The 71641-nt window shown below is 36.1% G+C and overlaps 6 protein-coding genes and 1 long non-coding RNA gene across 15 annotated transcripts; 2 read left to right on the forward strand and 5 right to left on the reverse strand.

The window, feature by feature from the left end:
* Positions 1 to 5499: 5499 nt before the first annotated feature.
* On the reverse strand, positions 5500 to 9183 carry LOC110226928. 2 transcript variants are annotated; one of them, XM_021019869.1, is made up of 3 exons: positions 6477 to 6994; positions 6295 to 6394; positions 5500 to 6210 (listed from the first exon to the last, which is right to left on the reverse strand). In XM_021019869.1, the coding sequence occupies exons 1-3, from the start codon at positions 6875 to 6877 to the stop codon at positions 5527 to 5529; spliced, it is 1185 nt and encodes a 394-aa protein (XP_020875528.1). In that variant the 5' UTR covers positions 6878 to 6994; the 3' UTR covers positions 5500 to 5526. The 2 variants fall into 2 exon arrangements, 1 of the variants encoding a protein (XP_020875528.1); XR_002330815.1 differs by lacking the exon at positions 5500 to 6210 and having other exon boundaries at positions 6324 to 6394; positions 6477 to 9183.
* Positions 9184 to 10692: 1509 nt separating this feature from the next.
* Positions 10693 to 12039, reverse strand: LOC110227327. The gene is made up of 3 exons (XR_002331094.1): positions 11484 to 12039; positions 11261 to 11330; positions 10693 to 10825 (listed from the first exon to the last, which is right to left on the reverse strand). It is a non-coding gene; the product is annotated as an uncharacterized LOC110227327 (long non-coding RNA).
* A 1750-nt stretch (positions 12040 to 13789) lies between these two features.
* Positions 13790 to 15115, reverse strand: LOC110227077. The gene is made up of 3 exons (XM_021020208.1): positions 14479 to 15115; positions 14401 to 14420; positions 13790 to 14258 (listed from the first exon to the last, which is right to left on the reverse strand). Exons 1-3 carry the CDS (start codon positions 14804 to 14806, stop codon positions 13848 to 13850), a joined length of 759 nt encoding a protein of 252 aa, XP_020875867.1. The 5' UTR covers positions 14807 to 15115; the 3' UTR covers positions 13790 to 13847.
* A 10418-nt stretch (positions 15116 to 25533) lies between these two features.
* Positions 25534 to 27295, forward strand: LOC110226938. Of its 8 annotated transcripts, XM_021019929.1 has the most exons (5): positions 25534 to 26001; positions 26216 to 26343; positions 26447 to 26564; positions 26847 to 26901; positions 27036 to 27295. In XM_021019929.1, exons 2-5 carry the CDS (start codon positions 26307 to 26309, stop codon positions 27093 to 27095), a joined length of 270 nt encoding a protein of 89 aa, XP_020875588.1. In that variant the 5' UTR covers positions 25534 to 26001; positions 26216 to 26306; the 3' UTR covers positions 27096 to 27295. The 8 variants fall into 8 exon arrangements, 4 of the variants coding, with proteins under 4 accessions (XP_020875588.1, XP_020875586.1, XP_020875580.1 ...); XR_002330837.1 differs by having other exon boundaries at positions 26216 to 26594; positions 26684 to 26901; XR_002330838.1 differs by having other exon boundaries at positions 26216 to 26594; positions 26691 to 26901.
* Positions 27296 to 34423: 7128 nt separating this feature from the next.
* LOC110227280 lies at positions 34424 to 36556 on the reverse strand. Its single transcript, XM_021021027.1, has 2 exons — positions 35028 to 36556; positions 34424 to 34665 (listed from the first exon to the last, which is right to left on the reverse strand). The coding sequence occupies exons 1-2, from the start codon at positions 36238 to 36240 to the stop codon at positions 34631 to 34633; spliced, it is 1248 nt and encodes a 415-aa protein (XP_020876686.1). The 5' UTR covers positions 36241 to 36556; the 3' UTR covers positions 34424 to 34630.
* Positions 36557 to 38532: 1976 nt separating this feature from the next.
* On the forward strand, positions 38533 to 41165 carry LOC9299225 (indole-3-pyruvate monooxygenase YUCCA2). Its single transcript, XM_002863103.2, has 4 exons — positions 38533 to 39785; positions 40060 to 40308; positions 40396 to 40518; positions 40645 to 41165. Exons 1-4 carry the CDS (start codon positions 39108 to 39110, stop codon positions 40840 to 40842), a joined length of 1248 nt encoding a protein of 415 aa, XP_002863149.1. The 5' UTR covers positions 38533 to 39107; the 3' UTR covers positions 40843 to 41165.
* A 16002-nt stretch (positions 41166 to 57167) lies between these two features.
* On the reverse strand, positions 57168 to 57665 carry LOC9299226 (uncharacterized protein At1g43920, Chloroplastic). The gene has a single exon (XM_002863207.1). It carries the CDS (start codon positions 57663 to 57665, stop codon positions 57168 to 57170), a length of 498 nt encoding a protein of 165 aa, XP_002863253.1.
* Positions 57666 to 71641: the final 13976 nt, after the last annotated feature.

Raw genomic sequence — 71641 nt, forward strand, 5'->3', positions numbered from 1 at the left:
TTCTCAGCCGAATCCTTCGTCGATCTTCTTGTACGACGCCGTAATTTCTGTACGGAAACCATCGCAAGATCTTGACGAAAGTTAGCTTGATTTGTGAAAAATCCGATCGGAAGAAAGAGAAACCGAAGAAGAACGAACGATTTCTATAGAGAAAAAGCTCGAGAATCCATGAAATTTAGGTCGCATCGATTTGAGATTTTAGTCTCAAGCTCTGATACCATGATAGAAACGAAGACGAAAGCAAAATGTTCTGTTATTTCACGTTAAAGTTTGTTACAGAGACAGAGCCTCTATTTATAGTAGAGGTGTTCCGGTTTATTCCGGTTTACAAACAATGTATACACTAATACACATGCTTTCTTTTTCTATCATGGTACTATTATTCAAGGTGTCCTTCATCTACAAAAGGAAGATCGATAGCATTAATTGAACTTAAATGAAATTTCTACATGAAAAACATATTTTTATTGACTCTATATGTAATTTTTTAAACTCGCTTTTGATTGATTGATTCTTAAATGCAGCAAAATATTTAGGCGGTCAAAAATGTTATTTAAGCTAGCATTTCGGTGCGTTCCCTCCCCCCTCTCCCTCCGAAGATGATCGGATCAGCCGATCGGGTATATCAAAAAAAAAATAATTATTTATCAAGTGTTCTATATTATTAATAAAAACGTAAAAATGCCAAATAAGCACGATATAAGCTTCAATTACCACAATAGACTAGGTGAATACTAAGCGTGGGTTTTCTTTCATAAGATTTGTTTTGAGGAACATCAACAGATTCTTATTATTCAAGTTTTTCTTAGATTATGTGGTACATCAATAAAGCCTTAAATGAGAAGATTCATGAGAATGTGGATATATAGAGATCCACGAGAGGTTACAATTAGCAAAAAATGAGGCCCATGCTTGGACCTTACCTTAATTAAGTGCAGTTTATTAACGACACTCATGCTCCTATGATAGGTGGGTCAGAGGTTATAAATTCTTCGGAATTCCGATGTTTCTTTGATGGTTCTTGGAAAGAGAGTGAAAAGTTTTTAGGAATATGATGGTTTTGTACACTACCAAATGACGATGCACCAACCAAGGGAACTGCCAATCATCGACGGAGCCTGACTTTTCTGCATACAAAAGGGGAAGCACTCGTTTGGGTAATGAAATGCATGTTTAGCGAAAATAAACATGAGGTAGTTTTCATTACACATTCTCTGACCTGGTGAATATGGTGTCTTTCCCAACCGAGTAACCATATTTTTCTACATACATGGAAGAAATTGAGAGTGACAAAGGAGTGTTTTCTTCTTTTTCAATATCTTTAATTTCTCATCGAGCTATTGTTAAAACAAATAAATTGGCATGAAATGACTATTCTAAAACAATTTTTTTCCTATATATAAACCATTTTATAGATAGTAATGCTGAGATTATATAAACTTCAAGAATTTGATGATGGAGCTTCTCTTACATACTCCTGACCTTTTGTGATATGTTATATAGATAGAAATTATAAACAGGTCCGGCTCACTCATCGGCAAGACCCGGTGCCATACAAAAAAAAAATTCTATCTTTAATAAAAAAAATTGGATATATTTCATAATCTATTTTGTATTTTATAGCTATTTGGACCTATTGTTTTTGTTTATTAATTTTGGGCTTCAATATTACCTTTTAAAATAGAATTTTGGGACCTTTACATATAGATATTTTATAAAATTTCAGCATAATTAAATAGTTAAATAATAGAAAAACTATTAATTTGGACCTTAAATTTGTTGGACCCAGTGCAAATGCACCAGTTGCACATGCATATAACCGGCCCTGATTAGAAAGAATAACATACTCAAACCATTAGCTAATCTCCTATAATATTATATATATACTCATATTTTGAGTTAAGACTCTAAAAGAATAGCAAAGAAAACCCACCCGAATAAGAGAAAAACAAACAAATAATTTTATTGAAGGAAAAAACATATAATAATAAAATAAAGTTAATGTTGTACAAATTTGTAGAAACAAAAACTTTACTAAATTAAAGATATGGAGTAATATTAATGTTGTGCATGTTTTCTGAGAGGGAGTACTAAAACAGTCTGGTTTGATGTTGTGGCTCGTCAATGCTCTCATTCTTCACACTGGAACATATTAATTTAAAACCTTGCACCTAAAATGAAACACCATAATATATATTTCTTTTTATCTCGAGATTCAAGTATTCAACCATTGTCTTTGTTTTAACCTGCTAGACGTTACCAGTAAATTAACACTACAAGAAAACATAGCAAATTCCGACAAACCAAATAGTCGGAAATTCGTCGGAAATGGATGTTTCCGACGAATTTCCGACTACACCAAGTTTGTCGGAATTCTCTGGTCGGAAAACAATATTCGTCGGAAATTTCTGTCGAGATGATTTGTCGGAAAATTCGTCGGAAATATTTGTCGGAAAATCGTCGGAAATATTCGTCGAAAGCCCGTCGGAAAGGTGTCGGAAATGTCCGTCGGAATAGCGACGGAAAATTGCCGACGATATCCCGACGGCATATTCCGACGCCATTCCGAGGAGATTCCTACAAACGACGCCGCAAGATCGAGTACGATTCCGACGATTTTCCGACCACAAATCGTCGGAAGTTCGTCGGAACGTTCCGACGAATTTCCGACAAAATATAATATAATAATATATTTAATAGTTTCCGACGAATTTCCGACAAAATATAATATAATAATATATTTAATAGTTTCCGACGAATTTCCGACAAATCGTATTTTTTTATTATTTTCCGATGAATTTCCGACGAAATATTATATTTTATTAAAAAAATATATTTATATTTTATTGTTAATTAATATAATTAATTAAATTAAATAATATTAATTTAATTTAATTGTAATAATTCAATAAAAACATAATTAAAAAAAATAAAATTCACCACATAATATAAAAAACATAATTAAACATTAATAAGTTCTTAAACAACTAAAAATTATTACAAACGCGAATATTATATATTATCAAATAGAGTGTCAACGTTATTTGTTTCATTTTGATTTCCGGGTTGATCTTGGCGAGAAGGCGGAACGATGTCGGGATGAAGACGGGCCATCATATCCATCCAAAACTTACAATCTTTTAATTGAGTCTTCAACTCGATGATTTCGGCTGCGTTTGCTTGACAATTCACGTGTGCATGTGAATACGACGAACTTCCGCCCATGTCTTCGTCATACGGAATGGAACCGTATCCAAATCTACGTCCTTTTTTAACTTCAACTTGCTATTATAATGAAAATGTTGTTAGGAAATAAAACATATTATCTAAATTATAATATTTTAATTACTATTACTTACCGATCGGAAAATATCGTTTTTTTCTGCTTGGGTGAGTTGATAATCATCGGGCGTGTCTGATTGTTGACTCAATTGTGTGAGTTTCTCTTTCTCCATCTCCCGACATCGACGAGCTATTGCCTCAGCTTTTTTATCAACAAATGTCCCGTCCGATTTCCGTTTGTGAGTCTCCTCCATGAATGTCACCATATCGGGATACTCACCGGTTTCGGGATTACGCTTGCATTTAAAATATTTATTAGTTAAAAATTTACAATAAAATTTATTATAATGCAAATTGAAATGTAAAAAATTTAAATTTTTATTTACCATTTTTTCCTTTTTCCGGACATATGGCATTGATCCACAAGTATGTTTAGCCATGCCATAGCCTCCGCGTTCACTCTTGCGATTTTGAGAATTAGTTTCACTACGGGACTTATTTTGCTCTTGTAACCAATATGCAATAAGCCCTTGCCAAACGTTTTCTCGCATCCATTTTGGCTTTTCTTTCCCGTTAAGCCATTTCTTTTTCCATCCATAAACATAATCCAATAAACGTACCCCACATATCTCCTCAAATTTTTCTTGTACTTCGCCCGTAAGACCATAATCCCAATTAAATTTTTGCTACAATGTTAAACAATTTAAAATATATATATTTTTAGTGTTGTAAAATTTTAAAATTTAATTTTTTTAGCTACAATTATAAACAAAGTAAATAAAGCATAAATTTTATTTAAATAAACTAACCGCAAATGCCTTAAACCAACGTTTCTTTGTGTCTCCGGAGACCGACGTAAGATTCGGAGCGGGATCGGGGAAATCGCTCTCCATGATTTTCTTGATAATCTTTGTGAATCCTTTATCGAATCTATACCTATAATTACCAAATTATTTAATTAAGATTATCTACGTAAAACTATAAATTAAATAATACAATTTCTTACCAAGTTGTTCCGTTCATACGGCTTGGGTCGATCTTTTTCAATTTATCTCGACCCGGAGCACGGAGTAATTGGTCTAGCGTCATAGAATCGAGTGGATTTGCATCATCATTCCGTGTAGGCATCGCCAATGGTTCCGTCTCCGGAACTTCCGTGTCCTCCATGGGAAAATCCTCCGGTGGTTGGGTTTCGGAACCAAGATTCAAATCCGGAGCAAACCCACGTTCATTACAATACGCCATATATCCACTCCACGATCCATTATCCATCTCCTTAATCAAAAAAAAAATTTATAATTAGTCTTTTGAATTTTATAAACAAAATTATGAAGAAAATAAAACTTAACATCTTACCTTATAACAATTTCCGACGTTTGAAGTGAGAAGTGAGAATTTTATAAACAAAACGTTTGAAGTGAGAAGTGTGAGAAGTGTGAGAAATCTGTGAGTCGTATATATATAACAATTTCCGACGACCATATTTGTCAGAAATTCGTCGGAAAAAAATGCAGCGGGAATTTCAAACCAATTAACTTTCCCTCTACATTTACGAGACTCGCGAGAAATTAATGTAACCAATTTCCGACGAATTTTCCGACGAATTTTAAAAATTTGTCGGAACATTTGTCGGAAAATGTTACCGCGAGATTTAATTTCCGACGAATGTTCCGACAAATTTTTAAATTTCGTCGGAACGGAAATTGGTTACATTAACTTCTCTGACGCCCGGGAAAAGTAAACGGCAATAAATTTAAGACCCAATCTCCGACGGAATATCCGACGACCATATTTGTCGGAAATTGGACATTAAATCTCCCGAGTCTCGTAAATGTTCCCGCTTCAGTATTTCTGAAAGAAAAGTAAAAACTATAAATTAATTCAATATATCCTAATTCCGACGATTTTCCGATGGATAAAATAATGACGTCGGAAAATTCGTCGGAAACTGGGTATATTAATTTAAATAATTTTAATTATTTTGTGTCAAGTATTTCTTTAATTAAATATATCTTGTTTTGTATCAAGATATATTTAAGCGGTACAAATTTAATCTCAAACGTTTCATACGACAGTTCCGATGAAAGTATGAATAAAATAAAATATTAGAATGGTTTAATTATTATAAAATAGAAACAGATTTTTTTAACAAATAAATTATAATGCATATAATATGATAAATTTAAAAGCATTTAAACAGATTTTATAAAATATATATATAAAACTAAAGACGATATATTTGATTTACTCAGAATCGGAAGAATAATCTGAACTAGCAGAATCATTTTGATCTTCAAACTCTTCTCCATCCTCTTCGTCTTCCGCATTTTCCCATATCTGTTCGACTTCTATGTTCTCAATATCAACGAGGGGAATGTCACCGACAGATTGATCTACTTGCGTAATTTCGTTTACTGCAATTTGTTGTAGCGGTTCCTTTTCTTTCACCCCATCAACTCTGCTTCTTGGATTTATTTGATGAGCCGTAATCCATGGATATTGTCGAACACCTACTTGTGGATATGGTATGTAGCAAACCTGTGCTGCCTGAGATGCAAGTATAAACGGATCGTACTTTCTTAACTGCTTAGTCGAGTTGATCTCTGTGACACCATACTTTGTAAGTCTAACACCTCTTCCAACTCTAGGATCATACCAGTCACACTTGAAGAGTATACATTTCAAGTTTATGACTCCCGGATATTCAACCTCTAATATATCAGTAATTTCACCATAGTAGTCTATCGAATCTGTACGAACAACGACCCCATAATTCACTGTTTTTCTGTTAGTAATCCCTGGACGTTTTATGAAAACGTAGCCTCGAGTGCAATACATCGGGTATGCCATTGCCCTTGATAGAGGACCTCCAACCAACTCTTCAAACCATGTTGGATAGTGTTCCTGCCTACTTGCGGCTGATTTGATCTGCAAAACATACAAGCAAATGTACGATTTTAATAAATAGTAACCATGTTCATAATATATGTAAAATCAACGGTGAAAACTAACATAATATTTTAACCAATTAGCATATTGTGTCTGCTTCATTTCCTCTTTTCGAGCCTCTGTCATGTTTGGATACGCTCCAGACACTTGATCATCAAAGATCCTACAGACATTCGTTTTTTTGTATAAGTAATTATTTTGCAAATAATATATGCGTATTATAAGGTATGAATTTTGTTTCTTACTTCTCGAATGGTATGACATCGTCACAGTTCCGGAGGATGTAAGTATGAATGTGATTAAATTCTTGATCTATAAACCATACTTCTCTTTTCTTCCCACTCAGTCTCCCGATTTGAGAAAAGATATCTGGGACAGATGTATGGTAAAAAGGCCGCACACCCCCATCATCGTACCTACCTGGTTTTCTTGCTTTTGTTTGGACATTTGGAGCAAAATAGTAGGCCGAAAAATGAGAAGTCTCCTCGTTTATGCTTTGAGCTACTATTGATCCCTCAACTTTGCTAAGATTTTTAACTTTTTTCTTCAAATGGAACATAAAACGCTCAAAAGGATACATCCACCGGTACTGAACTGGACCGCCTAGTGCTGCTTCACGAGGTAGATGGATAGGCAAGTGCTCCATGACATCAAAGAATGATGGGGGAAATAATTTCTCCAAATTGAAAATGATAATCGGGATATTATCTTCAAGTGTATGTAGTCCTTCGACTGTTAGAGATCTTGAACACAAATCTCTAAAAAATGCACCTATACCTGCAATTTAATTAATAACTGTAAACAAAAAAAGAATATATACATGAATAATAACATATTAAAATAATTGAAAGATAAGTTGTTTGTACCTGCAATTGCTTCATGGACAACATTTGGTAGGAGTTGTGTAAACGCAAATGGTAGTAAACGCTGCATGAAGACGTGACAGTCATGACTTTTCATCCCAGCTAATCTACCACTGTGATCATCAACACAATATGATAGATTTGATGCATAGCCATCAGGAAATTTAACATCATCAATTATCCACTGAAAAAACTTGGTCTTCTTGCTTGCATCTAATCTCCATATAGGAATAGGACCTACTCCGTCTGCAAGCAAATGGAGATCCTCGCGCGCACATATATCGGGTAAATCCATTCTGGATTTGACATTATCTTTAGTCTTACCCGCGACATTTAAAATGGTGTTAATTATATTGTCAAAGAAATTCTTCTCAATATGCATAACGTCAAGACAGTGGCGGAGTAGATGATTTGTCCAGTACGGTAACTCCCAGAAGATACTTTTTTTATGCCAATTATGATGTTCTCCATATCCATCAATTCGGACATGGCCATTACCCCCTACCGATGCTGTACAGTCAACATCAAAATCACGAAATTGATTCAATATATAATCACCATCATACTCAGGTGGCGGTGGATCACGGATACTCTTGTTCTTGCGGAACAACGTCTTACTACGACGATATGGATGATTTCGTCTTAGAAAACGACGATGACAATCAAACCAACTTGATTTCCGGCCATGTCTTAGTTGGAAGGCATCTGTATTATCTTGACAATATGGACATGACAGTCTTCCATGAGTTGTCCAACCCGATAACATGCCATATGCGGGAAAGTCACTAATAGTCCACATCAATACAGCACGCATGTTAAAATTTGTCTTTGTGGAGACATCATATACCCAAACCCCTTGGTACCATAACATTTTTAACTCTTCTATAAGCGGCTGTAGGAACACATCAAGTGAACGACGAGGGTGGTTTGGACCAGGAATCAAAATGGTTAAGAAAAGAAATTCTCTTTTCATGCAAAGGGAAGGTGGGAGATTGTAAGGGGTGACTATTACTGGCCACAAAGAATATTTTCTACCTGACTTTCCAAATGGATTGAATCCATCCGTGCATAAACCAAGATAGACATTCCTTGGTTCATTAGCAAAGACTGGATATGTAGAACAAAAATGTTTCCAGGCCGATGCATCCGATGGATGTGAAATCTCCCCGGTGAACTCATGTTCAGCGTGCCATCGCATACCCTCCGCTGTCCGATCTGACTGATACAACCTCTTCAACCTATCAGCCAAGGGCAAATACCACATACGCTTATATGGTATTTTGTTTCGCCCACCAGTAACCTGAAACCTTTCAGCACCACAGAAACGACATTGAGACATATTTACATTATCTCCCCAAAAAATCATACAATTTTCTCTACACACGTCAATCATTTGGAATGGTAAACCTAGCCCAGATACCAATTTTTGGATTGCGTTGTATGAAACTGGCGATAAATTATCTTCCGGTAGATAATCGTGGATAAAATCAGCCCACGCATCAACACAATCTTCACTTAAATTGTAGTCTGTTTTGATGTTCATCATACGTGTTGCGGCGGATAAAGGAGAATGACCCTCTCTGCATCCTGCATATATCGGATGATTTGCAGCATCTAACATATCGAAAAATCCCTGTGTTTCTAAGTTGGGTTCCTCCGCAACATTAGTATTTTCTACGTTATCATGAAATTCACCACTACCACTTCCAATTACATTATCTTCTTCCTGGTGAATATGCTCATCGCTAATTATAACGTTTTCATCTCTTCTTTCACGACTACTACTAGGACCCGATCTAAAATCCTCCCCGTGAGAAAACCATATATAATATCCCGGTGTAAAACCTCCCCAATATAAATGATTCCAAACAATGTCTTTTGCAAGAAAATGATCATTACAACATTTGACACAAGGACATGCCATAATACCTTCGATACGCGTCATTTCTTGATTAGATGCAAACTGCATGAATTCCATTAAACCTTCCTTGTACTCCTGCCTCATAGCTCCGGTCTCATCATCTAATCGATTATACATCCACTCTCTAATTTTATAAATATTATGAGAAGACATTTTTTTTTCCAAGATTTTTTTGTGTTTCTGTTTTTTTTTTTTCAACTTTTTTCTTGTGTCTATGATTCTTTCGTTGTCTAGTATATATATAAAACTTTTCCGACTAACATTTTGTCGGAAATTCGTCGGAAATTCTAAAGTGGTTACCTTTAATATTTCCGACTATTTCCGACAAAATGTCGTCGGAAGTTTGTCGGAATTCGTCGGAAATCTAAGTGGTTACCTTCAATATTTCCGACGAATTTCCGACAAAATGTCCGACAACATTCCGGAATTCGTCGGAATTGCTAAAGTGGTTACCTTTAATATTTCCGACGAATTTCCGACAGATCTTCCCGACGACATTTTGTCGGAAATTCGTCGGAAATATTAAAGGTAACCACTTTAGATTTTCCGACAACTTTTCCGACTAATTTTTTCGATCAAGTTGTCGGGATTACGTCGGAACATGTGCAGTGAATAATCACGTGTTTACCTCGTTGTTTCCGACAAATTTTCCGACAAGTTTCCGAGCAGTTTCCGATGACATTGGATTGTCGGAATTTTCCATGGTTTCCGACAAATATTTCCGACGAAATTCCGACGAATTTTTAATCGTCGGAAAAGTTTTTATGTTTCCGACGAATTTCCGACGAAATATTATTTTCTTAGAAGTTTGTCGGAAATTCCCCGGAAATCCGTCGGAATAATTCCGACTAAAAATTTCGTCGGAAATGTTCGTCGGAAATTGCTATGTTTTCTTGTAGTGTAAAATGAAGTTGATTTAGATTGTCAAAAACAGAAGAAGCTTTAAAATAATTATATTTCGACAACATCATTATAATTCCATATTTTCTCTCTAATATATTAAAGATGTGGAAGGAGCCTCACGAACAATACCCCTCTATAGCTTTAAGCAGCTTACGTTCATGGCATTTCCCTTCCCTCCACCATCTTTTATTCTTAGACTCCTTAGAATAGTGAGTGACTTGCAGGGTATTGAACCATAGCTAATTCTAAAAAAAAACAGGGATTAAAATCAAAAACATGTTTGACCGTATTTTAATATTAGAATATACTATTCCTGCCTTTGTTTATAAAATATTAAATTGAAATTTATTTAGTTCATATTTTTGAATATGTGCCTTTTCTGACCCTCTCAAACTCTTATTGAATAGATTTAAAAACATCTTCGAAACAAGGCTCAGGAAACACGTACAGATACAACCTCATAACTAAATAGAGGCTCGAGTTATTAAGAGGCTAGCGCTTCTGAGAACCATCAAGTTTTACAATGACAACAAAACACAATAAATCAGATAGCTGAGACCTCACATAATTTAAGGGCTGGTCAAAGTTAGTTTAACTACACAATAAATGATTGTGTGTGTAATTGGTGAGCTAGGTGTGTTTATTTTTACAAGTGTATTTAAATGTTTCATCTGTAACTTTTGCAACATGATAATGTCTACCGGCGCGAGACCAATTTTTTTTTTTTTGGTATCTACTTCATGAACATTAGCCTAGCTGAGAACTCACATTAAAAGTAGTGTATTTGGGAGGATATATTATTTCTCGTTGAATGTACTCGTCGTGAAAATTAACTTACTGTAAAAATGTTCGGTATTCGAAAGGAAATACATTAAACGTACAAATTTCATCCAAGCTTGGCTTTGACCTATCAAAAGAAAAAAAGAAGGAATAAAAAATCACTATATAATTGGACCTTTTTCCATACATAAATCCAATGATTCAGTTGCAACTTCTCCATTTATCAGGCTAAAATCAAGATCTATTCCCTGAGAGACATCTTAAAATAGTTAAACGTGAATATTTAGGTTGAGATCCTGGAAAATGGCTAAAGTAATCACATATTTTAAATAAAAGAACCCTAGAAGTTCGTGGATACAAATGTAAGTTGTTGATTTGTAGAGAATTGAATACACTTCCCATTCTTTTTGAATATATCATGTTCTCCTACAATCCTACAGTTCACCATGGATCAATACTTGCAAAGAAAATGATATAATGTATAGGTTTTTTCTATCCCGTACATATTAGCAATTTGTGATTTTAAAGAAAACATTGAGAGGATATAATAGCTCATGCTTACTTGTTAGTTGCATTGGCATAACAATAACCCCTTCACCAAAGTGGAACCCTAAACTCCATTTTTATGGAATCTGAAAAGAAAAAAAAATAGAGACCGGAGATAAAGGTGAACGAGCTTTGCCATACATTTGTGGACTGGATTCAAAATATACTATTACAATCTGAAAAGACCAACAACAATATAACACATGTTGACGGTGAAGGAAGAAACCCAGACTACAAACCTGGCTTTGATGGCACCAACAAAAAAAAAGAAAGAAAAGCTCGTTTCGCAACCATCGCCAGAGCTCGCACCAAGTCAGTTAGTGGCTGGCCGATGATCGCCAACGATTCTATATGCATTCAAAAGCAGGGAAGATCTATACGAATCGAGACCACTAAGCGACATAACCACTGAAATTACATGTAGGCGTAGGATGATGGAGGTGAATAAATAAAAAAAAATTATAACGAATTTGAATTAAATAGAAGATGATAAAATATGAAGACGAAGAAGTTGGAAAGATTGGCAAATAAGATTCCGATAAAGAAGACGAAGGGCATGAATCGGATGGAAGATGAAACAGGTAAAACTGAAATGTCATTAATTGATTCATTCAGTAAAAGTTGGAACAAATAGAGTCTAATTACTTTTAATGGGTTTTTTTCCTATTTTTTTGTAAATACACAATAATAGGTGCTGATGTGGCAGATGTAGGAGCGCTGACGTGCACTCTCATGGAGAGAGTTCACCTCATTTCATATGCTCCTTCCGTTTCGTTTTAGTTGTCGTTTAAGGTTTTCTCACACAAATTAAGAAAAGCATTAAATTTTCTGTTTTACGCTCTATTAATATATTTTATAAAAAAATTTTATTGGCCGAAACATTAAAACAGTAGGGATAAAACTGGAATTTTCACCAAACATTTGCATCGAAAACCTAAAACGACAACTATTATGAAACAAAATTTTAACTCTAAAACGACAAGTAAAACGAAACGGAGGTAGTATATGATTCTAACCACTGTATAGAGATTTTTTCTTCAGTGACAATGAATAATTTCTAAAATCTTCGACTTTAAACAATAGATCCTCCCCCACCCGGCCACCCCAAATACCAGATGGCATATATAATGAAAATATAACGAACAGAAAAATTCAACAATCCACAGCTATGTGTTATCAATTAAATTATAAACCTAGTAAAATATGAATTATCTACAAAATTGAGGAAAAGAAACATAAGTTCAGGAACTGCCGGCAAGAACTTGACGACAACAACAATACCTTGTTAAGCCCTTGTCAACTCTTCACTTTGATCTCTCCAAATTATGTAAAAAGATGATACGCATTACACATATATACACATATACAATGTCTACTTTAGTTAAATACCTTTATTATCATTAAATAAAATATTAAATTTAAGAAATAGGTAAAGATATTTATTGATTGCAAATCCATTGAAATTAAACTCTTAAATGGATTCTAACAAATTAAATTTTGATAGATGTTGCAAAATATTCATAACTACAGTTATAGTCACTTTTTTTATCATAGTATTGATTAAGTAAACTCTTATATGTGTTCATTAGTACAACTAGAGAAAAATCCGGGCGTATATATTATAATTTAAAGTTTAGTTTTAGTGTATTTAGTTTCTTCAGTATATATGTTAAAAAACTGACAATTTTTTTACTGTAATTATATTTACAAATTTTATTTCATTATAGTTTATTATTATTATGATTAGTTTATATATAGTATTACCGTCATATATGTCATTCTTGTAGTGCTCTACAAGAGCAATACATCCATACTCTAATTTTCTTTTATAAAAAGAAAATAAAATTAGAGTCTTGACATTTTTTCCTTTTGGGAAATAAAACAAAATCTTCATTGAATAGAAAACGATATTAACCACTTGACCCCGCCTTCTCCACCGGAGTTCGACTTCAGTAAATCGCGTTACCCCGCGTAGTAGGGATTGGCTATGAATCGGGCCTTATCGATCCAAAGATGTTAAAAAAAAAAAAAAAAAAAAAACGATATTTATCTAACTTTTGTAATAAGAAAAATATATACTTAATAGAAAAAGAAAAGAAAAGAAAAAGAGTTTCATCATTATAAAATATATTACCTTAAGTTGATTGGGATCTTTACCAAATGAGCTCAAGCTCTCGTGCAAAGTCTTTTTGTCGGCCGACCACAAAGGTGATGTGGTCTTTGTCAGGGATGACGTGGACAGTGGCACGTGGCACTTTGCTCTTGACACTGTAGCTACACTCCACAGGAATGAGCTCGTTCTTGCCACCGTGGAAGATGGCAACGTCGCAGTCCACGTGGTCACGGACATGGTCGAGATACGACTCGAGCTTGGCTCCTGACCCGAAGATGATGTTGTGTAATGTGTGAAATGACCCATTATGTGTGTGACATAAGAGGTTGTGATCAGTGTTAATGGAGACCATTGGATAATGCAGAGGTTGTGATCAAAGAAGCTCTCAGTAAACTGATGGCCTGCAATGCAAACAAACGTAGATTCAAAAGTTAAAATAAGGTAAGATTTTCTTATTAATCAGAAGAGTATAAACAAGTAGAGTGTATCATCATACTTGAGCTTTTCCAATACTAATTACTTGCTCCTCAATATCACTGATATTCATTTGCAACTTGCTTAATAATGAAATTGTTGAGGATGACTTCATAGGTGTGACAACCAGATCATCTGACACTATGAAATTCGTTTCTTGCTTCACAATTCGAATATTCCCAGAATCTGAAGATGAAACCATTGGAATTAACTTGGCGATTCTTTCACCTTCGGCAAGCACATTCTTGTTGACTTTTTTGGAGAGCTTGCTACTATTATAACTGCGGCGGGAAACCAAGCATTCATATTCTGGCATTTCCTGGATGACAATATCGAGAAGCTGCGTACGACAAGAATTATAGTAATAAGGAAGAATGCAATTGAAAACACTAGTGGCTTCTTTGCTCTGCTCAAAACCAGGTCCCGCCTTTCACACATTTTAGTGAAACGTTTGTATTGGACTTTGAATTTTCGAGGCCCATTTAGAGAAATTTTTTTTTTAGACCCCACAATTAGTGAAATAGGTGTTAAAATTAGTAAAATAGGCCTCAAAATTAACAAAAAAAAACACCATAATTAGCAAAAAGGCCTTGTAATTAGCAAACAATGTTCATAATTAGCAAAAAAAAGAAATTAACAGTTTTTACTTTTCAAAAAGGCCCCAATTTTTTTTCGTATTCGGTCCCGGATTTTACTGGACTGGCCCTGCTCAAAACTCAATTCTTTTACGCTTCTGCACAAATTTCCAACACACCCCATAGTCACTTTGTCAACAGAGAGTTCCCGAGCAAACTCAAGCGGTATAGCGAGAAAAGTGAAAAGAAAATCAACAAATTCTTCTCTGCACTCAGCGTATAAAATCATCCGGTTTGACTTTCTAACATAAACTTTCAAAGTTAGAACAAGTTCATTTGCTTCTCCTCCCCCAACTCTAGTTTCTTGTTGCACCAATGGTGTGAACATTTTATGTTTCATTGTCGTACAATGTTTCCTGAGGAATGTGTCCTCTGGATTAGCACCATCAAAGTCTACAATCCTCAATCGTAGGATTATTCACAACCTTCACAAAAGTGTTTTAGACATGGATGATGATAATTTCGAGACTCAAGCTTGTAAGAACTTGTTGTTGTATCCAAGGAGTATAAAGGAGAGTGATTACACAAAGCTAAAGCTAAACGTAGATGACACTGAGGCAAGCAGGTTCATTGCCTGACAAAATTTTATATCATTTGAGTTATATGCTGTAAGGTATACAGCAATATCAGTACCTCAAGGTCATGTAGTTGTGGCAGCTCGATGACTCGCGAGTTTCAGTTTGAAGAAGGAGAGGAAGTTGATGGAGTATTTCTCAGCTGTAGAACATCGTTTATCATCACCGATGATCTCAATGTGGCATTGAACTCTATGGGTCTTGTACTGAATGTTCTCAATGATCATGGCTATGATGGTTTTGATAAACTGCAAGAAATGCTTATTGATGTTGGTTTTGAAGAGGTACTACTTGAATTTCATTGACATTATTTTTGAATGTAGGTGTTTAGTCACTTCAAAAACTCCCTTCAAGAATGAATAAATAAGAATGTGAATCATAGGATTTTTTAACAAGTGAGGAAAATTTAACTTTGAAGTTATTTAACCATGATTTTAAGCTAATGTCTAAAAACACCCTTTTCGTATAATTTACTTTACATCCTCCCCTACTGGCTATTAGTGAGGAAAATCATAGGATTTAACTTTTAAGCTATTTAATTATGATGTTTTCTAGAACTTTAGGTTTAAGGAGTAACTAGATGATGTCCCGTACTATATAAGAGATTAATAAAAATTAAAAATTTCTTTCTTTTCAATTCTATGCTTGAATTTTGAATTGAGTTTAATTTTTTTTTTAAATTGGCTTTTATATATCATTTGGACCTACAAGACCCTCACAAATTTCAATTCTTACAATGCAGGGTACTATGACTTACTGGAATCAAACTCAGGTTGGAAAGACCGAAAACTTGGATTGTTAGCCGCTTAAGAAAATGTCCCCATAGATATTATTTTTTTCAATTAAATTCTTTGATGATTTTTTTTTTAAACTCATCTTAGATGACTTTCTTTATCAAAAGTTTTTTTACACTTAAATAAATTTTAGAAGTATCAATTTCCTTTTGATATATTAAAATACTAAATGTTTGGTAACAAATAATTACTCGAATGGATTTTAAGAAGAAATAAAATTGGAAATAAAATAAGGCAGATGATCCATTAGTTTGAAAGACTCTTTTTTTTTTTCTTGTCATTCGAAATTAAATAAAACTCAAAAGAGCCAATCCTGATGAATGTTGTTTGAAAGACTATTATTCTTTCTTATTTTAATATTTTTAACTAAGAATTTCAGGAAAATTAGAATAACCACAAAATTCTTAGCGTAGGCAGACAAGGATTGAAACAAGATGGTCTAAACCAGCGTGGGGACGGCTCAAATGTAATATGCACACCTCATGGACAAAGGATATTCATCACTGTGGAGGAGCGTGGTTACTACGCAACCATGTTGGGGATGCTGTTCTACATGCCCGTGATGCATTCCTTCCGATGTTTAATAGGGAAGCTGCGGAATTACATTGCATTTTATGGTGTTTACAAAGCCTCCATCAAGTTCATGTGGATTCTTGTGAGATTTGGTCAGATTGCACAGCAGCTATACGTGCCTTAGCTCAACCGAATGACTGGCCAAAATATCGATCCATCCTCTATAAAATTGTTCAGGTAATACGGGTGATGCGGGATGTGTCTTTCCCCATTTCTTCACTGAAAGCCAATTCTTTGGCTAGGGATATTGTCTGTAGTGTCACACGAGATGGACGTTTTAACTCATACTTGGCGAGTGGAGGACCAGCTTGGTTACATAATAGGATTGAGGAAGAACGAAGACGCAACAATTAAACTTCCACGGGACCTCCACTTTCTTCGTTACGTTAGAGACGCCGGTGCATTGGACGTGTTTGGCTACGGTTATTTCCTCATTGGCTTTACTCTGTTTTTGTATTGCTTCTGTTTTTGGCTTTGGTTTTAATTCTCTCTGTTTCTAAACTCTGAAGTTTCTTTTATATTGCAATGAAAGACGTTAAAAAAAAAAAAAAAACACAAAATTCTTTCACCTGCTCTTGTTAATATATTTGAAGACCTAGCTGCTTGCTGTTAGTAACCTCAAAACATCAAGAAATTGTGTGCCACAATTGAAGTAACGAGGAATCATGCATTTGCACAGATTCCAAATATTAGCATTGTCAATGATAGACAATGGACCAAATCTGTGGATTCTTAGGATCGCCTTGTCCGTCTTTTTAACAAATACCTTCAAAGCTATAATACTGGTTTTGCAAATACACTTACTTGAACCAGCGGAGTAAAACGTTTATGCTCCAAGAGAGACGTGGAGATGGCTCCATCAACCAATAGTATCTTCGTCCAAAGATGTTGGAACATAAGGAAGATGGTTGAGATTAAGTCTATCTTCAAGAGCATGATCAGATGTCAACTGCGAAATGGGTTGAAGGCTTCTTTCTGGTTTGATTCCTGGACAAATCTTGGGCCCCTTATTGACATTTTCGGTGCGATGGGTCCTAGGGAGTTGCGTATTCGACGAGACGCTACTGTTTGGGAGGCTACTAGAGATGGTCAATGGCATTTCCTAATGCACGATCTCTCCCTGCGGAGAAGCTGCAGGTATGTTTGTCTAATGTGGACACACCTTCTCCTTCTAGAGGCTCTGATTGGTATCAATGGAAGCAGCCATCTGGTACCTTCTCTGAAAAATTCTCTTCCAAGGGAACATGGATGCAGATTAGACAAGTCTCTCCTCATGTGCCTTGGTGTAAAGCTGTTTGGTTTAAGGAAGCTGTCCCAAGGTTTTTCTCTTTTATCCAATGGTTAGCTGCGCAGGAAGACTCAGCAAAAGAGACAGATTGCGGCAGTGTGGAATGACTGTCCCTGCTGCTTGTGTTCTTTGTGCTGCAGGTTTGGACTCTCATGATCACTTATTTTTTGAGTGTGAGTTTTCAAGATCGGTTTGGGTTTCTTTTGCGGAAAAGATTTCTCCAAACCCTCCAATCTCTTTATCGTCAGCCTCTTTGTGGGTCTTGAGTGTCCAGTCCTCTCCACCACACTTTGCAAGTAAGATTTTAAAACTCCTTCTTCAAACCTCTATCTATTTGATTTGGAAAGAGCGGAACAGAAGGGTCTTCTCAGCCGAAGCTAATACCATCTATGCTACTAAGTCTCTTGTTGACCGCACTATGCACAATCGTCTCATCTCCTTCTCGCTGGAGGATACCGCTACCAGAATTTCTCTCCTTGGTTTTTATTTTGGTTGTATCAATAGCCCACCTTAGGTGTGGCAAAGCTCCTATGTATTTATGTAAAATGTTCCATTAGTCTCTCTTTATAAGAGCTAGGTGTGTTTTTGGGGTTTTCATTGTACAATGTAAACCTTTTTTATTTGGTATAAAGTTTAACATTAAACAAAAAAAAAAAAAGTTTATGCTTCCTTGTCATACAAGGTTTCCCCAGGAACGTGTTTGTCAAGGGAAGTGAATAAACACCCTAGCAAAGTCTTATGTGAGGATTATATTTAAGAAAATGTGAATGGCAAGGCCAAGTACCTCTTCAGAACCAACGGTGAAGAAGGCCAAGTAGCTTATCAAATCCTGCATACCCAAAATTACTGAGCGAATTGAAGACAAGACCATTAACGTTTAACGACACTTTCAGTCCTGCAATACTTATAGTTCAGAAATAATGAATGATAAGACAGAATAAAATGTATCTGGATGCTTAAATTAAAGCCATAAAAATATGTATAAAAAAGAAAAGCATCTTGAAGAGAAAAAAAAAAAAAGAACATCAAACTCAGATTCAAATTAATTATATACACACAAAAATCCATGTAAAAATAGAAGAACTGAAAGTGAAAGTGTGAAACAGAATCAAAAATAGTTTATGGCGTTCCCGTTTAGTCAATGGCGGATCCAGAAGCTATTTTTACCTGGGACACAATTACGTTTTAGCATAAAAATTAAAATCTGAAAACCGATCGGAAAAATCCGACTTCAAAATCGAATCGAATATTCATAAAATTTCTAACAGATTCTAAATGTTTTGAACGGAATTATCCAAACCAAACAAAAAATTAAATATTATACCCTAAAACCCGAAATAAAATTATATATCTAAAAATATTAGTTACATTTAGTTATAATTTTATAACCAAAAATACCAAATTAAAAAGAAATATCTAAATAACCTAGATATCCAAAAATCATTAGTTATATTTATCACAATTGTACAATTGTTTAACCAAATTTTATTAAAATTGAACCAATTTTTATTATAATTGAACAATTATTAGCTTTTTTTCTTTTTTTTCGACCGATCCGAGTCCAACATATATCCGAACCGCATAGTCATAAAACCTCAACGGATAATAAACTATCCTATCCAAATTATCCATATCCGATCTAAAACCCAAAAGCACAAACTTAGACACAACCTTAATGAATTTGATAAATTTTCAGAAATTATTTGTACATGAGACATAACCTAATAAATTTGAGAAAATTTATTAGCTTTAATACATATATTAGTTGAGCAAATGAAACAAAAAGAAAACAAAATTGAGAAATGAGTATGGGGCACGTGCCCCACCTCTCCTCTACCTACGTCCGCCCCTGCGTTTAGTGAACGTGAGGCAAACTCCTTCAAGATTATTCAGATTGTCGTTTTTTATGGCGTTCACGTTTCTTCCTTAGGCTTCCTTGTGAGTTGTGACCATTAATTACTTAATGTAGAAGACTAGGTCTAGTACACCATCACTGGATCAATTAGATATACAATCACATTCTTGTGGAAGCATATGACTCTCAACAGGCGAGGAAAATTTGAAAACCGAATCGTAGTAACTTTCTTTAGGAATTAAACATGGAATGTTTTTTTGTAGTTTTTTTATTTATTTTTTTAGTGATGAGGAAATGCGAATATCAAGCAGTCGGTTACTAGCTACATGCATAATAACTAGGAAGCTCAAACAAATTGTCACCTGACGCTTGTCTACGCAAATTTCTGAAACATTCGAAGATGGTGTTGTCTTTAGAGAATGACTATGCAAACTTAAGAGGAAGAACCAGGAAAATTATAAGAGAATCGATATAAGAATCTAAGAAATTTACGCAATTTTTTTGTAAGCAGGGATTTTAAAGAAAGGCGAACAAAAAATACATTAATAAACGTGAAGTAGTATGGAGTGCCGGTCTAGTAAAATCCGGAGCCGAATACGAAAAAAAATTTGGGGCTTTTTGGAAAAGTAAAAACTGCTAAAAGAAAATTTTGTTGCTAATTATGGGGCATTTATAATTTTTATTTAACAATTTTTCTTAATTTTTGGACATTGTTTACTAATTATAGAAAATTTTTGCTAATTATGAGGCTTTTTTACTAATTATGGGGCCTTTTGTTAATTTTGAAGCCTATATTATTAATTTTGAGGCCTATTTTACTAATTATGGAGCCTCACAAAAACAAAAAAAATCCTCACAAAATGGACCTCGAAAATTTGAGGCCCAATACAAAGGTTTCACAAAAATCTGTCAAGGGCCGGACCTGGTAGTATGATACAAATAATCTGTAAGCGTATCAATCATCTCCACAATCCCGAAACCCTAATTCAAGTATTTTGATACTAATTAATATCAAATAATAGTGATGTGAATCAAGGCTAAGGAATTACGATTAACCTAACAAGAAATACAGAAATTCCTAAAGAATGTTACATTTGTTGTAAACCACATTACGGATGGACTCCATAACCGTGGCCCATGTCCATGTTCTAGAAGGCCCATGTCCATGTTCTAGAAGGCCCATGTCTATCTTCTAGAAGATTCGCCCAATGACGGTTTATGTTAGTTTTAGTGGGCTTTGGGCTTTAGGGTTTCCTAGTCCAATTGGGATTTGTCTCCCTTATTGTATATATATATAAGTTGTAACCTCATTCATTAATAAGAAAATACACGAGATTCATAACACGTTATCAGCACGATAGCCTCTAAATCCCTTAGCTAAAGATCTGACACATAAACCCTAATCTCACGATCTCTCTATCTCCATCAAACCCCTAAAACGCAAAGAAATCTGCCTCGGAACTTCAAAGAAGTCGTTCTCTCACATCGTGAGGACCCAGAAAACGAGCAAAATATCAAATTGAAGCCCTCGCCGAGACGAATCTATCAGTGCAAACAGCTTGTCGATCTGAGCACCGACGCGCCCTCACGCACAGATACAGTGTGCGCCGATTTGTTTTGAAAACCCTAGCTAGCTCGTCCGTCCGTTTGCTTTCTCCTTTGCTCGGCGATTCCTTCCAAAGACCATACGCTCGTGACAAGTTGATAACCGAGGTTTTTAGCTCCCGGTTCTAGTCCGTACAACCCCATAAGGTGAAAGGTAACATCAAAACCCTAAAGCTAAAGAACCAACAATCGAACTTGAAAGTTAAGCAAAGAGAAACTCTAAAAACGAACCTTGTTTGATAAGCGATTGTTATTTCCTTGGATGATCCGATTGCTTGACTCGTTTAAGTTGCTAGAAAATTTCTCAAACTCGCCATGGCCGAAACTTTTAAAACCCTAAATCGAATTGGAAACCTAAAACCCTAAAATATAATCGATTGATTGAGGTTGTTTAGGTTGTTAGATTTATTGTTTTATTGATTGATTACATGCATAAGTTGTTAGAAACCCTAAAACTAAAATCGCATGAACCCTAGAAACCTTAGAAAAGATAATCCTAAAGAAAATAGTAAAACCCTAAAATCCTAATTAAAATAGGAAATCTGAAAAACCGTAAATCCTATTCTAAATAGGAAAAGCTAAATCCTAAAGAAAGCAGGAAAACCTAAATAAAATCCTAAATCCTATTGTAAATAGAAAATTCTAAAATACTCTAAATCCTAATTAAATTAGGAAATTCATAAATCCTATTCAAGATAGGAAAACCTTAGGAAATAGAAATCTTCTAAATCCTAAATAAAATAGGAAATCTTAAAAATCTAAAATCATAAGTGAAATAGGAAAATTAATCCTAGAGTAAAGAGGAAAGTAAATCCTAAAAGGAAAAGGAATAGTTAACCCTAATTAAAAGAGGAAATCTAATCCTAAGCAAAAGAGGAAATCTAATCCTAAGCAAAAGAGGAAAGTCAAATCCCTAAGTAAATCGATTCATGGTTCGGTCTCAAATACCGCATGACACTAACGATTACATGATTTTGACTCAAAACTTTTCCTTGTAGATGTTGAATTACAACTTGTATTTTACTGCCCTAAATCTCTTAGGAGATAATTATTTAAAATGGGCAATGGATACTAAGATTATCCTAAAAGTCAAAAGGACTTTGTGAATGTATCTAATAAGGCAATAATGCCAAGAGAGAAAGATAGATACAAGACAATATTAGCCACCATCTTATTGAGAGTCTCATAATCCAGGACTATAAGTCCGTGGATGAGTCTATTGCTAGATGAGCAAAATAACGACTTACTGATAAAAACAGTGAATTACGACCTCATAGATTAACCCCATTACCTGATGCCAATAAGGCCGCAAAGGATAAGAAAGAATCCAAAGAATCTAACCACGTCTAAAGTAATAGACCACACGGCCGTAACCGTAGTGGATGGAAAGGACGTGGTTGTGGCCACTATAACTCATCCGGCCGTGGGAACCACTATAACCGTGGATGTAGACCCAATTCCGGCTGTGGTCGAGGGCGAGGACGATGTGGTATTTCCAAACCACAACACTCGACCAAATGAGTATGCCATAGATGTGGAATGGGGAACCATTGGGCTAAGATATGTAGGACTTCCAAACATCGTTGTGACCTCTATCAAGAGAGTGTGAAAAGGAAGAATCCTAAAGCCCATTTGGTATATAAAAATGGTGAACATGATCAAGATGATCTAATAGAGTATGAGACTTCTGATTGCCTAAAAGAATCAAGTTGATAAATCTGAGTTCGACATCAAAACCTCTATGTTTTCTTTGCATTTTATGTTTTCATTGATTGTTATTTCCTTGAATTTATTTTATATTATTTTATGTTTAAAACATGATTCTTGTCCATATAAGAAATGGCCGAGGACAAGAACATATTTGTGGTGGATAGTGGAGCCAGACAAAAGATAAGAGATATTTTCCTAAATCTCATAATGAAAAATGCCAATATTAGCACTATAGCGGGTATAGCAAATCTTATTGAGGGCTACGGCCAAGCCCATATTCTATTACCAAATGGCACGCATCTTGAACTAAGCGATGCCTTATATTCACCCAGCTCAAAGAGGAGCTTATGGAGTTTCAAAGAAATAAGATTGAATGGTTTCCATATTGAAACAAAGGGTGAAGGGAACAAAGAATTCCTAAATATAATTGAGATCACCAAAGGACATAAGAAAGTCCTAGAGACTATACCCGCATTATACACTGGTCTCTACTATGCTAAAATCAATATGATAGAAGCTAATATGGCAATGAAAGAGTCCAACGAAAAGTTCACTTTATGGCATGACCGGCTTGGCCATCCGGGTCATAGTATGATGCGTAAGCTTATGATAAATTCAAAGGGGCACACCCTAAAAGAGAAAAGAGTTATCCCTAAGAATCTCACGTGTGAAGCATGTTCACAAGGAAAACTCATTATAAGGCCATCACCGGCAAAGATAAATAAAGAGACATTAAATTTTCTGGAAAGGATACAAGGGGATATATGTGGACCAATACACCCACCATGTGGGACATTTAGATATTTCATGGTCCTCATTGATGCATAGACAAGATAGTCGCATGGTTCAGTCTTAAATACCGCATAGACTAGTCTAAAATCGATTGCATGATTCGGTCTTAAATACCGCATGGCCCAGATCATAAGACTGAGAGCTCATTTTCCAGATTTTCCGCTTAAGACTATACGTCTAGATAATGCCGGTGAATTCATGTCCCAAGCGTTTAATGACTACTGTATGTCCATGGGGGTAAGTGTGGAACATCCCGTACATACTTAGAACGGATTAGCGGAATCCTTCATTAAACGAATTTAGTTGATAGCTCGACCATTACTCATGAGGTCGAAGCTTCTAGTAGCCGCTTGGGGACATGCTGTTTTACATGCATCAGAGCTTATACGCATAAGGCCATCTAGTGAACATAAATATTCGCCATCCCAATTATTAACGGGTCATGAGCTAGACATATCCCATCTAAAGACATTCGGGTGTGCCGTATATGTACCGATTGCTCCACCACATAGAACAAAGATGGGACCTAAAAGGAGGATGGGAATATATGTTGGATTTGATTCTCCCACCATTATTAAGTATCTAAAGCCAACCATGGGTGATCTATTTAAGGATAGATACGCAGATTGTCATTTTAATGAATCTGAATTTCCTACTATAGGTGGAGAGACGAACAAGTTGGTCAAAGAAATATCATGGAATCAAACATCCTTAAATTGGCAAGATCCTTGGACTCTGATGTGTGATTCAGAGGTCCATAAGATAATAAATTTGCAAAAGCTAGCTAATGAATTGCCAGATTCCTTTGATGACCTAAAGAGAGTTATAAAAGCGTACATACCAGCTTGTAATGCACCAGTACGTAATTGATGTTCACAAGGAACACAATCAAGTTGCTACAGAGTCTAGACAACGTAAGAAACGTGGTAGACCAATAAGTTCCAATGATAAAAACCCTCGGAAATTAAAGAAAGATGCAATAGGAATCCGAGGTTACTAAGGAAACCATCCCAGACATGGAGATAAGGTCGGCCGGCTCTAAGGTACAGGTACCATATAATGTAGCTTGGGACGCCAAGCTGCATAGTATTAAAGGTCCTGACCATAATAAATCTCAAATCGATTATATCATGTCTGGAACATAATGGAACATATAAAAAATGTCGACATAAGATGATTTTGCATGCAAGGTAGCACTTGAATTTTTGAATATAAATGAGGATCAGGAGCCCACGTCTATACTAGAGTGCACTCAAAGACTTGATTGATTAAATGGTACAAGACACTACAAGAAATATGAGCATTCATAGCATATTAGGATAGCACAGTTTTCGTATTTGCTATTAAAGATGTGTTCGGGATTTGATAACAATATCATAGCATTTCAACAATGCTAAGCCTTGTAATAGCAAAATAAAAAATTAAAATTCAGATCAAAACTAAAATCACTTTGACCACCAACACTTAGCGAAATTAGAACGAAAACTTAAAATTTCGCATGTGACCGCCACTATTTTTTCAAATATTACTACAAAGAAAAAAAACATAAAAAAAAACATAAAACCCAAATCAACATTTGCAACAACCCTAATCAGAAATCCAGATCTGCTCCATACCAATCATCCAAGGTCCAAATCCAATTTTCTTCTTCTTCTTCTTCTTCTTCTTCTTCTTCTTCTTCTTGGGAACACGACTTCATCACCGCTCTAAGTAACAATGGCCTTTACGCCGTCGTCTCTCCTCCCAAAAATCTTTGTGGTTATAAGAAGCCTAATCTTCTTCTAAAACCATCTTCTTCGACGCATCGTCGCCTTCAGGTCATAACCTCTTACGACAATGGAGTTCTGGGGTAAACATCTCCTATTTCCCACACAGATCTAAAAGCAAGGTTGGTCTTTAGTTTCTCTTACTTTCGGTAAAACTCTGCGGATGAAATCTTACTCTCATAGGTCTCGTCAGCAACAGAGTTTACTGATAAAGAATCAGAAAAGCATGACGAATCTGATGATGGAGAACAGGAGAAGCAACAAGGGCTAAAGCAAGAACGTGAGAGTTTGGAGAAGAAAAGATGAAGAAGGGTTGAGAGGAAGAACAAGGAGAATTAGTTGACGATTTGAGTGTAGTAAAACAAAGAAATCAGAGTTATCCTTGCTCGAGTATGATTATGTTCCCAAGCTGGTTGTATTCGTGGATTCAAATCTGCCATGTCTAGCACGCCAAGTGTTCGACGATATTCCATACTTGAATGTTGTCTCTGCTACATCGGAAATATAAACGGTAATGTATATGTCCTTTGCTTCGAGACAGAACATGAGTAATGATGATGGTTGGTTTAGTTTCTAGGTCTGGAATTGAGAAGTTAGAATGAAATTGGTTAGTAAGAGTGTTTGCTTGTAAATGAGAAGGTGAATGGGCTAGTCTAAGTGGAGGATACATGCTTTATTCATCTATGTGTTTGCAGATTTTAAATGGTTAGTGATTTGTTTGATCTCTCTGTTTCTCTTATTTTGCTCATCTTTTGAGTAATCGTAATGATGATGGTTGGTTTAGTTTCTAGGTCTGGAATTGAGAAGTTAGAATGAAATTGGTTAGTAAGAGTGTTTGCTTGTAAATGAGAAGGTGAATGGGCTAGTCTAAGTGGAGGATACATGCTTTATTCATCTATGTGTTTGCAGATTTTAAATGGTTAGTGATTTGTTTGATCTCTCTGTTTCTCTTATTTTGCTCATCTTTTGAGTAATCGTTAATTCTTATTTGATTTTGGATATCAAAACTATGTTTCTTGCAGCAATTTTGTATCACAGATGGATACTCAACATTGTTGAAAGTTTTCATCTCTTGTTCTTGAGGAGGATGAAGAAGTATGGATTACAAATTCTTTTGGTCAAGGCTAGTTTAATTCCCATGTGAGCAATGAAACTGGTCAATAAGGACAGGTTCGTTTTCTTTATGAATCTTAATGCTTATTTTATTAAATATTTGCCTAGTAAATGAGATTGGAATTCTTATCCCTTGATACTTCAAGAAAATAGAGACAATGATAACATGATGGAACTATCATATTCGGCTATCGCAAAGCTTGATCAAGCAAAACAGAATGAGATCCAACCTTCTTCATAAAAATTAGAAGGTTATTTACTTTACTTCGTCTTTGTTACTCTTGATGGTTTTGGTTTTGGCAATTTCAGTTCCAAACTAATTCAGGCTATCCACAAGCTTTCCTTTCGGCATCAAGACTTCAAGGTAAACTAATACTCTTTGATTTCTCGTGTTTTCATAAGGTTAGCAGCTGATCAGTTCAAATTATTTAGTAGATATACCCTGCATTTTAAGGAAATTTGAAGCTAATAAGCTTGTCTATTGTACTGCATTTTTAGGACTATTGTTGCTTTGGAGAAGGCAGTGAAGTGAGAATTGCTTGGAATGAGACAACCTAAGTTCTTTGAAGGAGAGAAAGAGCAAGCTAATGGGAAGGCAACGCACATAGAGGGGATGAGATTGAAGTTGTCTTTAGAATGTTAGCTTTATTTTGTTTAAAACTTGGTATGATGTTATGTTAAAATGGATAATGTAATAATATTGTTATGTATGTTGATGATTTATGAAATATAAACATTATATTATAAATCCAATTAAATTTATTTTGCAAAATAGGATTCATATATAATAATTATATATGGAAATAGCTTAAAATAATCGCAGTATAGACTTGCTATTGTAGAATGCCCTATGATAACAAAATGCAGGTGCTATATAAGATTTAATTACAGCGTTGTAATTTTGCCATAGTATCTGTATATATCATAGCATTAAAAAAAATGCTATCGTATGTCAAAAACCTATTATAGCTGCCGATGTCATAGCATTAGTGAATTCGCTATCTTATATGTATGATAGCATATTTTCCGCGCTAACAATGTGCATATTTCTTGTAGTGAGACCATAAAACGTGGAGCTAAGAATCATTAAGAAAAGGAATGAGTTTGGTCCGACCTTAAGGACACCATTCGATGTAAAAACCAGTAGGACACAAATGGGTCTTTGTGAAGAAGAGAAATGAGAATAATGAAATCGTGAGATATAAGGAACGGCTTATAGCACAAGGATTCTCACAAAGACCGGGGATAGATTATGAAGAAACATACTCCCCTGTGGTGGATGCTAAGACATTTAAATTTTGCTAATTCTTGCTATATAAAAGAGAAAGACTTGATTTGCGGCTAATGGATGTAATGCCTGCATATTTATATAAGTCTACTGGATAATATATATGAGATTACCAGAGGGTATTGAGCTCAAAGATAAGAAAGATTCTCGAGAATATCACTGCATAAGGCTGGACAAATCCTTTCATGGACTTAGACCAAATGGGCGTATGGAATGTTATAAATGATCCCATTAGTCCATGTATTTTCATAAAGAGGTTTGCAAACAAAAGATTTGTAATCATAGCAGTGTATATGAATAATTTAAACCTCTGGGTAATCGACCAAACAGTTGAGTATATCTAAAAGAAAGACCTAGGCAATAATTAAGTTCTGTTTGAGATTACAACCTGAGTACATGAATAATGGAATCCTTGTGCATCAAAAGGCATATACTGAAAAGTACTCAAGGATATTTAATAAGGACCAGGCCCGCCCATTGACCAGGCCCAATGATGGTGAGAAGCCTTGGATTGGATAGTGATCCATTCGGTCCAAAGAAGGACGAGGAAGAAGTTCTCGGTCCTGAACTGCCATACCTCAGTGCCATAGGAACGTTAATGTACTTGGCTAGCCACACTAGACCAGACATATGTTTTGCTGTGAACCTCCTTTGTCTAAATTTAGTTCATGATCAACCCAAAGGCACTGGAAAGGTTTGAAGGAAGGTTTGGTTAAATTTTAAAGTTTATTCTTCCTACTTTGTTTATTTGGGTTTATTCTATACTGATCTAACCAAAAAAAGGGTCTAGTTTGCCTTGGTTTAGTTTGTTTTGCTGATGCAGGTAAGATCAGATTATGGCATGGTCAATAAATAGGAACTACGTGTGGCTTGATCCCTTCCAAGGGTACGTAGGCAGCCTTCTTCAAGGCGCAGCTACTACAACATCAAAGACCATCATATGTGGAGACAACGTAGCCATGTATCGCTCAGCTCAAGGACGGCTACATCAAGGGAGATCGGACAAAGCACATTCTACCTAAGTTCTTCTTCACGCATGACCTACAAAAGGATGGTGAAGTTCAAGTGGTGCAAGTTCGTTCAAGCAACAACTCAGCCGATCTCTTCACTAAAGCACTACCGACAACAACATTAAGGAAGCTCACGCATCAAATTAGAATGCGGAGACTTAAGGACTTGCAGGGATGACCAAAACAGGAGGAGTAATGCGTGTTGTACTCTTTTTCCTTCACCGTGATTTTGTCTCAATGGGTTTTCCTGGTAAGGTTTTAATGAGGCAGCATCCCCAAGCGCATTACAAAGATCCTTTGGCATCTACACGGTTATGTCATCCAAGGGGGAGTGTTGTAAACCACATTACGGATGGACTCCATAACCGTGGCCCATGTCCATGTTCTAGAAAACCCATGTCTATCTTCTAGAAGATTCGCCCAATGACGGTTTATGTTAGTCTTAGTGGGCTTTGGGCTTTAGGGTTTCCTAGTCCAATTGGGATTTGTCTCCTTTATTGTGTATATATATAAGTTGTAACCTCATTCATTAATAAGAAAATACACGAGATTCATAACAACATTCGGTTTTCAAATTTCCTTGATCATGCTCTTGGATTTCCATTTTTCTGACTCATATTCGTAAAATCAGACTAGTTTTTTCTTGTTTATAACATATGATATCTAGAATTATGGTAACAAAATTATGGTTGTTGCTTGGAAAATAAGTTTATCTTTAGGTAACAAAATTATGGTAATTGTTTTGTTGGCAATGTAATACGTTTTCTGCAAGCTAAGTTGAAAATGGTTGGACATGCGGTATTTTGGATTACTCATATGGACCTCTTTGGACCATTAATAAATGTAATTGGGAAAGATGGTCCTCTGAATCTTAGGTCCCAAATGGCAATATAATTCAAGTTTGATAGTAATTCGAGTATGTCAGAGATGTGATTTTTGGTAGCGATGCGACTGGTTAATATCATGAATGATGACATATTTTTGCGTGATGTGATTACTATATATGTTCTTAATATTAAAACGCTTTGGAAGCAAGTTGAAAAAAATGGGTACTAATATATGTATACACTAGTTGTATTATCTTTGTTATTATTCTGTACTTTTCATTAATTAACTTTAATTGTGAGAGAAAAAAACGTGAGTATATATATATATATATATATATATATATATAATATCAATATATCATGGAATAAACGTGATTGCAAGACCATGGTTTTGCAATTTTTGTAAAAATGATGCAATATATTTTTTTTTGCCGAATTCATGGATATACAAAAAAGGAATTTGATTTAGTGTAAATTTATATTACCAAAAAAGGGAGCGAGTTAATTACAAAAGCTCTAGAGGTTAGGACATTCATTCTTTGGCCAAAATAATTCAAAAAGCCAAGATGAGATTAGAGAAAATCAACTATGAAGTGAAATGAGCTAGGAATGGGCAAACAATCGAGATAAGAGTCTTGCCGAATTCTTCTATCAATTTTTTCAACGATAGTGGCCACAGTTTTGGAAGAGTTATGTTATGTAACATCTTATTTCAACTACTTTGAAATGCATCGCCGCACAACCTACTGATTATGCAACTTTCCCAAAAAAAAATTATTCTCTCAATTTTCTAGCCAAAAACGATGTTTTGAACTTGTGTATTCGAAAAATAAAAATTGGAGTCAGTTTTTTGGGAAATAATAGAATTTTATGGTGACAAAGTATGAAAATACTGTTTTTCGGCGGAAAATTTACATACTCTGATACTCGCACTGATTGATGAACCTTTACAAAATCAGAATTGGTGAAACATCTTAGTCATGTTTTTGGAGGGAATTACTCTTGCTGGCGTGGAAATTCAAAGTCACATGTAATATGGAAAATAATTAGATCATGTTTTGAGTAGAAAATTATGGAATCGTCTTTAAAGAAGAAAATTAGCATAATCAAATTTTAATTGCTAGATATATATTTTGAAAGTAATTAGTAGATAGAATGGGTGATTAAGTTGACATTGAGGATCTTTTGTATCGCAGTTTTTTTTTTTTTTTTGAATGTGATATTTATTCGACAAAATTATATGCTTTTCATTGGGAAGTTGGAATTGTGAAGTCACATAACTCACATCAAAATCGGGTTGATGAAGGGTCCATCAAATCTCACGGGTAATATGTGTGAAGTGTAACTATTACATTGCATGGAGGAGAAAGCGAAAGATGGGCAGCTAAAATTGTAGAAGTAGTCATGTAGTACTTATTCCTATTCTCTCTCGATATTTTCTCAAAAAAAATCCGATTCGAAAGTGATAACTTTTATTAGCAAGAAGGTGGACTACTAAAGTTCGTATTTTTATTTTGTGATGATAAGACCGAAAAATGGGTTATTATTTCAGTAAAGAGGTAATACAACATTCAATACTCTTCTACCTCCGGAAGGAATTCACTTGAAGATCACCCAAATTCGGCAAGATCTCCCTATCCTTGATGCCTCAAATTCAACACTCTTCTACCATTAGGTTCCTATTAGAGTTTAATAAACTTTCTGATATTCTCATTTTAGATAATGTTGATCTGTACAACAGTATATATAGGCATTTACATGTATGTTTAACGTCTAACTATCAATTCCGTTATATACAAGTAACACTGTTAATATCACTGTTAAGTGCTCTGTTTTATGTATCATGCTCTGTAAATCCTCATGTAGTGTAATATCCCCCCTTAAGCTGGCATGAATAAATTGGAAATGCCAAGCTTACTCCGTAAACTGCGAAAGATGCCAGGATAAAGCGGTTTGGTAAGAATATCTGCAATCTGACATTCACTGCGAACATGACTTAATTTGAGTGTTCCTTCTGTCACACGGTCACGAACAGTGTGACAATCCCTGCCGATATGTTTCGTACGTTCATGAAACACATGGTTGTTACCAATGTGTATAGCTGCCTGATTATCGCAGTATAGAACAGTAGGAGTCTGAACTGGAACACGTAAATCTTCTAGTAAACTGCGAAGCCAAACAATCTCACAAACTGCAAGAGCCATTGCTCTGTACTCAGCCTCCGCAGAAGAACGAGACACAATATCTTGCTTCTTAGATTTGCACGAGATAAGAGAATCACCAAGGAACACACAGTAACCAGAGACTGATCGGCGAGAATCATTACATGTACTGAAATCAGAATCAGCAAACGCTGTCAATTCCATGTTAGGATCTGATGAGTAGAAAAGTCCTTGTCCCACTGTACCCTTGATGTAACGAAGAAGTTTGTGAACCGCTGTATAGTGAGGTTTCCGAGGAGAAGCAGTAAACTGAGCTAGCTTGCCCACATCAAAACAAATATCTGGCCTTGTAATGGTCAAATAGATCAATTTTCCCATAATACTTCTGTATGATTCCGGATTATCAATAAGCTCTCCAACATCCTTATCCAGAGGTTGATTTGGCTCCATAGGTATAGATGATGGCTTAGAAGCAAGTAATCCAGCTGAATCTAACAATTCAAGAGCATACTTGCGTTGGCATAGTGAGATACCTGAAGAAGACCGAGCAATTTCAAGGCCTAGGAAGTATTGAGCAGGTCCAAGATCACGAAGTTTGAAAAAAGACTGCAATTGTGACTTGAGAGTTGCTGCAACATCATCATCATTGCTTGATATTATAATATCATCGACATAAACCAAGACCATGAGAAAAGCAGAACCTGTCACTTTGGTGAAAAGAGTATAATCTGAATGATGTTTTCCAAAACCAAGATGTTGCAGTGTCTCTGCAAATTTCATATACCACTGACGAGAGGCTTGTTTTAAGCCATATAAAGACTTGTTGAGTTTACAAACCGCATTAGGAGGCAATGTTTCACCTTGCTTAGGAACATATCCAGGAGGTAAGTGCATATAGATCTCCTCTTTTAGATCACCATTTAAGAAAGCATTAGAAATATCCAACTGTGATAAGGACCAGCCTAGTTTAGCAGCAAGAGCTAACAAGGTTTTCACCGAAGTGAGTTTAGCAACAGGTGCATATGTGTCAACATAATCCAATCCTTCCTTTTGTGTATAGCCTTTAGCAACGAGTCGAGCCTTGTGTCTTTCAAAGGTACCATCTGAATGATATTTGACTTTATAAACCCATTTGCATCCAATAACATGCTTGGCTGCAGGAAGAGAGCAAATGGACCAAGTATTTGTTGATTCCAAGGCATTTGTTTCTTCTCCCATGGCATTAATCCAAACTAGATGTTTCTTGGCCTCATTGTATGTAGCAGGCTCAAATTCTCTAGTGATCACCGTGAGAAAGAATAAATAAGGACCTGAAATCCTGTCATAAGACAAATAATTGCAGAGTGGATAAGGAATATCACAACTCATGAAGTAACAGTGGTAATCCTGCAAATAAGCAGGTGGCTTTGATTTTCTTGTGAGATCAATAACCATATCTACCCCACTGTCATCATTATTATCAGCATTAACAATGAGTGAATCTTCTTCAGTCATTGTATTCAGTGGATCCAGCTCAGGAATGTTTGTAGTGTTCTCAGAATCTCCTACTGAAGAATCACTAACGATCACTCGCTGAGACTTGGAATCCAGGTTGAGCTCAAGTGATTTGTTAATAGGTGCAGAATCTCCTACTGCAGAGCTACCAACTCTGTCACTATGTTGCTCTTGCTCAAGTGAACCTTTGATAGACGCAGAATCTCCTACTGCAGAACTACCAATGATATCACTATGTTGCTCTGAATCCTTATGTGACTCTGTGATGATAGCAGAATCTCCTACTACTAAATCATGCACAATCTCTGTCACAATAGGAAACAGTTTCTGAATTTGCTGAGACATATCTCCACTGACCAAAGGGAATAACTCTTCATGAAAAACAACATGCCTTGATATGAAAACTGCATGTGTTTCTATATCCAATAGTTTATAGCCCTTTAAACCAGTAGGATAGCCTATAAAGACACATGCTCTAGCCCTTGGAGCAAATTTGTGCTGTTGATGGGAAGAAGTAGAAGCATAAGCCAAACATCCAAAACTCTTCAAAGCACTATAATCTGCAGGAGTCTGCATCAATAGCTCAAAAGGTGATTTATTAGAGAGATGCTCAGTAGGAAGTCTATTGATGAGAAAAGCTGCTGTCAATACACATTCATTCCAATATTCAAGAGGAAGGTGTGACTGAAACATAAGTGCTCTGGCGACATTAAGAAGATGCTGATGCTTCCGTTCAATCACTGAGTTTTGTTGAGGAGTCTCTGGACAAGAATGATATGCAAGAATCCCCTTTTCTTTGTAAAATTGAGTAAAGTTAAACTCTGGAGCATTATCAGAACGAACTCCCTTTATCTTTGTATTAAACTGTGTTTCAATCATTGAAACAAAACCAGGTAATACTGTAGTTGCCTCTGACTTATTTCTGAGAAGATAAATCCATGTAGCTCTTGTGTAATCATCAACAATTGTCAGAAAATAGCGAAAACCATCATGAGAAGTAACAGCAAAGGGACCCCAGGTGTCAATATGAATCAAATCAAAAGCTTTATTAACCTTATTATTCCGAGATACAAAAGGTAACTTCCTTTGTTTTGCAAGATGACAAATCTTACAATGATTCTCCTCTGGAGTTAAAGCCTTAGAAACTGATACAGACAATAAACCAGAAAGAGATTGTAGCTTTTGATATGATGGGTGACCCAGTCTTTGATGCCATAAGTGTGAAGAAACTGTGATGGTAGCACAAACAGTCAGTGGAATTTGTTCTGATGGATGATATTGCAGGTCCAAGAAATAGAGCTTGTTGTGCAAACTACCCTTGCCAATGATCAATCCCCGTGTAAGATCCTGAATTTCACAACCATGAGAATCAAACCACAAACCACAAGAAATCTGAGTTGTCAATGAACTCACACTGAGCAAATGGAACTTAAATTGAGGAATGAACAAAACATTAGTGAGAATAATGTTTTCATTGAGTTTAATAGTTCCCAAACCATCAATTCTCACACCAATACCATTAGGAAGCTTCACTGTAGTGTCAAGAATAGGAATCATCTGTTAAAAGAGATCCTTATTATAAGTGACATGGTGAGTAGCACCAGTATCAATAACCCAAGTATCCATGTTATCAACCTTAGCAGATAAGGAATAATAATATGAGTCATTCTCACTTGTCATGGAACAAAAAATGGATGGAAGAGAGATACCAGTGAATTGACATATAGTAGGCTTGACTCCTGAGGTTGAAGCTTCTGCAGGAATCTCAGTTATAGTAGCATGTGTAGCTGTTGAATGCTGAGGCTGCAACTTCGAACTCAGGTAAGAAACCAAATGTTGAATTTGATCATTAGAGAGAGCAACACCTTTGTCAATATCTGAGACAGAATCAGTGATAGCTAAGTTGGTAGAAGCAGGTATGAAACGTTGGTTTGAGTTTGTGCGTTGGCTCTTTGGTTTCCAACCAACAGGATAACCAATGACCTTATAGCACTTGTCAGCAGTGTGACCAGACATTCCACAATGAGTGCACATAGCACGATTCTTTTGGAAAACATGTTGTTGAGAATTGCCAATCTGAGCTTTAACTTGAAACGCAGAAGGATTGGGATTAGTAATGGTACGTTGTCGTTGAGACTCATCAGATTCAAGCATATTGTACATATCAGAGAGACTAGGTCGAGGCTTCATGTTCAAGATCTGACCTCTGATATTAGCAAAATCATCATTGAGACCCATAAGAAACTGAGTGATACGAGTTGTTTCATGATCTTCCAACAGTTTCAACACTTGAGAACAACGACATCCACCATTTTCCATTAGATTCTTAGTACAAGCAAGGCGTTCCCAAAGAGTGATCTTCTTGGTGTAATACTCAGAGAGAGACATAGCACCTTGACGAAGAGAACTTATCTCTTGCTCCAAATTATAGATCTGAGGGAGATTACTCTTATGATAACGTCTCTGTAAATCCTCCCAAATTCCTGCTGCATCTTGAAAATAGAGTATACTAGCATAGATTTGCTTTGAAACAACATTTAGGATCCAAGCTTTGACCATTGAATTACATCTAGTCCAGATCTTATATAGAGGATCAGATTCCGATGGTCTAGGTAGAGATCCATCCACAAAACTGATCTTATTCTTAGCCTCTAGACTAGTTCGCATAGTAACAATCCAGGAGTTGTAATTATCACCAGTGAGAGTTTCAGAAACAATAGACATACCGGGATGATCGCTAGAATGGAGGTAAAATGGATTATGATGGCTATCAATCGAATCTGAGTTCGCCGGTAACATATTCAACGAAGATCCTGGAGCTGATTTCTCAACATGAGAAGATCGAGTAACAATCGGTGATTCATCACCAGAATCCTGAGGAGAAGGTCGATTCCTGAGCTGCTTGGTTCCTTTCTTCGCCATAACAATGATCGGAACGAAGAAAGATGAACACGACAAGCTGAAATGAAATCGCCTAAGAAGAAATCGAAGAAGAAAGAAAAATTTTCCCGGAAAATGTTGATTTTCCCGGAAAACACAACAACTTTTTGAATGAGAACGATTTATTGCTCTGATACCATATTAGAGTTTAATAAACTTTCTGATATTCTCATTTTAGATAATGTTGATCTGTACAACAGTATATATAGGCATTTACATGTATGTTTAACGTCTAACTATCAATTCCGTTATATACAAGTAACACTGTTAATATCACTGTTAAGTGCTCTGTTTTATGTATCATGTTCTGTAAATCCTCATGTAGTGTAATAGTTCCAATGTTTCGACTATATAATAGACAATTTTCTTACAAGAGTATGGGCCTATATAGTATCATACAGGTAAACATAAATAGTTTTCATATAATTAATCATAGTCCATGTAGATCACGACGTTCGTGTGCTTTGCGGCTATAGATTTCAAAAGTTTGTATATGCTAGGGGCAAACATTTAAAGTTCGCCAACGAAAAATATACATACTATATTTTAAAATTAAGTAACCAAACAAAATTATAATCGTAATATTATATATTATAGAAACATGATGTAAAAATGATTAACTAGTAAATTAATAAATAATCGATTACATACAATTAATATAGTCGTTGGTGTTATTTTTGCTTCTACCAAGGTAAGAGTTGCACCAATAGGAAAATGCAGAAGCCAAAAGAATATATATAACTAATGATCGCAAAGAATCTTATGTAACCTACGCATATATATATTTGGTAAGTTATTATCGAAGGAATTGAATAGTATCGTAATGTACTAATTACTATACACTATGACCATGATATGCGATACAAGCAAAAGTTGAATTGATCACAGTAACACATTGTGAGATGAGTGGTAAGAGATGGGAATCATAGTACACCAAGTTGACTGCACAGTGATAACATATATATTCTCTTTTCAATATGATCAATGATAGGTTATAGTTCATATCACATGATGTGTACTATCGTCACTCATGATATTTAATGAAAAATAAGGGCAGAAATAGAGTTTTACATATGTTCCTTGACCATTCATAAATCCGTTAAAATGTAAGTTCAATGGTCATTTTGTTTGTAATATACAAATGTCCTTTTTGCCTTAAGGTTTGTTAGTTTCAAACTAGAACTCAGATTTGTTGATCAAAAAAAAAAAAGAACTCGGGTTTAACAAAAACTTTACCAACTTTTCTTTGGACGTAAAACCAAAAAGAAAACAAAAAAAAAAAACTTTAAATGGTTGAATTTTGGTATAGTTATATTTTTACCGGTTTATCTTTATTAGCAAAAAATAATTGATAAAAAGGTTATAAAAGGAGAAACAAAAGTATTGACCACTCTTGGAGTTTACAATTGGACGTTACAACTTTAAATGCGCACCAGTGGAAATGTAACTTTGAAGGAGCTGTAGAACATATTAATTGCAGCTTTGATTATATGGACGACACTCGAGAAATGCAAAATCTATCGATGGCAAAAGATTCTCCAAACTTTGTGGGGGCACACGAAAACACTTTTAGTTTCATGTTTTCCATCATGTCTCACAATACTTTGTTGTGGGTGTTTCCTCATTGTGGTGATGCTGAGGATATTCGTTTTCCAGATTTGTTTCTTTTGATCCTCATACCTTACTTTGATCCGTCCTAATTAACTTCCATTCCAAACTAGCATAGTACTATATATCCAACTAATTAATATTAGAATATGGGCTTCTAATTTAAAACCAATTGGGTGGAGAAGCCCATATATCTTATATACTAGTCAAGATCCTTTGTTCTTTCCAATGTGGGATAATATTATCCCTAATAATTAAATCATTGCTTTTCTCGCGACCCACTAAGATTTTCATCTAACCATTTACTTCACAATTAGCTAATTCTTGGATTAACCATTTACACTAATGCACTCAACTAGTTACGTTGAAACTTTGTCTTTTATACACCGAGGATTTTATGAAATCTTTTTTTTCTTCTTCAAGTTGGGTTCTTTGGTGGGTTTATTGCTTTAAAATATTTTCTAACCTGGGCCTTTTGTATCAATCGGTTGACTAAATTTGGTATCTTTTGATAATACTGCAAAACAATATATATATATATATATATATATAAAAGGTGAGATATTTTTATACCTAAAAAGGAAAGAAAAGTATAATCGTTTAGTTAATGGTTCGTTATCAAATCCCAATAGGCAATAGCCGATAATATAATCGATATAAAGTATCGTAATTAAATAGAATTAAACATAACATACCCATGCCCACTACCTATCCACCTATATATACACGTATTACAAATAGACATATATCTCTCCCCAATTATGTCATGTGTCCATCGCCATCTCATCTTTTTTTTTTTCTTAACTCTTATAAAGAGTTGCTTCTCTCCCCCCAAGTGTTTGTTTCAGAACCGCAAAACCTCTTCTTCAAAATCCGAAATCCCTGTTAGAAATCTCAATTCTTGAGAGATTTTCTTATAAAAAATACTACAAAATCTTTTGAGTTTAAAAAAATAATATTTCATCCTTAGATTTACCCTGATCTATAGGGAATATCCGATCTTAATTTCTTCTTATCTATTTGGTTTATATTCTTCTTAATTCTTTTTGTAGATAAGATCAATGAAACTCATTCTCTCTTTTCACCCTTATTCTCGGGACATAATTATCCATGAGTCACAAAAGAGAGTATAATTTTTTTTTACCACATGGGTTTAAAAACCTAATCTGATATCAGTCTCCTACTTCACTTCTTGCATATCTTCAGATCTCTTTCTCTCTTTTTTCTCCTCTCTCTCTTCTATGGAGTTTGTAACAGAAACGTTAGGCAAGAGAGTCCATGATCCGTACGTGGAGGAAACTAGGTTCTTAATGATTCCCGGACCAATCATTGTCGGTTCCGGACCGTCGGGACTGGCCACAGCGGCATGTTTGAAGTCGAGAGACATCCCTAGTTTGATTCTAGAACGTTCCACTTGCATAGCTTCACTATGGCAGCTCAAAACATATGATCGTCTCCGACTTCATCTACCTAAACATTTCTGTGAGCTTCCCTTGATGCCTTTTCCTTCAAGCTACCCTACTTACCCTACAAAGCAACAGTTTGTCCAATATCTTGAGTCCTACGCGGAACATTTTGACCTAAAGCCCGTTTTTAACCAGACCGTGGAGGAGGCAAAGTTTGATAGGCAGCGTGGGTTATGGAGGGTGAGGACTACCGTAGGAAAGAAAGATGAGACAATGGAGTATTTATCACGGTGGCTTGTTGTGGCCACCGGGGAGAATGCCGAGGAGGTGATGCCGGAGATTGATGGAATAGCGGATTTTGGTGGACCAATCCTCCACACAAGCTCATATAAGAGTGGTGAAATGTTTAGTGAGAAGAAGGTTTTGGTCGTGGGATGTGGAAACTCCGGGATGGAAGTTTGCTTAGATCTTTACAACTTCAATGCTCATCCTTCTCTTGTGGTTCGTGACTCGGTGAGGATAAACAAAGCTCTTCTCTTTAATGTATGCAAGAATAATATTAGATGTTTAGTATAGTTCTTGCATTTTCATGCTCTACGTAATTTGGTACTCTTTAGGGTTTAACACTAACAATATTGATCACTATTTGATCAAGTAACAAAGTGTTTACTCTTTTATTCTTTTCACTTTCCAAGAAAGTACGCATGTGATTATATTGATTCAGATCTCTTGTAATTGTATGGGTAATTAAAATTTAGGCTAATTTATTTTTTGGCTAATACTATAGGTGCACGTATTACCTCAAGAAATGCTAGGTATATCGACTTTCGGGATATCCACGAGCCTGCTAAAATGGTTTCCAGTGCAAGTGGTCGACCGGTTCTTGTTACGTATGTCTCGGTTGGTTCTTGGTGACACGGATCGGTTAGGGTTAGTTCGACCAAAACTTGGCCCTCTTGAACGCAAGATCAAGTGCGGAAAGACTCCTGTTTTGGACGTTGGTACTCTGGCCAAAATCCGAAGTGGACACATCAAGGTTCATTAATTATGTTTTTTTAATACAATCTAGATTACAAAACCGTGAGATTATGGGATATTGAATATATCTTTTCTTGACTTTTAGGTGTATCCGGAGTTAAAACGAGTAATGCATCATTCGGCAGAGTTTGTTGATGGGAGAGTAGATAACTTCGACGCGATTATACTCGCTACGGGTTACAAAAGCAACGTACCCATGTGGCTAAAGGTGTGTACCATGAGCGATGATGCGTCTACATCTTCATTATTCTTAATTCCTTGATATTGACACATCACAACCCATTTTACGTTTCAATAGTTGAATTTACTTGGTTTGACTTCAATGTTTTTTTAGGGAATGAACATGTTTTGTGAGAAAGATGGATTTCCGTATAAACCCTTTCCCAACGGTTGGAAAGGCGAAAGCGGATTGTATGCAGTCGGTTTCACAAAGCTTGGATTACTTGGTGCAGCCATTGATGCCAAAAAGATCGCTGAGGATATTGAAGTTCAACGAAATTTCTTACCCTTGGCTCGTCCTCAACATTGTTAACCTGAGATTCGGGTTTCGATTTGGCAAAGTTTGGATTGGGTTTTCAAAAGTAGAGAGTTAGTAGTGATGCATTTATGTAAGGTACTTCCTAACTCTTTAATTGTGACATATGGGAGTTAGAAAGCAGGGTTAGATCAATGTTAGGTCAAAGATTTTTGGATTTTTAGGAAGGAAATATTAGATCATGGTCCACCTTTGTATATATTTATTTGGTTTTATGTACGTTTTGCTTTCTTTCTTTTTTTGTAAATTGGATAAATATTAAATATGGTAGTTGAAGTTGAAGTAATGAAAGCCTTAATTCAAATACTCCTTTTGCTTAATTAGTTGAATGGAGGACAGAGGAGGAGTTTGGTTGAGTCTTTAGATTAGGAATTCAGCTTTATCTTATTGTGCATCAGTGCATGTTTTAAAGTTCATGTGATTAATGTTAGTGGGTGGTGGTGGTGATGTTGTGGAGGTGGGGAGCTCTCACATACATAATTTATATTTTAAGTTTTTTGCTTTACATTTTTATTAAATATATATAATACATATATTGTTGATATAAATTGTTCTAATTTATAGAAATAGCACTAAATAACCATATTGTGGCATTTTGCACATATTTTTTTGGGTAAATAAAAGGAGTATTTTATTGCGCTGTATTTTTTTTATATTTAAATATCATGTAATTCCATCCACACTATTTTATATAACGTTATTGGTTTTTGAAATTAGGTACTATAAATTTAGTTACATAAACTTGTTTAAATATCAGTGAAATAAGTAATAGTGAAAATATATTTGTTTTGAGGTAAATGTTGATTTGGCTATGCATGAGTTCATAAAATCTATTTGAGGGATAGAAAGAATTAAGCTAAGATCGAGAAACTGTACATCAAATTGATTTGAAACATAGCTTTGGAAAGAAAAGCTGAAAAAGATGAGTACATATATGAAAGAAATGCATGCTTTCCTTTCCTTATTTGCCGAAGATTCGATTGGGCCCTTCGCTATGGACCAACACTTATTTTATGGTTGAATATGGACCAACAATTACTTTATTTAAAATAATAAATATAATAAATTATCCTACTTACACGAATTATTGACATGTGCCAAATTTTGTTTTCAATTTTTGTTTTGTTATTCTGCTAGTGATCGTTACATCATTAGAGACTCCGCTATATGAACAAAAATGTGGATTTTCATCATTAGTTTAAGTGTTTAACCCGATTTGCACAATATCAGATTTGAGAAAATATTTTCTTTTGTTAAGAACTTATTTATTTATGTTAATAACCAACCAAAAAATAAAATGTAAAAGCACATGTATATATACAAAAGTTGTGTTGATATGCGAATGCGATACGCATCATATAATATATAATCTACATATATTTGTCATATAAGAATGATTTGTGATACAATAATCTATACGAAACATGCCCCAATACTTTCATATCACTTTTCTTTAAGATCAACTCAACTTAACACAAAAAAACAAACGAAATAAAGCTTAACTATATCGAAGAAGAAGCCATAAGTATTTTACTCCGGAGATAGAGTCGATACCATATGACAAAATCTATCAACAAGAAGAATTTAGTCACAACATTAAAATATGAAATACATTATATAAATTGTATCAAGACGATAAATGATTTTGGTACAAGAAATCTAAATTTCTGTAACTAAGTGATAATTTTTATTTCTATTGATTAATTCAATATATATTACTTGAAGTATGTGGATCGTAACATTTGCACTCTTTTTTGTTCATTTAGTTAATTATCAAATAAATTTATTTTAACAATTCAATCGTATTAGACCGGGAGCACATCTAATCTAGTGTACTAGTGTGTTACTGTACGTATTCAAGCATGTATTTTAACTCGTATAATATATGTTGTTGATACAAGAAAATAAAGGTATTAACACCATTAGTCTTTTTCATATAACACATTAATATGTAACTAGATAGTGTGACTATACGTGAAAGACATGTTAAACGGCTTAAATAGCTAGATGATCTTTCTAGTATATGTAATGCATTCATTTTGTTCATTGGATTTAATTTGACTTGCAATCAAAGTAAATGTACATAATACATCCAAAAATTTAAAGAATATCTAAATCACTCGACTGGACCACAATTTTATAGTCCATGCATTTCCAGCCACAGCTATCTTTGGATGGGGTCTAATGTATTTAAGCTTCTTGTTGTGAATGTAAACTCAACTTGAAGTCATTCTCACGTTAGAGATTTGAAGTGAATTTTTTTCGCAGGTTTTCTTCAATTTTCTAGCTTGTTCTTATCTCTAATTCTTTTGAGTGTCAACTTAGACTAATCGAATATAACTCTTAAACATCTTATATTCAACAAAATAATATGTCACCTCTAAGCATTTAATATTTTTTTTGACATTAGACTTTTTGTGTAACGGATAACAATAATTTTAATAGAATGATTATAGCATGGACAAACAGAATTTCTACAAATGTACAAATATGTAAATGAAGAAAATCGCAAAAACGAAAGAGCTATAGATGTCTAGATTCAAAGGGATTGATGTTAGGATTGACAAATTTCTGATAGTTGGATATTTTAATGAAATATACAGAAGCATGTAGAAAACATAATATATAGTAGTCTCATGCAACAAGATCACAGCCACTAGAAATTTCACCTAGTAAAATATGTTGGGATTTAGAGTAGTATATAAAGTAGAAACACATATTCAACTTGATTTTTGGTTAGAAACTCAAGAACCCTAATATAAAATTTAGATCCTAAGTTAATATCGAACTAGGATGCTTCAAGTAACTATGTTTTTTTTTCCCTATTAATGCATGTTATGTTCCTAGGTTATCACTACAATCATAAGATGAGATCGCCATTTGATGGATTTCCACCGCTTTATCCTTTGGTTGAGGAATATCAATATGCTATTTAGCAAACTATAGTACAAAGAAAATAGTTGCGGAATTGTGTATTACATTCTTAAACTGCCGAAATATGTACAGCAAGTAGGAAATATCGCAAATATCACATTATCTAGATCCTAAGAATTCAGAAGCTATTAATCATGTGGAAAAGGTTAAGCTCAAGTGAAACCATTTCGAAATTCGCGTTTATATATTATTAGAATGTTATTGTGTATATATATTTATATGATGACTTTATAACGAGAAAAATGTATAAAATAAGTGCAGTTACTGTAAAGTAAACGATATTAAGTGAACACAGTGTAGTTTATGTAAAACCATGGGGGTTGAAGAAATATTAAACGGAAACCAGAATAAGTGTATTTGGGTATAATAAATATTAAAAGAAAAAAGTATTTTTATTTAACAATAAAAAATGTCAAAGTTTGATTATTTTTTTAGCAATTTGAGTGGTTAAAATAATTTTTATAATATAACTGTATTGGCTGGTAAAATTAACATGTATGTTATTTTCCCAAATTTTTGAGTTTTCCGCAAAAACAGAATTGCATAATGCATACATGAACCGTAGTTTTTCGTAAACAGTAACAAAATGTAATCACTTCGCGGTAGGGGTGGGCACGAAGCGGATATCTGGGATTTTGATAGTATTTGTGATTCGATTTGTTCTGTCAAAATAATTGGTTTTCTGATTCGTATTTGCTTCATAAATAACCGAATATCCGGCTGTCCGGATATCCGTTAAAATCTGAGCTATTTACCGGATATTCGATTTGTTCAGTATATTTCAAAAAATCAATTATAAAAATTATAATAATCTAAAAATAATCCAAAATAAGTTATATTTCATTGAAAAAAATATTTCTTCTTAATTGTTAAAAATAATAGTTAAATAATTAATTTGATGAACATAAAATTATAAAACTTACATATAAAAATAGTAAGATTATAAATATATATCTGTAATTATCTATATACATATATACATATGTTCATGTATATCGGATCGGAGCGGATATCCGCTTGTTTAAATTTTAGTATTTGTTATTTGCTCCGCTTTTAACGAATAATAATTTTTAGTATTTGATTTGCCTCGTAAAACTACGGATATCCAGATTTTTCGAATCAAATCGAACCGAATAACGGATCGAAGCGAATCTAACGAATATTTTGCCCAGCCCTACTTCACGGCACGATACTGTGTATGGCTTCCTTCTAAATTGTTCGAGCTCCAACATTAGTAGCTACGTTCTTTTTAGACAAGTAACTGAAGTTTGTAGCTTTTCATCTTCTTAGGTAAAAAATTTGTATACACAATTATCTATGGGAAAATTAGATTGGATACCACTTTTTCCACAAAAGTTATCACTTCTACCACATTTGAATCCTAATTATCATTCATACCACATTGTGTTTGTAAAATGACCATTTTACCCTCCAATTGGTGAGATAAGGAACTGCGATTGATGTGACCTTCCGAAATTTATGCCGTCCTTTTTCTCTCTTCTGGCGCATTGGTAACCGTTTTCTTCCCTCTGGCTGGTAAAACAAAGTTGTCCCCGAGTAAATCCAGATCTTCGTCTTCGGCTCTCTGGCAGAATAAAATAAAGATCAAGTTGTCCCCGAGTTAATCTAGAGAGCTAGCTGGTAAAACTACATCATCTGCGATGGATAATTAAGAGATGTTGTCACTGAGTAAATCCAGATCTCTGCAGGCTGGTAAAACCATATCATCTGGGATTCATGATAATAGAGCAAGCTGATGAAATCGGGGACAAGATCTAGACGCAACAGAGAATTTTCAATCGGGGACAAGATCTGGAGACATCTATTTAATGCAGTCGCTCCCTGTTTCCCAACAAGCGTCTGACTGTAGCTCCTTCCCTTGACACATTCCTGACACAGGCAGAAGGGTAAAATCGTCCAACCTCTACCACACAAATACTAAAAGTGATATGGATGCTAAATTGATTTGCAATGTGGTACATTTGCTAGGATTTTCTAAAATTGTGGTACATTTGGCAAAATTTCCATTATCTATTTGGTTTAAATAAATAATCAATAAAGTAGTAAAAATTAAAATAAAAGGGTGGCCCATAAAATCACATAATACGCCAAAATGTATCTAGTCGCATTAACTCCTCTTCTAAACGTTGCTCTCGTCTTGATTGCTCCTTTTGTTCTTTTTGTTGTATATACGAATAAGAATATATCGGAATGTTTTTATTTTCCTTTTTGGTTGACACTATTTTTATTCTGGCAAGTTTCATGTCTTTTTTTTTTTTGTGACGTCAACTTGCATATATTCTAACCAGTATTATTTTATTGCATGAAGTGCATGGATCACCTTAACTTGATCCCTTGTTCTAAGTAAATCTCATCCGATTACCATTGTTTTACGAGATTTTAACATTCACATCAATATGAGGTCGGCGGTTACGAATAGAAATACACTACAAGCTATATAATTATTAATTAGTTATGTTCATATGATGTTATGAACTTATGATAATGGCTTAATCATAGGACATGTTATACCTAAATATTTATCTAAATATTAATTATTAATTGGCAATTAGTAAACAAAAAATGTTTTAAAATACGATATGCAATATTTGGACAACAACATACCGTTATATAACGCATAGACGTATGCGCATAATTTTATACGAGACGATACAATTAAAATTAAAATAAATAGATGAAGTTACCAATTAATATGTGCATACATAACCATATATTTATATTAAAAAGACAGAAGAACAATATTCATAGTAATACTAGAAAAATAAATCTAATAAATGCATTTTTCACTTGTGAACGGTTGTGTCTTTTATTAGTAATTTTCGTTAACTTTTTTTAAAACTAAAATATAAATTTTACGATTATGTGTTTTTAGAAAATTGTAATCCAAATGTTTTTTATGGTTGTGTCTTTTTATTTTAACTCCTTATAAACAGTTGCAACCGCTTATTCGAGTCATTGTAATATTTAGTTTATTTAACGAAAAATTACAACCTTTTGTTTATATATTTAGTTTATTTCATGAACAGTTTTAACCTTTGATTTATTTTATAAATCGCTATAACATTTAATTATCTACGCCGCGTCTCTCGGTATACCTTTTCATAAATTATTATTTTTAATTTGTAATTTTTAATCAACAAAATATATTTAAATGAGATTGTAATCGTTTAATTGAACCGTTGAAACATTTGATTTATTTGACGAATGATTACAACTTTTGGTTTTGCTTTATGAACCGCTGTAATTTTTTAGTTTATTTGACGAACTTGACGAACCGTTGCAACTTTAGGTATATCTCAACATTTCGTTTATTGTTTTTAAACTAAAAAATATATTTTACGTTATATTTTTTGAGAAAGTTGCAATCCGAGTAAATATATATATATATATATATATATATATTGATTTATTATTAAAAAAAATTTCAAAAATTGTTACAATTGTTACAATTTATTATAATTTTTTGTTTGATATTTCTTTAAACGATTTTTGAAATATTTTTCCTCGCGACATCGCGGAGATCCTGAATCCTAGTATATCTAAATACAAAACAATAAATAGTAGTTTCAAATTAGCAATAACATTGAATTATTAGTTATGTCATGGATTTCCTCGTTCGAAAATTTGTTTTACTGAATGGGGTATAAAACAACAAAAGATGTTATGTCATGTTGAAACATCGGAAAAATGTAAATCTCTGCCGTATCACATAGGGTAATGAGATATTCTGTCATGTTGATGGCCCTTGGAAACTAGATGTTCCGGCGTTTCTTTATATATATTAAACCAAAAAAACAAGATGTTCTGGTGTCAAGACTAGGATAATTCTCTTTGTACATCGTATATACAATTGTATCTTAGAATACTGAATAATACCAATCATAGCTCATATATATTAATGTAAGACTTTGATAATCTTCGGTGAAACTTATTAATGTTCAAAATAGGTTAAATCATCATCAAATAAAAAAAAGGTTAAACGACTCCCTAGATCAACCATTTAACAAGGGATTAAGTCATCAATAAAAGACTAATAGTTTCGTCGGCATAAAATAATGCTGACTCAAATAAAAAAAGAGAGAAAAAATTGACTCAACGTCGGAGTCAATGAAAATGTTAAGGGACTATTGTCATTGGATAGGTTTTGTTATAAGAGAAAATGCATAAAATAACGCAGAGTAAAAGAATGAAAGAGAGAGGTTTAAAATGGTCCAGAGAGAAGGGTGGTGCATGTTTAGGGGTTGTGTTATGGCTTGCATGGCATCCCTAGTCCGTACCGCCTCACATGCATATGGACCATTCGCATTATGTTTACTATTCTTTTGTTTTTTAGATTTAATCTTTAATACATTTTAACAGCTTTTATTGTTCGTGGTCCATTTCCAAATTTGTCTCGGTTATTAGGCCGTCCGGTTAGTTATAAATAGATGTTTCATATATACATATAGATGCACATACAAACAAATCTATCGAGAAGCTCAAGCAAACAATTCAATTATGATTTTGTGAGCCTAGTTTTCTACGTGTGTAAACAATTGTATATGTGTGCCAAAGCCTCCCCATTTAACTCATTTCCAAACAGATTACAGTTTTTATTTAGTTCTAGACTTCTAGTGGGCCGATCCTCTTAAAACAACTATTTTAGAAACACCAATTCTTATTTGTTATTCTTCTGGTTACCAAGTTAGGGAGTCGGCATGCAATCTCATAAAAGTACATATTTTAAAAATTATCTTTTCTAAGATTTCATTTTTCTGTTGTTTTTTTTCATATAAAAATGCAAGCGAAAGAAGCTTTATACATGATGATAGACGAAATAAAATAAAAACAGACTTACTATATTTACTTTTTTTTTTTTTTTTTTGACAACTTTGGATCGACAAGGCCCGATCCATAGCCAATCTCTACCACCCGGGTAACGCGACTTAGTGGAGTCGAACTCCGGTGGGGAAGACGGAGTCAAATGGACTTAACCACTTGACTAAAGACACATCTCCACTTACTATATTTACTTATCTAACCGATTTTATACACATTTTTATTCTAATATAGAGATCTTTAATTTATGGCACATCTATCCCAATTGTTTTTATCATGCTTTATTTGTGTTGCTACTGCTACCTAAAGCTGATAGTAATTGGCCTTAACATGCATGGACTCAGAGTAATAAAGGTTTTCCAAATTATATACATGAAAGTGGAGATAATTAGCTGAACCTAGTTCGTTCGGATTTATATATAGTTGGATGTCCAACATATTAGGATTTTGTTTTGGACAGACTTTTTTTTTTCTTTTCTAATCATGTAGTAATGGGATTTTCGTTCATTGTTTCTTTAGGGCAAAGACCATCGTTTAATAATACTTATATGAGTTATATCATATCAACATGAATGTAAACTATCATTTTGATTTTTAATAACATTTGCCATTTAAAGTATTCAAAATCGTGAACCAGATTAAAATTAAAGTGGAAAGACTCAAACCCTAATTAATCTCTCAAATTTTAGAATGAACCATTCAATTACTAAAACACAATGAGTTAATTATGTATTCATTATTTTTCTTTTTGATTTGTAATAATTGCCTAACAGTTCAATGTAGACGTACATAGTTGGTAAAATTACTTCCAAAAATATGACTTAGATTTAACTATAAAAGGAAGAAACCCCTCACTTAAGAACCAGGCCACATTCATCCCAAAAGTGCATTTTAATAACTTTTACGAAACTAATCGTATTCCCATATATAAGAAACCAAAGATCGGCATATTAGATGTATGATAGATCTTGGACCCGATCAGTATCATGAAGAAGTTAACATGTGTAAGAAAAAGAGAGACACTTTATTTGCTTTAGGAAAATGCATGCGCTTTAATACATACGAGTGAAAAAAGAGCACACACATAAGAAGCACTATTCATGGCACGCTTGCTTAGAATATATGTTCACTTTTTGCCAACACAATGTCACGTCCCCTTCGTGTAAGAAAGACACAATCTTTAACAACCATTGGTCCGACTGATCTCTAGAATCTTGAAACATGTTGCTTATGTGAGATAGAGAAAACATGATCGTGCTAACTATTTTCACCATACATTTGAGCATATTCACGTAAGTTGGTGACACCAAAATTTTCTGAATTTAGTCATCAACCGTCATGATATATTGTATCAGAAATGAGATCCCAATAAGAAAAGGAGAGATCATGAATATACTTTACCTTTTGATTCAACCTATAGAAGACTTTTTGCAAAAGAATCTATGGTATTTGATGAAATCACGAGATATAGAAACACATAATAAACATCTATTGTGGGAACAAATCTTAATAGATTTTTCTTGCTGCTAGGTTTAATTTACTCATTGACGAAGCAGGAGATGGGCCACGCCATTTGCCACTTGACTGCTTCAATGATTAGATAGAATCATTAATCACCACATGCATGTCAAAAGGATTCCAAGATCTTAGGGCCAGCTTTTTTTTTTTTTCTCTCTTTCTCTCCCTCATATTTTGCTAGATCTAAGTGGACTTTAGGTTTAAAAATGTAGCATATACATTTCATCTTTAACTTTTAGGAAATGCTAATCTACATTGATGTAAAAATCAAAATGTTTGATCTAAGCTGGCAAAATATACATCTCGAGATGTCCACTATTGATCCCATTTTTTTCGCACTATATACGTTTTAAATAATAAACATGTCTTTCTAGTTTCTACATTTTATATACCGCGAAATTAAATTGAATGTCGGTTTAAAATTAACTTATTTAAAGAAAAAAGAAAACTCTTATTGGTTTCAGTATTATTTTGATTGGATTAGTACATGCCACATTTGAAGAGAGTGAGAGAGAGAGAGAGGAACAATCATGGCCTTAAATGTGTTTTCGCACCCCCAACAAAACCATTCATATTTTCGACAAAACAATTTGGGACATAATCGAAGTATATTCAACAACATGATTATAATGGAACAATCAAATCGGGATCAGTATATATATAAAGAAAGAACCTATTTGATATATTCTCTTGACCAATATGAAAAGAATCTTTTGCAACTTTAGCTAAGAATATCAACTTGGATTATAGTTTTATGAAATATTTACTCAGATGTTAACCAAAAGTTCGAATATTACTAGAATATCATACATTTTTAAAAAATTACTCATATGTTTAGCGTCTTTGTGTAATTACAATTAACACCCTTGATTAGTTTTTTTTTATAAAGACATTTTTAATCCATTTTTATTTAAGAAATGATTAACGAAAATTATGTTAATCCACATCATTAAAAGAAAAACAAATTAAAGCCACGTCATTAACGTCATTAAGAGAACCTTTTCGATTTCCCTCTCTGTCACTGTTCATCCCCGAAAAAAAAAAACTGTAAAAAACTTTTCCTTTCTCCGACGGAAACACGATTCCGACTAAGACTAAGAAACCCTAATTCCGGCCGAAACTCTTAACTCTCTCGTTCTCTCCGTCGCATTTCGTCTCTACTCAAGTCGGGACCTTTTACTTCGTCGCCTCACCTCAAGTCGGGACCATTTCGTCTCAACTCAACTTGTTTAACGTATGTGTCGAATCTTTATTTTGGATTTTCCGACATTTTTCTCGCATCTAAGTTCAAGAGCGAGTGATTTCCGTGATTGAAACCGTTTTCCGAAAACTATCGTGAAGAAATTAAGGGTTTTTATCGACGCTTATTACAGCTGATTTTCGCCAACGTTGATTTTCATATGGTGGCTAATTTGTTATATCTATTCGATTCCATGGCTGAGTTATTGTTTGCTTTAGACTGATTTATGATTTATCAATGCATCTATGGCTGAGTTTGTTTTATGGTGTGGCTGAGTTTGTTTTACGTTGTGGCTGAGTTACTCTATGCTTACGACTGAGTTATGGTTTATCTGCTCAACTGTGGTTGAGTTTGTTTTATGTTGTGACTGAGTTACTGTATGCTTACGGCTGATTTATGGTTTATCAGATGGCTAAAGTTATTTCTGAAGAACAACCAAGGGATTACCCTCCAAGACTTTACGCAGAAGGGGAGTCTATTCTGGAGAATAAATTGTTAAATCACAATATCAAGATGGGAGATGTCCCTGTGATTATAGAATCAATAGGACTAGATGCGTGGAATGAACTGAAGGGGTCACCTATTGGAATAATTGCTAAGCTAGCTGAAAGCCAATTCGTGTGGTCTGGTAAGACTGTACATTTTCTACTGTGTAGACAGTTAGGAATACACACGAAGGAGATTTGGTTTCTAGTTGGTGGTCAACCTATCAGGTTTGGCTTGAACGAATTTGGTCATATCACGGGGTTAAACACAGGTTCAATCCCTACAGAAAAGTTTGAACCTAAAGCTGACTACAAAGCGTTCTTCATTGAATTGAATGTGCCTGGTGGTGAAGGTCCAAAGTTAGATGAACAGAGGGCAGGATTACTAGTGTGCAGGACATGGACTCCTGAAAAGCGTAAGTGGTTGGGGTTGTTGACTCTTCAAGCCATTGGACTGTATTGCTTGCATCATAACTCTAGTATACCATTTGAAAGTGCGAAAAGAGTTTTTGATGAGGAAGCCATGAACACTTATCCATGGGGTCGGTCAGCATTCTAAGCCCTGGTTAATTCTATAAAGATGTTGAGGCCTGTTGGAAAGACGTACACTGTCAGTGGTATGGTTTACGTGTTACAGGCTTTGGCGTATGATTCAGTCAAATGCTTTGGAGAGCGATATGGGAGAGTAGTCAACAAGGATGAGATACCGTTGCTTCGTTGGGGTGGAAGCCGTACAAGTAAAACAATGGAATTGACCATTGCTGAAGATATCAAAGCGCATGGTGAGGTAAGGTTTTGGCTGTGTTATGAAAGTTACTGACTGAGTTATGATAGTTACTGACTGAGTTATGTTTTAGTAATGGCTGAGTTATATTTTGTGATGGCTGAGTTATCGTTTTTGATGACTGAGTTATGATAGTTACTGACTGAGTTATGTTTTAGTAATGGCTGAGTTAAATTTTGTGATGGCTGAGTTATCGTTTTTGATTACTGAGTTATGATTTATGGATGGATGAGTTATATTAGTGATGGTTAGTGATGGCTGAGTTATAATTATTGATGATTCAGTTTAAACTTACTAATGGGTTTTATAATCTCTTATGTTATAGCTGCGTGTGAGTAAATTGGTTATGAAGGATGATGTCAGAGAGCTATTTCATACGTGGCCAGATGAAGAAGAGGACCTAGCACTTGGTAATTTGATCCGAGACATACATGAGGATAAGTTTGTTAAAGGTTATTGGGATGTGAAGAAGACTGAGAAGAAGAAGAAAAATGTAAATTCTAGTACAACGGGTGACTCTGAATCTCCCGCAAAGAGGCAGAAAGTCCACAATGTCAAGGATGTGATCAACAGTGAGGGTGTTGAATCTGGTGAAGGAGATGCAGAAAAGAAGAAGAAGAAAGAAAGATATGTAAGTCATTTTTGGTGGAAAAACGTGAGGGTGGTGAATCTTATGAAGGAGATGTACAAAAGAAGAAGAAGAAGAAGAAAGAAGAAAAGGTAAATGATATGGTATGTAGTGAGTTTATATTTGATGTAATGTTTGGGTAGCTTGTTTATGCGTTTTTGTGTATGTGTTGCAGGTTGGTAGTGCGGAGGACGATGTTCTGGAAGATGTGTCTGTTAAAACAGTCGTGCATTTGGTGAAGCAATTAAACTCAAGGTTTGACACCGTTGATACAAGCATCAAAGAAGTGTCTTCAAATATGGAGAAGGTGATTGGAGATAGAGTAGAAGCGAGGATGGATGAAAAGTTTGAATATATGGAGAAGGAGTTAAAACATATGAAAGAGCGTCTGAATGCAATTGAGCAGGGGGTAGGGAAATCTGGTGAAAACGCTGAGGAAAACTCAGCCTTCAAACAAACAGAACCTCCCGAAAAGCCGACGCAAGTCGACCTTTTGCTGAATCAAAAAGAAAAAGCAACACCAAAAGGTCCAGCGAAACCTCCACAAAACCAGTCTGTTACTAGTCCTCTGGTAAGCTAACAGTGCCAGACATATGTATAAATATATTGCGGCTGAGTTATTATTATCTTAATAACCTTGTAGCTGAGTTTTCATTATCTTGATCACATAATGGCTGAGTTATCATTATATTTATCACCTTACGGCTGAGTTATCATTATATTACGGCTGGTTATCATTATCTTAATCACATTATGGCTGAGTTATTATTATATTAATCACCTAACGGCAGAGTTATCTTTATCTTATGGCTGAGTTATCGGTACGTTTATGCAGGCTAAGGATACTGCCGATGTTGAGAAGGACATTGGTATTGCTGGTGTCAGTAAGAATCTGGAAAAGGAATTTCCTAATGTCATTGATGGCAAATCTGCTATTGATTTCATAGATACGTCACCTAATAATATTAGGAAATTACGCTCCAAGAAAATTGACACATTGAAAATCGCAGCGGGAAAGAAGAATACCGGCAAGGATAAGCCCGTCAAAGATAAGGCCCCCAAAGATCAGGCAGCAGTCGGACGTAGAAGAGGTAGGAAGCCTTCTTCTACAACGGTTAAAAAGGTGGTACGAAAACTAGCTACTGCTCCGGTGGAGGGAGGAGCCGCTCTTGATGAGAAGAAAGAGGCTGCTGATGTCCCCGACAAAGATGAGGAAGTATTGGAAAAGGCTGGCATTAAAGGTGACAATGAGGAATATGATGTCACAGACCAGTTGATAGCTGGTAACGCACGCACGTTACCTGAGTCTGAGGATGATGAAGAGGAACATATAAGGATTGAAAGAATCAACGCTCTAAGGAAGGAGAGTGTCAAGCTGTCTCCGGATGGGAGTGCATTGAATCCACTCTCTAATGTCTCTGAACGGATATTTCCTCATATCGGAGACAACGGACTGACGTGCATGAAGAAGAATTGTGTGCATTCAGCTGGAATATATGATCCTCTGTCACCAGTAGATCGGGCCAAATTGCAGAAACTGAAGGAAATGATGGCCCCATTCAAGTATGACCCTCTATACCTTTTAACCTTGTTAATTACGGCTTGTTTACACTATTTATGTATATTAACTTGTGTTTATCTGTTAGGCATCTCCCATTGGGCAGGGCAACAGACACTGTTGATTTCTACAGTATGCTCATCACCGAAAGAAAGGACTGGCCAGATCCAAAATATGGATGGCTTTTCGATGACGTAAGTATAACATTATGGCTGAGTTATTGTAAGTGTTTTGGCCGAGTTATTGGTTTGTTTTGGCTGAGTTATTGGTGTGTTTTGGCTGAGATTTTCTAGATAATGGCTGAGTTATTAGTGTGTTTTTTCAACATTATGGCTGAGTTATTGGTATGTTTTTCTACATTATGTCTGAGTTATTGTTATGTTTTGTCTGAGTTGTTATTTTTTTCTTTTTTTTGTGTGCAGCATATTGCTGCGTATTTGAGGGTTCTTAGAAAGAGGTTCATCACGCAAGTTCCCTTCCCATTCCACACCAAACACATTGCGTTTATAGACTCGTGGTTCATGAGCTATTGGTGTAAAGAGTATGACCAGTTCAAGATAAAACCGAGAGGTTTAAATTCAAAGGCACCCCTTACGAGAGGCTGGTACACGGTTTGGAGCCAAAAGATCAGCAGACAAATATGAAATGGATAGAAGATGTGGATCACTTGTATATAGGTCACCAAATCGGAGGCAATCACTGGGTGGCGCTGGACGTGGACCTGATTAGGGGGCACATTGATTGCTATGATAGAATCGTGGGGCATCATACCAAGGAAAGTGAATTATATGTGCTGGAGGCTTGTAGGCCGTTTACGAGGATGATTCCTCAGATGATGAATGAAATAATTCCTCCTGAAATCTATTCACCTAGGTTCAAGCAGTTTTCATTCAGAAAGAGGAATAAATCGAGGGTCCCTCAGAACGTCCAAGTTGGAGACTGTGGCGTGTACGCATTGAAATTTATCGAATGTCTAGCGCTTGGTGTATGTTTCGCTGGCATCTGTGATGAAAATATTCAGGCTATACGGGTTAAGATGGCAACAGAGATCTATGATGAGGCACCTGACCTGCTCGCTGCGTTTGATGTCCAATGATACATTATGATGATATGTAAAATATTAGTATTTCGAACATGTGATTGTCTTTTGTACTAACTATTTATGCTTTTGAGTTCTCGTGATGATTATGTATGGGGTTGATAATGCTTTAGGTTTGTGTGATGCGTCTGGATTGATGTTTATTAATTCGTTGTTTGGGTGAGATAATCTAACAACACGGCTGAGTTATGGTTTATTAGGAGTTTATTATTGTCGAGTTATACAAATGTTGTATAACTCCCCACCTCGGATAACTCCCCACCTCGAATAACTACCCACTCAAGTTATCATTATACCTAGATACCCTTATACATATTTTCCCTATATATATCTCTTCTAAATATAACTCTTGTAAAACAATTCTCTCTCGTCTTTTCTCTTCTTGATTATTAGCAACTAATCTATATAATCTCTCTTGTCTTTCCTCTTATCGATCATGGATGCATCAGAGTCTAGCAGTAAGAGGACGCGTGTTGAAGACGGTTCCCGCAGCAGGAGGCATGCAGTGGAGATGCAAGAGCAGAAAGAACGTTTTGAAGGCATCATCTCTCTCATCAAACACAACATGAAAGAGACGGAGGAAGCCCACGCTTTGGATCTCACGCTGCGTGAGGAGAATGCGAAACTGGAGCTCCTAAGGAAGATGATGGGTTTGAAGGACATATTTAACGTGGAGGAGGAGTTCCAGATTGTGAAGGAGCAGGCAAGGAACGCTTACAAGGAGAAGGTGGCATTCAACGTGACGGGGATCAACTGGGACAAACTGGGGTTTAAGCTGACCGAGTTCTCGGGGTTGGAATCAGACTAAGAATGGAGATATCCATTCTATTTGTTTTTTTTTTTTTTTGAATCTATGTTATTGATATATTAATGAATCTATGTTACTGAATTTATGTCAAGTTATTCTACCGATATGGCTGGCTTAACACAGATGAATTCGTGGTTTAGCCGAGTTATTCCAGCGACACGGCGGACTTATGAGTAATTTTTGATGTCACGGCTGAGTTTTTATACATTTAACGGCTGAGTTATTTACTTTTAGCCGAGTTATTCCAGCGACACGGCAGACTTATGAGTAATTTTTGATTTCACGGCTTAGTTTTTATACATTTAACGGCTGAGTTATTTACTTTTGTACGGCTGAGTTATTTACGTTTACTCGGCTGAGTTATTATTGGTCATTTGGTAAAATTCAAACAACACTAACAAAAAGCATTACTAACAAGCCAAATAAAATTCAAACATCACTAACAATACAAAAGACAATGGCTGATACGACACATACAAGCAATCCTGTCAATCCCCTGATGACGATGCGTTGATGATAAACTATTGTTTCCATTTCGTCAATCCTTTTCTGTAATCCAAGCTCAATCGAAATCTTCTCATCTTCTGTATTAATTGATGATATCTCCAAGTTTTGCCTCTCCAAATCACCACGAAGCTCCAAAATTGTCGCATTAAGTTCTTCAATCTTCTCAGTCTTCTCTTTAATTACAGATTGAGCTTCTACCAAAGCTCTTTTCAGCCACCCTATGACCTCCTCGTCGAGCCACCTAAAGAATTTGCAGTGAGCATTACCACCTTCCTTGTACAACTGACACCCAAAGAACCTTCGATTTGGATTTTTATCCGTTTTGGATTTGAAGACCTTTGCCGGCAATCCACATTCACACAGTTTCCGAACTCCAGAATTACTCCCAAAGCTACTCGTCGATCCAGAGCTTACTTCCATCTTCTCTCGTTATTCGGAGACAGACGAAGAATCCTAATTGTTTATTTTTGGATAAATGTCTAATTGATGACTCTAGGTGTTCGGAAACTCACTAAATCATTATAGTCATGTATACTAATAAAACTACGTCGTTCGAGACATACCAGTACTGGCTGAGTTACAGCTGTCTTACATACATCCCATTAATTTATACATATTAATTTTCGAGATTACATAAAGTGGGTTTTCGGGAGACGCCATTAATAATTACTGACATATTCACCCGCAGACGGTAAGTCGTCGAATCAGTCATAAATGACAACATTTTTGAGAAAGTATTCAAAATAATTCAAATTTTTGAGTTTGGTATATCAGTTTATTGGATGAGTTTTAAAATGTGCAAACATGAGCTTATTTCATGATCATTATTTGGAAAGTGAATATAAAAAGTTAATTACATCTCATTAATCTGAGTAAATTACATGACTGTATCATAATGATCATGAAACACAGATTAATCCGTGGTTTGGCCGAGTTATGACAGTGTCATGGCTGACTTAATGTAGATATAATTCGTGATTTTCACTATAATCATAACTGAGTTAAGGTCAAGTTACGGCTGATTTATAATAAAATTTAACAATGGGCTTATTTCATGATCATTATTTGGAAAGTGGATATAAAAGGTTAATTACATCTCATTAATCTGAGTAAATTACATGACTGTATCATAATGATCATGAAACACAGATTAATTCGTGGTTTGGCCGAGTTATGACAGTGTCATGGCTGACTTAACGTAGATATAATTCATGATTTTCACTATAATCATAACTGAGTTAAGGTCAAGTTACAGCTGATTTATAATAAAATTTAACAATGGAAATCACGGGTAAATCAAGTGAAAATAAAAGTCATAAGGAAAGATGATAATAGAAGTTCATTATACGGAAGTTCATAGAGGATATCACAGTACAAGAAAGTTTAACGACGGAACAATAGGCCAAATTCGGAAAACATATCGCATAAATTATTCCACACTATTAGATTCATCCAATCAGGCTTATCGCCACTACGCGCCCATATCCTCATAAATGCACGCATCTGGTCCCGGAATATCGTTCTAGCCACCAAATTGAACTGGGTCCAAACCGTTGATGTATGCATTGGTTCCCACGTGTATTTACGCTACAATGAAAGAAAAGATCGTGAATTCGGTTTTCTATTTTAGTGTGCTCTATATCAAATATCGATGCTTACCGCGAGGAGTTTAAACCATCGTCTCTTAACATCCTCGGGAATCAAGCGGTAGGTCGGCCACTCGTGGTGCCAGTTGTGCTGGAGTATCTCTGCAATCGCGACAGAGAGATCGTGATTGAACTTGAACCACGTAACAGTGGTTTTGTCAACCCAGTAACCAACACCCGGGTTTAGAACGGGAAGATTCTCCCGACCATCAGCGATAATGATTGCTACAACCTCGCCGAAAAACTTTAGGTCGATGTGAGGAACAACGTCCATGTCGATTGGATGATGTACGAGAGATATTTTGTGTAGGGGATTGGAGTCTGGAGACGAAAACGAACGAGAGACGATGAAATGAAAAAGAGACGAAGGCGAACTGATCTGATATAAATAGAAAAAAAGGGAAAGGTAGACGAAAGGTTGCGCCTCTTACCATTCCGGTGGCAAAAATGTACATGTGACGGCTGAATTATATGCTTAACGGAAGACGAAAGGTTGCGTGACGGCTGACTTTTGAGTAAGAGTTTGATGTCTGGCTGTAGAATAATACGTAATGGCTGAGATATTTATGTTCTACGGCTGAGTTACGGAACACATTAATTTCTAAATACGGAAAACACCGTCATTAAGTAAGCTTAATTAGATAAGTTTTAATAGCACCATACCATTATAACAATAAATATACATGTGAATATATTGTTAAGATTTTATAAATCTTTAACTTGAGATATGTGTTGGAAACTGTAAATATATCAAATCATTGTGATAATTGCTTTTCCAAGTTCAATGCTAATGTCAGTAAATAAGTAATCATCATTTATAGAAGTTTTCACGATTTTTAAGACTCAAACTTGACATGGCTGATGTACCACAAATGAATTCGTGGTTTGGCCGAGATGTCTATATTATTTATCGACACAATGCTAATGTCAGTCAATAAGTAATAATCACTTAATATAGAAGTTTTCACCTATAACTGCAACTTATCTTATTCTGTCTTAATGTTTAGGATTGAACTCTGTTTGTTTTTTTGCAAGTTGAAACAATTGTTACTTTTGTTTGGATGTGTTCATATGTAATAAGGTTTACTTATTACATGTGAATGAAAACTCTATTTTATGTGCAATTTAATTTCGTGCTATATTGCTCTTCCTGTATTGCTCTTAAAAATAATTATAATACGTTACGGCTGAGTTATTAACTACTAACGGCCGAATTATGAGAAAAATCATTTTATTTAAAGGTTTCGAAATCATTTTATTACGGCTGATTTATCGGTTTGTTGGATGAGCTAATTTTATGATCATTATTTGGAAAGTGAATATAAAAAGATGATGACTTAACACAAAATAATTTGTGGTTTGGCCGAGTTATGACAACGACACGACTGAGTTATCACATAATAATTGATGGTTTGGCCGAGTTATGGTAGCGACATACAGATAAAAAACCGAATTTATCTAAGCTCACAGATACTTGTTCAAGCTCTGATACTTCTTCTCTAGCGCTTCAAATTTCTCTTCCATAAGAAAGATCTTTTCTTCCTGAGCCTCGATGCGCTTCTTGGCTGCATCCAAATCCTGCTTCATCTCATTCTTCTCCTCCTTTATCTTCTCAAATTCGTCACACAATGCGACAGTCCACCACCTCATTAAACCGCAGCCACGACCATGACCCTTAAAAATCATACATAACTCATATTACACCCCAAAATTAAAAAAAAAAATAAGGAATCAGAACTCAAAATCAAGACCCGATAAATCTTAAAAGATGCCTACGTCTGAGATTTCATACGGACAACTGAAATAAAGTTTTCCTCTTGTATTAGGATCACGAGAAGTGGCAACGAGAACCGCTGCACTGCAATCACACGCGATCGGAACGCCCTTATCGCGCCTCCGGTTTTTGCCGTACCTCATTCTCATCCTTATTTCCATACGATCCAGCTCCTATATTACCACAAACACGACAGACAATATAAAGATGTCTAAAGATTTGTACGTCTCAGACGGTTGGGAAAAAAATACCTCATTTCCTTCAGAAGCAGTTTCTCATCAACCAAGAGTCGCCGCCTAGTAGAGATCTCTGCGCCATCATCTTCTCTTTGATTACTAAAAAAAAAAAATCAGTAAATCAATATAGTCGTGTCTACTAAAGCACTGATCAAACGACGTCGTTCAAGCCATTCCTGTATATTGAAGATTAAAACGAGAATTGGCTGAGTTATTATAACGTTTTACGGCTGAGTTACTCAGATATTAATTTATTATATACAGTCTCGAGATTACAAAAAGTGTTTTTTGGGGAAACGCCAACAATAATTGCTGACATATTCACACGCACACGCGTTTTAATGTCATAAATTAATACATAATAATTGAAAATAATACAAAAAAAATTATTATAATAACTAAAACAATTAAAAAAATATTCAAAATAATTCAAATACGTTACGGCTGAGGTATTTACTACTTACGGCCGAGTTATGAGAAAAATCATTTTATTTAGAGGGCCATTTGTATATTAACATTATGTCTGGTTCTAATAATGTCCAGATTTATAACATTAAATAACAATAAAAATTCCATACTCTTAGCCCATTCACATTCTATATAGATCGACTTTCTAGGAATGAAAGTTAAGTATGACCTTTGTGTGTTTACGGTTTAGATGGTGTTGGTTTAGGGTTTAGGGTACAAACATGAGCTAATTTTATGATCATTAAAAGATGAGTGAATAGAAGAAGTTAAATACATCTTATTAACGTGGTTTAATTTCAGATTAAATCAAATCACGAATTTAACACATAATAATTCGTGGTTTGGCCGAGTTATGATAACAACACGGCTGATGTACCACAGATGAATTCGTGGTTTGGCCGAGCTATGATAACGTTTTACGGCTGAGTTACTCAGATATTAATTTATTATATACAGTCTCGAGATTACAGAAAGTGTTTTTTGGGGAAACGCCAACAATAATTGCTGACATATTCACACGCACACGCGTTTTAATCTCATAAATTAATATATAATAATTGAAAATAATACAAAAAAAATTATTATAATAACTAAAACAATTAAAAAAATATTCAAAATAATTCAAATACGTTACGGCTGAGGTATTTACTACTTACGGCCGAGTTATGCTCATTTTATTTAGAGGGCCATTTTTATATTAACATTATGTCTAGTTCTAATAATGTCTAGATTTATAAAATTAAATCACAATAAAAATTTCATACTTTCAGCCCATTCACATTCTATACAGATCGACTTTCTAGGAATGGATGTTAAGTATGGCCTCTGTGTGTTTAGGGTTTAGATGGTGTTGGTTTAGGGTTTAGGGTACAAACATGAGCTAATTTTATGATCATTAAAAGATGAGTGAATAGAAGAAGTTAAATACATCTTATTAACGTGGTTTAATTTCAGATTAAATCAAATCACGAATTTAACACATAATAATTCGTGGTTTGGCCGAGTTATGACAACAACATGGCTGATGTACCACAGATGAATTTGTGGTTTGGCCGAGCTATGATAACGTTTTACGGCTGAGTTACTCAGATATTAATTTATTATATACAGTCTCGAGATTACAGAAAGTGTTTTTTGGGGAAACGCCAACAATAATTGCTGACATATTCACACGCACACGCGTTTTAATGTCATAAATTAATACATAATAATTGAAAATAATACAAAAAAAAATATATTATAATAACTAAAACAATTAAAAAAATATTCAAAATAATTCAAATACGTTACGGCTGAGGTATTTACTACTTACGGCCGAGTTATGAGAAAAATCATTTTATTTAGAAGGCCATTTGTATATTAACATTATGTCTGGTTCTAATAATGTCCAAATTTATAACATTAAATCACAATAAAAATTTCACACTTTCAGCCCATTCACATTCTATATAGATCGACTTTTTAGGAATGGAAGTTAAGTTAAGCCTTTGTGTGTTTAGGGTTTAGATGGTGTTGGTTTAGAGTTTAGGGTACAAACATGATCTAATTTTATGATCATTAAAAGATGAGTGAATAGAAGAAGTTAAATACATCTTATTAACGTGGTTTAATTTCAGATTAAATCAAATCACGAATTTAACACATAATAATTCGTGGTTTGGCCGAGTTTTGACAACAACACGGCTGATGTGCCACAGATGAATTCGTGGTTTGGCCAAGTTATGACAACAACAAGGCTGATGTACAATAGATGAATTCGTGGTTTGGCCGAGTTATGACAACAACACGGCTGATGTACCACAGATGAATTCGTGGTTTGGCCGAATTATTATAACGATATACGGCTGAGTTACTCAGATTAATTCGCCATTAACAAATACATAAAAGAGAATTCATACAAACAGTACTACGACTGACAAGTTTTAGCATTATGCCCAACTTGTTTACATCGAGAACATACATGTTGCTTCCTAGGGCATTTGTTTCCAATGGCAACTTCCAAAGATGATTTAATCCTAATTTTCTTGGGCCTTCCTGGCTGGTTTACAACAATCGGAGGCAAGCACGGTTGGTTAACTACAATTTGAGGAACAGGGATTGCACGGTTGGTTAACTACAATTTGAGGAACAGGGATTGCCGTATCGGAAGGACTGCACAGGGATATACGAGACACACCCATATGCTCTGCAGCTGCGATTTCATGTATGCATTATACGAGACACACCCATATGCTCTGCAGCTGCGATTTCATGTATGCATTGTAATTTCTCGTGGTCGAAACGACAGCATGTGCATTTTTTAGCATCCACATTTACAATATGCAACTGTGTTCCATAAGTTACCTGCACGCGTAAAGCATCAATCGTTTGTACACCCATAAGTCTTGCCGCAGTGACACGGGCCTATTAGAGGGAAAAAAAAAACAAAATACGTTAAGTCTGATTTATGGAAATAATGCCTGGTTTAAGAACGTTTGACGACTGACTTATGTAAGCAGTTACAGCTGAGTTACCTGTAACAGTTTTTCAACACCTCGTGAGAGCGTTGTTTGCTGCGAATTCGCGTCCTCTCTCCGTTCAGCAAACCATCTGGTCATCATAGTCCGTATCGATTCTAACAGTCGAACTATGGGAAGGCTTCTGGCCTTTGACAATGCTTTGTTCATTGATTCCGCAATATTAGTAGTCATTAAATTGTACCTTTCACCCGGGAAATGAACACGCGCCCACATTTGGACACCAACTCGTTGGAGGTATCCATGTAGGTTTTGATCAGACGCTTCAATCTCATTGAACGCCTCATTAAAATCACTCAGCCTAAAACACCTTGCCGCTTTTTTTCACCAAAGGGAACAAATGATTTCCTTTGAATTTCACCAAAATGTTCTTATACAAATGGTAAGTGCAAATTCCACGAGAAGCCAACGGATACACTTCACCAATTGCTTTCCCTATTGACTTATGTCTATCCGAGATTATCGCAAGATCCTTATCGTCAGGGATAACAACTTTGAGCTGCGTAAAAACCCAACGCCAAGAATCATCATTTTCGGTGTCAACAATACCGAAAGCTATTGGATAAATCTGAAAATTACCATCCTGAGCTAGGGCTGTTAGAAGGGTCCCTTTGTAACTTCCATGGAGAAACGTACCGTCGACAACAACAACTTTGCGCATGAAAGGAAACCCAGCAATACTGGCACCAAAAGCAATGAACACATAGTTGAATCTTCCTTCCTCATCAAGTTTGTGGATGTCGGATTCACACACTCAAGTATTTTATTACGTAGGAAAGGTTATTCTTGAGGGACAAAAATGAATACGGAAAAAGTTATAAATTGCTACGAAAATTGCTATAGTATTTCTTTCTTCCGAGGAAGATCCCTTTACATGGCCATTGGCCTTTATATTTATACATAGAGAATCAACATTAAAATGAATAATTAAGTACAATTATTCCCTCTTAAATGTGTCCGTTTTGATTCTTCGACTTTAATGCTCAACGTTTGAATTTGAGTTGACTCTGATCTTCATGGGCCTCGCCTTTTTGGCCCAATTGTCCTTGAACCGACTTACCCGTGTTTTCTACACCGAACTCATGTCATGGTGCAGTCACTTCGGATTCTCGAAGTGGTGACAAACACTTCGACCGTTCCTTCGGCTCATGGGTCCAATGGGCTTTATCCTCTATGGACCATTATCTTGACTACGTGGCAATCTTTGGTTGGTCTCGGACTTATGGTGCGGGATCCGACACCAACAATTAGCCCCCCAAGTTCTTCGAAGTGCTATTCCAATTCGGAGGACTTTAAATGCTCAAGTGGCCAAAGATTGCGCTCGAGAATCTTTCTGATTTCCCGCCGAAAATCTCATCACTCCTTTAATTTTGGCACTAGCCTTTTTTAACTGAGTGACATCTGTCATCATTATGACCGTATATTGATTAATTACTATTAAAACGGGAAAAAACCTTCCCACTTCCCACACAACTTCCGAGGCGGTTTCATCATTAGCTTGAGGTAACTTCTTTTCACCATAACTCTCTTCTTTTACTTTTGCGCTTTAATCAAAACCTCTCTCTACTTTTCTTCACAAAACCTCTCTTCACTGGATCTTGAATTTTTCATTTTTCTCCGATGACTTCCGACTCCGAGAGACCTGAATCTCCTTCTTACGACGAGAGGCGCTCTAGTAATGATGAATGCACTCGTCCTAACGACATTGCCGGTCCTCATTATAAATCCACCTGCACTCTTCAGTCCCTTGAGCGATTAAAGGGGCTCTGTCAAATTCCTCCCGAAATCATAGCGGAGGCGCAAATAGCCGACCCTACGGAATCTCTGGAGAACCACCGTGTCGGCTACTTTTGTGTTTACAAAATTTACTTCAAGGGCTGCGGATTGACCTTCCCCCTTCCCGAAGCCCTAGTTCGATTCTTGGCGGCTCTCGAGATAGCCTTACCTCAATTAACCCCCAATCTCCTCCGAACCATCCTCGGGATCATAACCGTTGCGGCGGAGGCTAGCTACGTCATTGGAGTCCCCGAACTGAATGAACTTCTAAGCGTAAGGAGTTCGTCAAAGAAAACTGGGTACTTCTCGGCGTACCCAAATGCCAATAGAAACGTCATCTCGCACCTCCCGAACAAGGATGAGAACTGGCACCATCCTTGGTTTCTGATTAAGAAAACTCCTGCTTCGATTGGGAATCTTTCCGATATACTCCCATCGAAGTGGTCTGCGAAACCTGGTAGAGACTAGGTCGTATATTCCTTTATTGTTCATTATTATTTCTTTACTGACCAAATTCGTTATTTCATTTCGCAGCTCTCATCGCTTCAACTCTCCCGACCGAAGAATTTGTCAAGTTCTTCAAAACAATCCTTGAAGGGGAAACCCTTTGGAATTCTTTCACCCTCGACCGGTTTGTCGAGGCCAACCGGAAACTCAGGATGAGTCCTCCCAATCTACTTCATCGTCTTCCGCCTCCTCCCTCAACTCAGGGAATGTCAGCTCGGGCCCTCGCTGCCCAGCGTAAGAAACTCTCCAAGCCTATAGCAGAGGCTTGTGATGAAAACAAGGCGTTCCTTGCGGCCGCCATCGACAAGAAAGATTACAGCAGGACCCTGCTAGTTGATGACAACAGCTCCGAGGGAGCCAGATCCGTTGCTGCTTACAGGTTAACACCTCGTCGCGAACGCCGCGACGAACGTTCTCCTCGGAGAGAGCGGTCTCCTCGTCGTAATTCTCCTCGTCCTCCCCGAGACGATTTCAGCAACGAACCACTTAAGAATTTGCTTCGTAAGAAGAGGGACAAGTTGTCCCGTGATGACTCGTCTCCGCGAAGGGAGAAATCAAGGGCCCGGACTGACCGTTCACCTCGATTATCCCCTCCTACTGAACCAATGGGTCCTCCCCGACCTGTTGACATGTCTTCTTCTTCCCAGCCCGTCAGCGAAAAGACTGCTCGGAGTGCATCCCCTAAAAGGGGAGATTCTGAATCTCGAGATGCTTCCTCGAGGTTGAAGCCTGCTCTTGTCCCTCAAGTCAAATCGCTTTCAGGTTTGGTGACTTATACATACTTAAACTTTTTGTCTCTATTAAAATTCCAATTTTTACAACTCTTCCTTCTTCGCAGCTATGGAGAAAGAAGGCAATGTCTTCCGATGCTTCAAGACCCGATCGGGTTCGATCTTGCCAGACTTCAACAAATGGCGCCCTGCGATTCGTGAACACTATTTGCTTCACGCTTATCATTCATCTCGGGTTAATTCCGTTTTTTTTTTGTTGTTTTTTTTTGTATTGCCATTCTTCAAACTGACTCGCCATCCCGGGTTTATAATGCCAGGCTCATAGCGAACTTAACGATATGGTCGAACATTACGAAGGGTTGGTCCTTGGACGGGAGAAGGAGATTGACATGTGGAAGAAGAAATTCTCAGCTCTTGAGGCTGAACTCAATTCTTCGGCTGGCTCCAAGCACGATCTGGAGGACAAGGTCGACAATTTAACATCCGAGCTGGCGCAGGTAAAGGGGGAGCTGAAAGACTACTACGACCGGAATTACAAACTCCAGGACGAGCTTTCTGGTGTTCAGGGTAGACTTTATGAATCCGAATCAACCGCCGATACCCTGAACAACCAACTTATCGAGCTTGACGCGAAGTACAAGGCGCTAGCCAAGTAGCGTGATTCCGAGTTAGCAAGGTCGGCATCGAAGGCCAGAAAGGAGGTTAAGGGACGCGGGATGGAGTTGATCCAAGGGGCCATTCGCTTCATGCAAACTGAGAAGGCTAAGTCGGAATTGGAGTCAGACATCAAGGAGCATGAGAGCAACCTGATTCTGTTGGATCAATTCCATGAAGCAGACTTCTCCGAGGAGCAAGAAAGGACCGAACTGTCAACTAATCTTTCTGAAAAACGGAGTCGCTTGGCAGCTCTTCCCACTTCGACCTTCAACCCGCTTGACTTCGAGGAATTCTTTACTGAATCACCTCCTATAAGTGAATCGGGTTTAGACTGGACAGGTAACACCTGGCTCCTGACGCTTACTTTTTCTTAACTTGTACCTTTGATTAACTGGAATTATTATTTCTAGGCTCAAGTGAGACAGAAGGCGTTGTCCCGCCCGTAGCTCCTATGGTACCGGAGGTCACTCCGGAGGTTGGTTGTACCGCAGAGGGTGGTCAGGGAGCTTCATCTGATCAAGCTGAGCCGGGATCCGAGGTGGAGGTCAATCCGTAGTGGCTGTGTCCACTTTAAACTGGGGATTGTCCCATTTAGTTTAAACTCAATTTCGAACTTGTTTTTTGGCCTAAGGAGGCTTTATAATTTCTTTTGAACAAGATATTTGCCTGAGGAGGCTTTTAAACCTTTCTAGGTTACGACCCAAGGGGGTTTGGTTAAAATTTAAATGCGGGTTTGCAAAGTCCGCTTTTAACCTTTTGTGGCCTTGTGGTTATGCTTTCAAGATTTTTAGGCTGATCAGACCTTTCTCTTAAGAATGCGAGAACTGAGCTCGGCTTAAAGCGAGTTCCCCACTTCGGGTTTAGTCAACTCGATAAATTTATTGGGCTTGGGCCTTAGAAACTTTTATAGTTAATGCGACGGTTGCTCTTTCCCTTCTTATAAGCAAGGAAAACGGCTCGTCTTTAATGCAATAAATGCCTTTTCTCGATTTTCCAAAAATGGTTTAAACCACTCGGACACACTACCATTATTGGATTTATGGTTCCAAGACAAACCCTAAATCATTATAAATAAAGGCTTACCTACTTCTAAGCTTTATTTAAACATGATTTTAGAATCTTACTTGAGAAATATTTCAAGAATGGAAAACGAAACAGTAGCCCCCGTTGATCCCGGCAGCCCACTCTTCTTGTCCGGCGACGGCTTTGAACCGGCCGGCGTTCTCTTCCCTCACGCCGTCTTTCACTTTCCTTCAAAGGAGAAGAAAGAGGCTTGCGATTTTATTGACAAGGTAAATATTTAAAGTTTTTTTTTCTTTGATTCAAAAACTTTTTGTTTCATCTTATTCACTCATCTTTATGCTAGGTCGCCGACAAGCACCGTCGCTTGTGTGAAGAGAGGCAGCGGCTGGGCCTCAAAAGGCAAACACTCGAGGCTCGCATTGCTCGGGTGGAAAGGAAGATACGGGCCTTGGAGAGTGATCCCTTTCAATGGGAGTGGCGGAACTTCGACTCCGTCGCTGAGATCCCGAAGATGCTTCGGATGTATCTCCGCGCTAAAGGAGTCCCGGGTCCCGTGAACGTCCCCATCTGCGCCGTTCCATCTGACAGCGAAGAGGAAGACGATTTGGAGGAGGAGGCCAGCAACAGTCGGAAACGCGTTCGGGATCGTTCCGAAGTGGACATCAAGGACAAGGCGTCCACTTCAAAAGTTAAACCGGCGATGAAGGAGCCTGTTCCCGAGCCTCTTCCTTAAATGTTCCCTAACTCTGCTTTCTTTTCTCTTTTTTTTTTTAAACTCGTAATGGGCTTCGGCCCCCTTTTTATTTATGGAAACACTCGCAACTTTCCTTTCTTTTCAAATATACTCGGAGATGCGCCTTTTAATGCAGGATCTGTTCGAAGGCATAAATCTCTCCGCGAATCACTCCATTCCTTGGATAGAATCCGCAGCTTGTTGGGGATATGACGTTCCTATAAATTATAGTCTCAATTTCCCTTTACTTCTCACCATTCTTTTCATTTTAGTAGGTATGGAGTTCAATCTTCGCTGTTCAGAATCTATGGCCGACTTCTCCAGAATCGGAATGATAAACGATAAATGACAAATGAGCCAAGCAGGCAGCCTCCTCCACTTCGCGGCTCCTTGAGATCTCAGATCCGAGCCCCATGTGCTTTGATCAGGGATCTCCCAATCAGAGACAAAGGAACAGCGACGGCGTTTATAGAGGCACTCGAGCTTCAACACCGGAAGCTTATGTCGGAAAAGAGGAGACTTCGGAAGAGGATTAACCGGATGCAACGCAGGCTTACTACGGTGTCAAGAAATCTTCACATCCTTGAATCTCACCCCGGAGAATGGATTGAGCTTGGAATCTCTGACTTTGCTCGAATTCCGGACTGCATGATGCCAATCCTCGATCTTGCTGGTCAAGGAGTTGAAGTGTTCTGCTCGTCAACAAGATTTTCATAGTCCGAAGTGTACGATGAGGGACATTCCGTCTTTTGAATAAACGTTCTATTCCCAATTTCTTCTATGTTCGCTTAGCCGAACCTTCTATTTGCTTCACTTGTTCGCAAAGTCGAACCTTTATCCTTTAATAAAGAAATAAAACAAATTTTTATTAATAGCTGAACTTGTTTCCAAGCTGCCTACGTACCCATTTCGGGATCAAGCCACATCGTAGTTCATGTACATAAACAATGCATGTAGCTTTAAACATAAAACTTCTTTAGGTTGATCACATTCCAAGGTCGCTTGACCGGATTGCTTTCTAAGTCTTTCAACCTATAAACACCGTTCCGAACCACTTCGGTAATAATGTAAGGTCCTTCCCAATTAATACCGAGTTTACCGGCACCTTCTTCTTTTTTGTTGTCAAAGACGCGCCTTAATATATAATCTCCCACAAAGAAAGGCCTACTTTTAACCTTAGAATTGTAATACCGGACTGCTGCCTGCTGGTAATTCTGGATCCGAATTAGAGCTTGATCACGCCTTTCATTTATGGTATCTAGTGAATCATTAAGCATTGCTGAATTTTCTTCCTCATTTAACGGTGCTTCTGTTCGGCGAAGTCCGGGCACATTGAGTTCAGCTGGTACTACCGCCTCCATGCCGTAAACCAAAGAGAATGGAGTTTCTCCTGTAGGTCGCCTAGGGGTTGTACGATAGGCCCACAGGACGGGTTGGAGTTCTTCATACCATCCTCCCTTTAGATGACTTAAGCGCTTCTTGAGGTTGCTTAATATTGTCTTGTTCGCGGCTTCAGCTTGACCATTTCCTTGCGGATATCGTGGAGTAGAATAACTAACTTTAGTTCCCCAGTCCGCACAAAAGGCATCAAACTCTGTAAAATGAATTGCGGTCCATTATCAGTGACTATTTCGTATGGAACTCCATGTCGACATATAATGTTTTTCCAAATAAAGGTCTTCACCGCCGAATCCTTGATACCAACATACGCCTCAGCTTCAATCCATTTTGAAAAGTAGTCCGTAAGGACTAAAAGGTACTGTACACCTCGAGTTGATTTGTGTAATGGTCCAATGATGTCCATTGACCACCTCATAAACGGGTATGGGGCGGAAATGGAGGAGAATAATTCCGACGGTTGATGGATCAATGGTGCATGGAGTTGGCAGCGCTTGCATCTTTGGGCGAACTTAACACAATCTGTGATCATAGTGGGCCAAAAATACCCCATTCTTTTAACTTTAAAAGCCATAGCTCTTCCTGATGAATGACTCCCACATAATCCTTCGTGCACATCGCTCATGACGATTTCGACTTCGGGCCCAAAAATGCATAATAGGTAAGGGTCACTGACACCTCGTCTATATAACGCATCCTTTGACAGACAAAATTTCGCGCTAACGACTTTCATTTTCCTGGCCTGCCATTTATTCTTTGGGAGCTCACCTGTCATGATGTAGTGCTTTATTGGCTCCCTCCAGTCAGCCCCCCAGTCTTTAGCCGGAATTTGGTCAACCTTGTGAAATACTCGTGGCTCTGGCTCGGGATGTTCGTTTGGTTCGAGAGCATGCTCCTCGATTAACGGTTCGGTTTCTAATACTGTTTCTGA

This window comes from Arabidopsis lyrata, assembly GCF_000004255.2.
Source record: "Arabidopsis lyrata subsp. lyrata unplaced genomic scaffold ARALYscaffold_9, whole genome shotgun sequence".
NCBI classification, from domain to species: Eukaryota; Viridiplantae; Streptophyta; class Magnoliopsida; order Brassicales; family Brassicaceae; genus Arabidopsis; species Arabidopsis lyrata.

What these genes read in the sequence shown, in the direction of transcription:
- LOC110227077 (XM_021020208.1), bottom strand. Translation starts at nt 14,806, where the DNA reads ATGAAACATAAAATGTTCACACCATTGGTGCAACAAGAAACTAGAGTT. An exon ending in AATTGGGGCCTTTTTGAAAA is followed by an intron (nt 14,421 to 14,478) that starts GTAAAAACTGTT and finishes GCTAATTACAAG; the next exon opens with GCCTTTTTGCTAATTATGGT. An exon ending in GCCTTTTTGCTAATTATGGT is followed by an intron (nt 14,259 to 14,400) that starts GTTTTTTTTTGT and finishes AATGTGTGAAAG; the next exon opens with GCGGGACCTGGTTTTGAGCA.
- LOC9299226 (XM_002863207.1), bottom strand. Translation starts at nt 57,665, where the DNA reads ATGGAAGTAAGCTCTGGATCGACGAGTAGCTTTGGGAGTAATTCTGGA.
- LOC110226938 (XM_021019921.1), top strand. Translation starts at nt 25,863, where the DNA reads ATGTCTAGCACGCCAAGTGTTCGACGATATTCCATACTTGAATGTTGT. An exon ending in AAGGCTAGTTTAATTCCCAT is followed by an intron (nt 26,565 to 26,846) that starts GTGAGCAATGAA and finishes TGGCAATTTCAG; the next exon opens with TTCCAAACTAATTCAGGCTA. An exon ending in TTCGGCATCAAGACTTCAAG is followed by an intron (nt 26,902 to 27,035) that starts GTAAACTAATAC and finishes CTGCATTTTTAG; the next exon opens with GACTATTGTTGCTTTGGAGA.
- LOC110227280 (XM_021021027.1), bottom strand. Translation starts at nt 36,240, where the DNA reads ATGGCGAAGAAAGGAACCAAGCAGCTCAGGAATCGACCTTCTCCTCAG. An exon ending in TACTATATGTCAATTCACTG is followed by an intron (nt 34,666 to 35,027) that starts GTATCTCTCTTC and finishes TGTGAAATTCAG; the next exon opens with GATCTTACACGGGGATTGAT.
- LOC9299225 (XM_002863103.2), top strand. Translation starts at nt 39,108, where the DNA reads ATGGAGTTTGTAACAGAAACGTTAGGCAAGAGAGTCCATGATCCGTAC. An exon ending in TCCGAAGTGGACACATCAAG is followed by an intron (nt 40,309 to 40,395) that starts GTTCATTAATTA and finishes CTTGACTTTTAG; the next exon opens with GTGTATCCGGAGTTAAAACG. An exon ending in ACGTACCCATGTGGCTAAAG is followed by an intron (nt 40,519 to 40,644) that starts GTGTGTACCATG and finishes ATGTTTTTTTAG; the next exon opens with GGAATGAACATGTTTTGTGA.
- LOC110226928 (XM_021019869.1), bottom strand. Translation starts at nt 6,877, where the DNA reads ATGGAGCACTTGCCTATCCATCTACCTCGTGAAGCAGCACTAGGCGGT. An exon ending in GATGTCATACCATTCGAGAA is followed by an intron (nt 6,395 to 6,476) that starts GTAAGAAACAAA and finishes GAATGTCTGTAG; the next exon opens with GATCTTTGATGATCAAGTGT. An exon ending in CTAATTGGTTAAAATATTAT is followed by an intron (nt 6,211 to 6,294) that starts GTTAGTTTTCAC and finishes TATGTTTTGCAG; the next exon opens with ATCAAATCAGCCGCAAGTAG.